Source organism: Osmerus eperlanus, chromosome 12 (assembly GCF_963692335.1).
Source record: "Osmerus eperlanus chromosome 12, fOsmEpe2.1, whole genome shotgun sequence".
In the NCBI taxonomy this organism is placed as follows: Eukaryota; Metazoa; Chordata; class Actinopteri; order Osmeriformes; family Osmeridae; genus Osmerus; species Osmerus eperlanus.
This window is the reverse complement of record NC_085029.1, coordinates 17984424-18053972: the sequence shown is the minus strand read 5'-3', so window position 1 is coordinate 18053972 and position 69549 is coordinate 17984424. Positions and strand designations below refer to the sequence as shown.

The 69549-nt window shown below is 49.8% G+C and overlaps 6 protein-coding genes across 8 annotated transcripts; 2 read left to right on the top strand and 4 right to left on the bottom strand.

The window, feature by feature from the left end:
• Positions 1–600: 600 nt before the first annotated feature.
• Positions 601–2098, bottom strand: LOC134031424 (lymphocyte antigen 6D-like). The gene is made up of 4 exons (XM_062475044.1): positions 2076–2098; positions 1845–1897; positions 1373–1510; positions 601–1009 (listed from the first exon to the last, which is right to left on the bottom strand). Exons 2-4 carry the CDS (start codon positions 1891–1893, stop codon positions 912–914), a joined length of 285 nt encoding a protein of 94 aa, XP_062331028.1. The 5' UTR covers positions 1894–1897; positions 2076–2098; the 3' UTR covers positions 601–911.
• Positions 2099–3050: 952 nt separating this feature from the next.
• Positions 3051–11534, bottom strand: LOC134031817 (RUN domain-containing protein 3A-like). 3 transcript variants are annotated; one of them, XM_062475541.1, is made up of 11 exons: positions 11184–11534; positions 8592–8707; positions 8387–8514; positions 8096–8181; positions 7820–7909; positions 7083–7163; positions 6427–6592; positions 5471–5679; positions 4674–4793; positions 4451–4557; positions 3051–4228 (listed from the first exon to the last, which is right to left on the bottom strand). In XM_062475541.1, exons 1-11 carry the CDS (start codon positions 11288–11290, stop codon positions 4086–4088), a joined length of 1353 nt encoding a protein of 450 aa, XP_062331525.1. In that variant the 5' UTR covers positions 11291–11534; the 3' UTR covers positions 3051–4085. The 3 variants fall into 3 exon arrangements, with proteins under 3 accessions (XP_062331525.1, XP_062331526.1, XP_062331527.1); XM_062475542.1 differs by having other exon boundaries at positions 3053–4228; positions 5471–5628; XM_062475543.1 differs by having other exon boundaries at positions 3053–4228; positions 4451–4554; positions 5471–5628.
• Positions 11535–21462: 9928 nt separating this feature from the next.
• pth3r (parathyroid hormone 3 receptor) lies at positions 21463–30908 on the bottom strand. Its single transcript, XM_062475422.1, has 13 exons — positions 30843–30908; positions 26933–27038; positions 26191–26301; positions 25988–26112; positions 25022–25116; positions 24446–24593; positions 23222–23375; positions 22934–22994; positions 22737–22803; positions 22480–22574; positions 22175–22316; positions 22035–22076; positions 21463–21927 (listed from the first exon to the last, which is right to left on the bottom strand). The coding sequence occupies exons 1-13, from the start codon at positions 30906–30908 to the stop codon at positions 21463–21465; spliced, it is 1677 nt and encodes a 558-aa protein (XP_062331406.1).
• A 1203-nt stretch (positions 30909–32111) lies between these two features.
• On the top strand, positions 32112–35157 carry LOC134031099 (translational activator of cytochrome c oxidase 1-like). Its single transcript, XM_062474598.1, has 6 exons — positions 32112–32232; positions 32559–32851; positions 32955–33061; positions 33386–33519; positions 33606–33768; positions 34719–35157. Exons 2-6 carry the CDS (start codon positions 32563–32565, stop codon positions 34926–34928), a joined length of 903 nt encoding a protein of 300 aa, XP_062330582.1. The 5' UTR covers positions 32112–32232; positions 32559–32562; the 3' UTR covers positions 34929–35157.
• An 863-nt stretch (positions 35158–36020) lies between these two features.
• kcnh6b (potassium voltage-gated channel, subfamily H (eag-related), member 6b) lies at positions 36021–43510 on the top strand. The gene is made up of 12 exons (XM_062475421.1): positions 36021–36111; positions 36296–36483; positions 37708–38133; positions 38549–38942; positions 39715–39914; positions 40372–40624; positions 40861–41048; positions 41269–41371; positions 41756–41992; positions 42460–42673; positions 42768–43044; positions 43238–43510. Exons 1-12 carry the CDS (start codon positions 36063–36065, stop codon positions 43508–43510), a joined length of 2802 nt encoding a protein of 933 aa, XP_062331405.1. The 5' UTR covers positions 36021–36062.
• A 2394-nt stretch (positions 43511–45904) lies between these two features.
• On the bottom strand, positions 45905–50593 carry LOC134031887 (DDB1- and CUL4-associated factor 7-like). The gene is made up of 7 exons (XM_062475641.1): positions 49923–50593; positions 49476–49634; positions 49064–49175; positions 48637–48755; positions 48232–48441; positions 47770–47887; positions 45905–46805 (listed from the first exon to the last, which is right to left on the bottom strand). Exons 1-7 carry the CDS (start codon positions 50058–50060, stop codon positions 46633–46635), a joined length of 1029 nt encoding a protein of 342 aa, XP_062331625.1. The 5' UTR covers positions 50061–50593; the 3' UTR covers positions 45905–46632.
• Between the last annotated feature and the right edge of the window lie 18956 nt (positions 50594–69549).

The following is a 69549-nucleotide window of genomic DNA, read 5'->3' as shown; positions in this document are numbered from 1 at the left end:
CATCAGAGTTGCATGCGTCTCGCGGCTGCTGTAGGATGCTTTCCCAGGGCCTGTGACCCCTCAGCGCAGGTAGGACCTTCTGTCCAAGCAGCCTTCTCATATTTATGCAGCAAATTTAGCATTTATGCGGCCCCCCCTGTCCCTCTCCCCCCGGCCCCCCCTGTCCCTCTCCCCCCGGCCCCCCCTGTCCCTCTCCCCCCGGCCCCCCCTGTCCCTCTCCCCCCGGCCCCCCCTGTCCCTCTCCCCCCCCTCCTCCCTCCCAGATGAATTGGTCATGGTGGTCAGGTACAAATGGCTGAGAGGAGGTGGGTGAAATGATCCCGTAATTATATCTGAGCCATTAGATACATTAGAGGAGGAACGGTAATGGTTTCATATGTTTAGAGAGATCAGATTATAGACTAGATGGTATTAAACCAAGTTTGGGTTCACATGGGTTGTGTTTGAGCTGGCAGTGATAGAGAATGTTGCAATACAAAACTATCTGATTCCATCACATCTGGTAACAGCTGTGTCTGAAAAGAACGTTTTGAATACAAGTTTGTTCAGAATGTTCTGTGCTTCCGAGAAAGTTGCAAAGGTCCAACTCCGAACTGAAAATGTTTCTGAACTGCTTTTATTGAAACGGTCTTGACTGACAATAATGTCGATTTTTTTCCCAGAACATTCATAATCGCCAGTCCCAACAATGCAGTAATATGATATATGTTGATTTTAATTCATTTTTAGTAACAAAATGTATGTATTTTTTATTTTAATTAAGTTCAGTAGCAAAGCATTAATCTGATTCTAATTTCAGTTCACTGAGGAATGCCAAGTCAAGTACAAATCCTTTCCAAACAACTACATGTGATCGTGTTCAAAGATAACAGCAGCCCAGGCGGGCAGCAGGCGGTGGAGGCGGCGCCTGGCTAGTTACACAGATCCGTGGTGCAGCAGCTTCGCTCCACCTGGGGCGGGATGGCGCTGTTACACTCGCGCTCCGTTGCACATTTTAAAACCTCACCGTCTGGAAATAAAGAAAATCAACCCATTATCACTCAGGAGCAGGGAGAGGCATGGAGGAGCAGGGAGAGGCATGGAGGAGCAGGGAGAGGCATGGAGGAGCAGGGAGAGGCATGGAGGAGCAGGGAGAGGCATGGAGGAGCAGGGAGAGGCATGGAGGAGCAGGGAAACGAAAGTCATTTATCAAGTCTAGTGTAACAGTTTCAATCCACGTTACGTGTTACAACAAATAAAATACTGGTGAAAATACATAGTTTTAATATAGCAATTTTATGCATTTAGCATATTCTTTGATTCATTTATCGATTAATACCTTGATTGATTCATATATGTTATTAAACGGTTTAGGAAAGAGGCGGTAGCTCACAAGCTGGCGCGTGCATCTTAATTTTGGCGCAGTAAGTGAAAATCCCTCCACATTCCTCCTCCGTCACCTCTGACTTGGCACAGGACGGCTGGTCCGGGTGGATGCTGGTGCAGGTGTGACATCTCAGCGCCTGCGCAGCTGGAGCACAAATCTGTGATAAATCCAGTTCCCTAACGACCATACATGGACCCTGCTTCTTTAAAGATCATCCCTATGGTAACATCACAGACCACAAAACAGAACTACAATATTATTCCATTGAGGTAAGTAATGCATCTGTAATATGTTAATACAAGGAATATATTGGATGAATCTGGACTCCGAACAGACTAAGCCTTGTAGTGTGTACTTTGGTTTAATGAGATATCAACTACGTTTCTTTAGACACAGAGACACAGTCGTGGCTATCTAGCCTGTGTAAAAAAAAAAACCTGTTAAGAATGTGTACATAAATTCAACATGATCATCTTACCAGAGAATGTTGCTATGAGCACAGTCAGGGTTAGTGTGAAAGAATTCATTGCTCTGAAAAAAATCACAGAAACATTCCTACCATTTATTTTCGAAAAGACCAATTGGTGTCACACAAGAACACACAAGACAAGAAACGTACTTAAAATATAAACATTATGTCTGATCTACTCCTAAGAGATTAACTAATGAGAAACACAAATACAAGAACACTAAGATCAGGAGTTCCTACCTTGGTGTCACCTTGTCATCCAACAAGTAACAGGGACAAAAGGAAAACTGACATTTATAGTGAAATCACATCTCCCCCACCCCACCTCTCTCTCAACCTCACCAGTTATCTCACACGTATCACCTGTCCACTGTGCCCCAGGCAGGAGAGACGAGAACATGCCATGTCCCAGGTGAGCTTCTTAAGGTGGGTCAGAGTAAGAGGCCTTCAATAGTGGAATTATTTGTTCATAATTGTTTGACATACACCTCAAAGTTCTCTAGCATCATACTAGCTTATGTTACCTGCCTACTCGACACAGACATCAATTATAGACTCTGTAACAATGGTTTATATCTGCATTGACTTGTACAAGCTTTCTTCCCTCAATTAAATTTGTCCTGAAAAATTGAACCAACCACCGCGCTTGTGGAGCTATATTTAACAATGAGATTTGAATTTAAGATGCATTAAATTAATCAAGTAGGAGATTTCTGATTTCAGTCATGAAACACCCAGCAATATTCCCAGTATTGAAAACTTTTAAGAAACCAGTGCAGGAAGTTAATATATTCTGTAATTTCCCAGAATAACACAGATATAGGAGTACCTTAAACTAGCTGAAAAGTCAGTAATCTGATAGTTTGTGTACTGCAGTTTTGAGGTCTGCTATTGTCCGAGGACAATACAGAGAAACTGAAGCTTCCCTCCAGCTGTTCAGGAAGTGGCAGACCCGCCTGGAGGGAGGTACTGATAATACCGTCCCAGTCAACAGATCCTTAGTGGGGGAATGTTGGATAAATATGCTCATAAACAATCAACATCTACAATACAATGACTGTATTTTCCGATGGTATTGCTCTTGCCAGTAAACTATACCACAGATTTACACATTTAATCAGAAATGTTCCCAATAAAGATTCCTTTAAAAATAAAAGAGGCAAAACTTAAAGCAGAAGTTGAGTACAACAAAAGTTATGTTTAACCAAAGGCAGTTTTTATTGCAGTTTTTAGATGACATGATTCCTCTCAAGCTCCAAATCCCCTTTCAAGACAGAGAATAACACGATCAATATGAATTAAATGTCATCGTGACCATGAAGAAATCATAAAGCAACAGAAAAATAGTACACAGAAGAAAATCAAATCTACACTCAGCAATCATCAAAAAACCTTCCCCCCTCCTTACTGAGACTGTTCTCTCAAACCCTGTGGCCAGGCGGGCAGAGGTCTGAGTAGGAGAGAGTCTCTGGTTGTAACACTAGAACAGTTTTGTTCAACAACCAAGACTGTATTTCTTCACAGTTTCAGCCATAACCTGTAACCCTGGATACAGGCTGTGACTGAACTCTCATGCTGTGCCAGCATAGGAGACACTATTACAATAATTCAGTTACTCTCCTTATCGTCCCTCTCCACCAGAATCATATGAATCCTTTCCCTCTTGGTTGACTCTACCATTAATCATTTAATAACAGTACAGAATGATGTTTGTTCTGAATGATCTCACAGACACAAACACACTAGCTCCAGCGATGCCACAGTTGGCTGAGGGCACCCTGGTTCTACCGACAGACTGATCAGACAAAGACAAATGGGCCGACAGGTTAATACAGTTCCCCAACCCTAGCAAGGTTACATGTGTTGGTCAGAGGAATATGGATGCAGGATGTAATGGCTTTGCTCAGCCTGTACCACAGCAAGCAGCTCCTGGGCATGCCAGAGGATCCAGCAACACTAACACAACGAAGGGGCAACTGTGCAGCTCTACTATGGGGAGGTTGACACACATGGAGTCCCAACACACCGGTACACCCAGAGTCCCTCAGTCAGGGATGGCAGCTCTCACAGTCTGGAGAGGAGGTCAGACGGGGGCTTAGTCTGAGCCTTCAGGGCCGGTTCTGGAGCCGAGGTGGAGAGAGGAGAGGATCTCGGAGAATCGAACTGTAGAACGTCCTGTTCTCCCAGCAGCAGTCTTGTTTGTCATGGAGATTGGAGCTAACAGTGTCTGGAGGGGCCCTCTAGCGCCCCCTAGCTGGGCGAGAGGGCAGGGCTGTTCTCAGTGCTGATGTGGACCAGGCACTCGCTTGAGCGCAGGCTGGAGAGAGACTTGCAGCCGGGCAGAGAGACCAGCGAGCCACATAGACCCTCCAGGGAGGGAGGAAAGTCCTCATCTGGGAGAGAGACAGAGAGAGAGACAGAGAGAGAGAGAGACAGAGAGAGAGAGAGAGAGACAGAGAGAGAGAGAGAGAGAGAGAGGGTGCACCTGTCAACACCTGAACTTTATAGAGATGCTTACATCTGACACACTTTAAACTGATCTTATCCTTCCTGTGTGTGTGTGTGAGTGAGAGAGAGAGAGAGAGAGAGAGAGAGAGAGAGAGAACGAGAGCTACCTGCGGTGCCCCATGTCTCTGGGTTGTGTTTGTGTTCTGCCTGCTGGGAGTCGGAGTCCAGGCTGATCTCCACCGACAGCAGCTCCGGGCTGGGAGGGCTCCTCCTGCTGGGAGGCAGAGGCACGGCAACCACGCTCACCACGGTTGGCAGGGCAACCACGCTCACCACGGTTGGAACGGCAACCACACTCAACATGACAGACCAGAAAATGATATGCTGTACCTGTGGAACAACTTCCCCTCTTCATGGTTGTTGAAGGGCTGGAGCACTGGCCATTGGTTGACCAGAGGGATTGACAGGTCTTTGGACAAATGGTTGGAGTCACATGGAATAAGGCTTGTCCTGCAAACACAAGAGCAGCGATTAGAGGTGGCTGCATCCACACGTTTATGTCATGTGAGAATTGTTTGCACTGACAGCATGTGTCTGTATGCATGTGTGTTAACATGGGGAGTCAGGTGGCTGAGCGGTTAGGGAATTGGGCTAGTAATCCAAAGGTTGCTGGTTCGATTCCGGCTTTGCAAAATGACGTTGTGTCCTTGAGCAAGGCACTTCACCCTACTTGCCTTGGGGAGAATGTCCCTGTACTTTCTGTAAGTCGCTCATTTACATTTTAGTCATTTAGCAGACGCTCTTATCCAGAGCGACTTACAGTAAGTACAGGGACATTACCCCGAGGCAAGTAGGGTGAAGTGCCTTGCCCAAGGACACAACGTCATTTGTCACGGCCGGGAATCGAACATGCAACCTTCAGATTACTAGCCCGCTTCCCTAACCGCTCAGCCACCTGACTCTCCCACCTGACTCCCCCGCTCTGGATAAGAGCGTCTGCTAAATGACTAAATGTAAACATAAACATGTGAGTGCTTGTGTCAACATTTGTTTTTCAGTGTGTGTGTGTGTGTGTCAAAATGTGTGTGTGTGGCTCAGCATGTGTATGTGCATCAGCGTGTGTGTTTGTGCATCAGTGTGTGTGTGCATCAGCATGTGTGTGTGTATCAGTGTGTGTGTGTCCTCACAGCTGCTCCTGCAGCTCCAGTATGATGGCCTCCAGCTCTCTCCTCTCCTGCAGGCTGTGCTGCTGCAGCCTGTCCAGACGAGCGCTCAGCCTGCGGGCCTCCGCCTCCGCCCTCTCTAGCTGGCTCTCCCGCAGACGCACCAGCTCCTCCAGGTAGCCCTGCATGCCACACCACCCCCACGTCAGCACTGCTGGGGAGCTGGGGCCAAACTGGGGCGGATACACACTCACGCTGACACTCAGGGGATAGTATGCTAGTATGCTAGTACTAGATCTACTCGGTACAGACTTATTCTGTATAGATCTACTCTGTACAGACTTATTCTGGACATAGAGCTACTCGCCAGACTTGTAGCAAGACCAAGATAGGGAGTCAGGTGGCTGAGCGGTTAGGGAGTCGGGCTAGTAATCTGAAGGTTACCGGTTCGTCACCGGTTACCGGCTGTGCCAAATGACGTTGTGTCCTTGGGCAAGGCACTTCACCCTACTTGCCTCGGGGGAAAGTCCCTGTTATTGTAAGTCGCTCTGGATAAGAGCGTCTGCTAAATGACTAAATGTAAATGTAAGATGGCCGCCCAGCTTTTGTGTATAGACTACTCTGGGGACCAAGATGGCTGCCCAGCTTCTGTGTATACATTTTACATTTACATTTAGTCATTTAGCAGACGCTCTTATCCAGAGCGACTTACAGTAAGTACAGGGACATTCCCCCCGAGGCAAGTAGGGTGAAGTGCCTTTCCCAAGGACACAACGTCATTTGGCACGGCCGGGAATGGAACTGGCAACCTTCTGATTACTAGCCCGCTTCCCTAACCGCTCAGCCACCTGACTCCCTGTATAGACTACTCTGGGGACCAAGATGGCCGCCCAGCTTCTGTGTATAGACTACTCTGGGGACCAAGATGGCCGCCCACCTTCTGTGTATAGACTACTCTGGGGACCAAGATGGCCGCCCACCTTCTGAGCATAGACAATCTTGAACCTCTGCTCCATCTTGCGGCATTTGGTGCTCCAGCTCTCCTCGTCCGTCACCAAGGGAACGTAGGGATGCTCTGGGGCGCTGTCGTCGCTGGTGCTGCTGTCAAGGCTACGCCTGTCATCCTCGTCACTCTGGTAGTCATAGCTACACACACATGTACACATCATAGTTTAGCATAACAGCCCAAACCTCTACTTCCTACTATTTGTCAATTTGGGAGAAAACGTCAGCTAAATTAATAAACGATAACGTTGGAGTGGTTTTCAAAATGTAATGTATTTCTACCCCTGCTACCTGACTGTCTGCATGGTGGACAGTATGTCACATCAGGTACAGCATCCTAGAACATCACTGTAACCCTCCAACACTTGGATCCTGACAGTGATGTACTACAGCGAGATTCACTAGACAAGGTCACAACCCAGCAGCTTACTGACATTTAAATCAAGGATAATGTTTGACAGATATCCCCATTGAACAACTGTCAACATGAGGCTGCATTTTTATAATTCTTTAGTTTGTTTCACACAGAGAATGGATCCTGTGTACTGTGTGTGTGAAATGAGGTATCATTTCCTGTGGTAGCTTTGATGACTGTGTATTGGCTGGTGTGTGGAGGGTTGCGTGGCGCTACCTCTGGGTGAACTTCAGGTAGGGGGTGTAGTCAATCACAGCTGATGATTTCCCATCCAGGGCCTCCCCTTTCAAGCAGAAACTGAGGCCAGAGAACATCATAGAACATTGGAGAACATCAGAGGGCTGCATCATCCAGACCCCTGGGGTGGCCTGAGATCATCGTGAAGATAATGTCAGCGACTCATTCTTCCTGGAAAATATCTCTATACTAGAAGGTACATTAGGACAAGGTCTACCTCCTAATGTACTAGAGGGTACATTAGGAGCAGGTCTACCTGAAGTCTAGCTCTATACTAGAGGGTACATTAGGAGCAGGTCTACCTGAAGTCTAGCTCTATACTAGAGGGTACATTAGGAGCAGGTCTACCTGAAGTCTAGCTCTATACTAGAGGGTACATTAGGAGCAGGTCTACCTGAAGTCTAGCTCTATACTAGAGGGTACATTAGGAGCAGGTCTACTTGAAGTCTAGCTCTATACTAGAGGGTACATTAGGAGCAGCTCTACCTGAAGTCTAGCTCTATACTAGAGGGTACATTAGGAGCAGGTCTACCTGAAGTCTAGCTCTATACTAGAGGGTACATTAGGAGCAGGTCTACCTGAAGTCTAGCTCTATACTAGAGGGTACATTAGGAGCAGGTCTACCTGAAGTCTAGCTCTATACTAGAGGGTACATTAGGAGCAGGTCTACCTAAAGTCTAGCTCTATACTAGAGGGTACATTAGGAGCAGGTCTACCTGAAGTCTAGGGCTCCAAGACCGATCAGCATCCCGGTCAGCACTGTGGCTTCTTCTCTCAGCATGATGGCTCCCTCTGCATAGAACCTCCTGGAACACACACACACACACTTGGAACCTTTCTTTATAGTAGTGTTGCTGTGGTACGGTTGCATGGTGTCAGTGCTTCCTTTTCATGTGTTTGTTCATCTGTTTTGACCAGGAAGAATGTTATGGTTGTGAATGGATGTTCATGGTTGCTTGCGGTCATGTTGTGGTCTGCACAGGGTTAGCCACCGTGTGGTTCTGCTGTCCCTCAGAGCCGTGGCTATGTACTCAGACAGCCTCTTCTCCATTAGGGCCACCCGGACCCAGGCTCTACCCTGGAGCAGCACAGAAACACACAATCAGACACAGAAACACCCAGTCAACACACAGAAACACACAGTCAGACACAGAAACACCCAGTCAACACACAGAAACACACAGTCAGACACAGAAACACACAGTCAACACACAGAAACACACAGTCAGACACAGAAACACCCAGTCAACACACAGAAACACACAGGATGTTGTGGTTCTTGCCTTGGCACGGGAGGAACTGATGTTCTCCATGTTCTCTATGCTGCTGATGCAGCTGTTGGGAACTTTGCTACAGGCCAGACGGATGAAGTCCCAGTAGCTACGCTGTCCGTCAAACCAGCTTCCCGTCCCTGACAGAACACCACAGAGGTCAGGGGTCAAGATAGGGGTCAGGTTTAGTGGTCCGGACCAGGGGTCAGGTTGTTACCTTTGAAGCGATGGCTCAGGATGTGCTCCAAGATGGAAGCAAGGTTGATGAACTCCTCGGACGTGTCATCGATGGGCTCGGCCGTGGACTTCTCCAGCAGAGTCTTCACCGAGAACCTGAGGAGAGAAACTCACCATCAGCACCCTCAAGACGAGAAGACATGCAGGACATGGCCCCTGGGTCCAGCCTCAGCCTGAGTGGTTAAAGCGCTCTGCCCAGTGAGCCACCGGCTTGCCCTCTTTCTAAACGTAGCTCTGTAAGAACGTAATACTCGAATGATGACCGTTTAGCGGCAGCTAGTGAGATGTGTGACGTGACCCCCTCAGGGGGAACACAGTGATGCAGCTCTCAGCAATCCAGGTCCTCTGGACAGACAGCGCCCTGAGGGCGAGGGCAAGACTGACAGACAGCGCCCTGAGGGCGAGGGCAAGACTGACAGACAGCGCCCTGAGGGCGAGGGCAAGACTGACAGACAGCGCCCTGAGGGCGAGGGCAAGACTGACAGACAGCGCCCTGAGGGCGAGGGCAAGACTGACAGACAGCGCCCTGAGGGCGAGGGCAAGACTGACAGACAGCGCCCTGAGGGCGAGGGCAAGACTGACAGACAGCGCCCTGAGGGCGAGGGCAAGACTGACAGACAGCGCCCTGAGGGCGAGGGCAAGACTGACAGACAGCGCCCTGAGGGCGAGGGCAAGACTGACAGACACCGCCCTGGGGTGAGCGTTCTCCACAACACTGCAGATTTATGTGACTGAATAACCTCATAGTTGTAGACTAGGTTTGATATGGGAAGATGTTATTAAGCTAGACTGTAAATTATTGTCCCTGTGAATATGTTCCTTTGTGCTGACCTGTAATGGCACCACAGGACACAAGCTTCCATCCTGCTATTTTATCTGTCCCTGGAGATTTCTTTTTCCAATATTACTTCCTTTGATGATAAATATTTCATGAAGTCTTTTAACCACATGAACCCTTCCAAGTCTACCTTGTCCAGTCAGAGGAGCAATTCTGAGGAGTGAAACTTGACAAAGACAACATTCAAGATGTCTGTCTACACCTTCTAAAAAAGGCAGACTTCCTGCACACACAGTACACATGGTACACACACACATACTGCACACACAGTACACATGGTACACACACATACTGCACACACACAGTACACATGGTACACACACACATACTGCACAGATACTAACAGACCAGTCTCCTGACGAACACTTGATGCTCATGCTAACCATTGTTGGAGAACAGCCCCAGAGAGGCGTGATTTCATTCTCCATTGTTCAGAGGACAACAATGTCTCCTTCAGTCCCCGCGGCCTCGGCCAGCCTCGGGGGGCCTCGGCCAGCCTCGGGGGGCCTGGCCAGCCTCGGGGGGCCTGGCCAGCCTCGGGGGGCCTGGCCAGCCTCGGGGGGCCTGGCCAGCCTCGGGGGGCCTGGCCAGCCTCGGGGGGCCTGGCCAGCCTCGGGGGGCCTGGCCAGGCCCCCCGAGGCTGGCCAGCCTCGGGGGGCCTGGCCAGCCTCGGGGGGCCTGGCCAGCCTCGGGGGGCCTGGCCAGCCTCGGGGGGCCTGGCCAGCCTCGGGGGGCCTGGCCAGCCTCGGGGGGCCTGGCCAGCCTCGGGGGGCCTGGCCAGCCTCGGGGGGCCTCGGCCAGCCTCGGGGGGCCTGGCCAGCTGTCTCAGGACGCCTGGAGCATCACTCCCTCGGTTAACACTGGACCATTAGCAACCAAGGCTACTGCTGGTTAGTTATAATAATAATCGTGTATTTATTAAGGAGACACTTTTTTCCTTGGTGACGTAGAAAGGGGGATCTGAACCTGCAACCACTTGATCTGTAGTCAACAGCTGTACCCCTGTGCGATAGGCCTACCCATGGTTTAGGGTTAAGGTTAGTGAGGCAGCTGACTTCCTGTCTGTGTTCGTTCTGAGGGTGTTGTCTGCTAAGATGCAGATAAGGACAATTTTTTAGGAATAAACATTTCAATTAAAAAAATCTAACTGTGGGTCTTCAATCTCTTATTTTCTGCTAACACAGCAAAGTGTCTGCTTTACTTGTGAACAGCTTAAAGACCTGCCTCTGTGTGTGTGCGTGCCCTGACTCCCCAGGGTACCAGATATGTCCTTGCCCCTAGAAGGTTGTCGTCATAGCAACGGCACCATCCATGAAGCAAAAATAAATTTTATCTTTCGAATTGACGGAAGTTACCACAAAAGTCAAGTGGATGAGACGGACTAAAATGAAACTGTAGAAAGCCGCTAAACGCACCTTTACTTCAACTAGAGGGTCGCTCGAGAAAAACCCTACCCAAGCCGTTGTTACAGTCACTAGTATGATTGGCTTTAAGGATGACGTCAGTTTTCATGGTGACTATTTTCTGTTGTGGAGCAGAAAATAGTGACGGTAAATTATGGGATATTATTCTGTTGCCTTAAAAATGACAAATATTTACAAATATTTCTAATGTCATGACAAACACGATTATGAACATACATCAGCTGCGTCTACAAGAACCTGCTAGCACGAAGGAATACCTGGCTAATGCTGTTGTAATAGTCTCGAGCATATCGGATATTCAACGCCTTACCTGCACACGGTTATGAGGTTCTTGCGTTCTACCGCCACGTTCCGAGACGAGGCTGTCTTCGAAACATCTACCGTAGCCATCGTTGCCTGCACACAGCCCGGCTCCATCCTGAGACGGCTCAGCGACCGGCCCACTGCTTCGCTCCTGAATCACGGGAACCCCTCCCTTGCAAAACACTCTTCTCATACGTTCTCCGGTTCCCAGTGAAAACGCAAGAGGCGCATCCGAAACCTGATCGCTCTTTGCCTTCCAGTCCCGGCGAAGCCCCAGGTACATATACACTATCAGTGACAATGGATAATATGATATCCAGTCCGTGCGACATGAAACCTGTCCTGTCACCCTTATCCCAGGTCTGGTTGACCCCGCCTCTAGTTTTACATCATCATGACCTCACTGAATACATCATCATGACCTCACTGAATATGATGACGAGTAAGCAGCATACTTTGGACCAGGGATGTGCACAGACATTTGGAGGGGCTATTGCTCTAACATGAAATAATCATTCTCCCTCATTTATGACCATGGGTGATCAGGAATCTCTCTATTTTCAGTCATATCAACATCGCCAACTGTCTCATTCATAAAATACTTACAAAAAATCTTTATTCTGCCTTTCGAAACTTTCGAGATGAAAAGAGGGGAGAGAACAGAGAAGCCTAAAACAGAGTTAAGCAGAGCAGAGTACAGTCGAGTATAGTCCTCATCAATGATGCAAACATATTTATTTATTTTCTAAAATGTGTTCAACCCTTAAAAACTTTTTTTCGAAAATATTAATTAAACCTTTTAAAACCCTTTTTCGAAAATATTTTTGGAACATTTCCAAACTTTTTTTCCAAAAAAAAAAAAAAAAAAATGTTCAACCTTTCTAAACTTGTTTTTGAAAATATGTTTTCACACACAGTGAAAGGAGAGGAGATCAGAGAAGCACTGAACAGAGTTGAGTAAAGCAGAGCAGAGTACAATAGAGTACAGTAGTCATAATCAAGTAAGCTACTCATCAATGATGCAAACCGAAAATATTTTTTAACCTTTGAAACTTTTTTTCGAAAATATTCGTTCAACGTTCCTAAACCTTTTTAATATATATATATATTAAACCTTTTAAAACGTTTTTTTCACACAGTGAAAGGAGGAGGGGAGAACAGAGTAGAAATATCACTGATGTACTTCCACGAGTTGACCACTAGATGAGGCGCATGATCCGTGTTACATTGTAATAGCAGTGCGACATCACCTTTTCAGGTAAACGCCAAAATATACTTCCCGCTAAGTACGTGTACACATACGCTAAATGGCTTCCACAAGTGTCCTGCATTCGTTTGGTGTGTACTGTGTGCACGTGTCCCCGGTTTCTTACATGTATGTACATATACGCGAAAGCTACACATACTGCATTGTTCACATAGCCTACTCCACTGCGTTCTTTGTCATGTAAAGTTACTTTGGTGATTACTTGAGGAATAACGTGGTCCAGGTTTTTGGGCCACCGCAGCATAGAAAATACGGATATGACGTACCCAAACGTAGAGCGTGCCTGTACAGTTTCGAAAAAAGTGTTTTGGAGCTTGTAACCACGTGAATGATGACGTTCAATGCTTCAAACGTCAAAACTACACCGACCAAAATGATAAACGCAACACTTTTGTTTTTGCCCCCTTTTTTCATGAGCTGAACTCAAAGATGTAAGACCTTTTGTATGTACACAAAAGGTTTATTTCTTTCAAATATTGTTCACAAATCTGTCTAAATCTGTGTTAGTGAGCACTTCTCCTTTGCCAAGATAATCCATCCACCTCACAGGTGTGGCATATCAAGATGCTGATTAGACAGCATGATTATTGCACAGGTGTGCCTTAGGCTGGCCACAATAAAAGGCCACTCTAAACTGTGCAGGTTAACTGTATTGGGGGGGGGGGTTATGTTACTGCTGAAGGTTTACAAACTGCAGGTTTGCTACCCCGGTGGTTGGGGTCTCCCTGGGACGATTCAGGGCCACTTCTGGATCACTCGGCAGACTTCTGACTCGGTGGTTCCAGACCCCGATTCCTGCGGTTTTGGTGAGTATGAGAGATTCTGAGCTTTTCCAAGGTATAGTTAGCGTCGGTAGAAGCTTGATGGGTCCAGAGGGTTAGCTCAATGGGACATATTCCCAGGAGTCACCCGCCGATACCCTTAGGCCCTTAGCCGCTGGTAGAAGCTTGTAGGGTGTTCCAAGATTTAGAATCTTGCCTCCCTTCCACCAGCACTCTCCTTAGCCACCGCTGGGCAAGCTGTGACGGGGGCAGCTTGTCTCGGTGGATGGGAGACTTTGATCCACTCTGGGAAGGCTGTGATCACAAGCAGTCTGTCTGGGTAAGTGGTTCTTCAGGCCCTCTCCGGGCAGGCTGTGGTAACCTTGCGGTGTTAACAAGCAGTCTGTTTGGGTGGGCGGTAAGTATGTGGCCCTCCTGCGTCCCACTCGGGACAGCACGCAGGATGTGGTGGTCCAGGGCTCAGGACCTTGATCGTAGCCCAGTCTTTTACGGGGGGTAGCCCCACTCATGCACCACTGCACTACACCTTGACTGATCCTGATCATCACCCTTTAGCCCAAGGGGTGTGATCAAACCCATACCCCAGGATACGCTTTTGCCTCCCTGGTTCCTAGCACTTCGCTCCCCCATGAGAAATGTATTCTCTTGGAAAACTTCCTCTTGCACAGCATATTGTGCTCCACACTTTGGGTGTCATTGTACCCACCCACCTCGCCGGCCAGGTTTTCCATTGGCACCCCGCAGACGATTCTACCCCAGTAATTTTCTGTATGCAGAGGGCGGGATCCAAGGTAAGGGTAGTACCATTTCACAAATAGCTTGACACTGATGACCCTACTGATGCCCTTTCCAAGTCTTCACATCCTGTGGCCCTACCCCCATCTACTAGTGGTCTGTGGCAAACAGGATTTTACGTTAATAGTAGTACCATTTTTTACAAACAGTTTGACACTGATGCTCCTTCCAAGTCTTCTCATCTTGTAGTCCTACCCCATCTACTAGATGCGATGTTCACGATTATAGCAGTACCATTTTACAAATGGTTGGATACTGGCATTCCTTGTAGTTCTCTTCGTCATCTCTCCATTTTTACCGTAGGCATGCATTTTGGTGGACTTTTCTTCTGTGGACTATACTGTTTTACAAAATTGACGTGTTGATTCACCAATTGGACTGGAAACGCACACACTGGGGATTTGATCAATCCCAGTGGGCCTGCCTATGGGGAGGAACTTCCTCCGAGGAAGTCTAGTGTTTCAAAGGCGTTCTCTTCGGGGGGCGTGCGTAGTGGGGCGTTCTCTTCGGGGGGCGTGCGTAGTGGGGCGTTCTCTTCGGGGGGCGTGCGTAGTGGGGCGTTCTCTTCGGGGGGCGTGCGTAGTGGGTAGTTTTTTATATAGTTCAGGGAAATGTGCAGGAAATGCAGGCTGGTAATGAAGACGAGAGGTTTTGGAGAAGTCAATGGGGTAATGACATTTGGTTTGCCCACGGTAGCAATAGGTCAGCAGGGGACGCCATACTCAAAGGGAATTTTAAAGGCCAGGTTCTTGGCCATGAGGGAGATTATTCTTGAAGATTGTTGAGTAGAATTTAATCAGTCACATTATATTTTAGTGAACTCATATGCCACCAATAACAAACAACAAAACAATATATTTTTTGCAAACATTGATTCAAAATTGACACATGAGGAAAAAAATTCCCCGCTGCTAAAATGATATGGGGAGGGGACTTTAATTGTGTAAATAATTAATTATTAGATGGCCCCAAAAAGTAATGGTACATGTGAAATACAAAATGTATGTTCTCGCATTGGGTTGCTAGATATCTGCCGTTATAAAAATCCAAACCAAATTATGTATACATGGAGTCATACACATCGATTATTTTTAAATTTCAGACACACTAGAAGAGTATGTTCAGTCTGTGTCTATAGAGCCGTCTGTCTTAACTGATCATAAAGGCATAGCAATCAAAATAAATATATATGGTACCAACTTTAAAGCAAATGGAGGATACTGGAAACTCAATATGTTGTTAGAAAATGAACTTTAAAATGGAAGCTGTAAAGATTATTGAGAGTTATTGGGCCCAGGCTAATGTCATGAATATCTTTTGGAAAATATTGGGAGCTCACAAAATATGAAATTAGGAATTTGGCAATCAATGGGGAAAGAAATAGCTTTTAATAAAAGAGAAACCGAATGTAGAATTACAAAATAAATCATAGCTTTCCAACAAAGGGAATTTAACTTCCCAAGAATTACTTTAACTTTCATCATAACAAACAGTTAGACAATATTTATGAAGAGAAAGCAAGAGGGGCATTTATAAGATCAAGGCATAGATGGCTAGAATGGGAAAAGAATACTAAATATTTTTTTAGTTTAGAAAAAAAAATGGAGAGTTGTTTTCAGTAAACAAACTGCGCATAAACAATACAGTATCACAGGATCCTAAGCAGATATCTCAACATGTTATAAAAATCTCTATACCTCTAATTTAATTAACTATGATTTGGATACGTTTTTGGGAGGTGTTATGGGAGAGCACAAAATATTAACAAGGATTTAAAATGATTTCGTGATGAGGAAATAAAATTGGGAGAAATTAAGGACTGCATTGGATGTTTGAAAGATAATCGGTCTCCAGGCAATGATGGACTTCTCAGTGAAAAAATGTTGACAAATTACTTTTTGATTTTATTTAGAGAAGGAAACCACATTATTTAAGAGGTATTATACAATTTGAAGGAAAGTGGAGGTTTGGAAGTACTAAGTTATGACACATTAAATAATGTATTCAAAATTAATTGGATTACACAATACTTGAAGAAGAGAGACAAAATGTGGAACGCCTTCCCCAACTTTGTTTCAATTAGTAGGTGGCCTTTTAAAAAAAAAATAAGTAACTATTCTATTGACAAAATTCCAGTGAAATTTGAAAGATTTCATCAGCAAGAACTCTTGGCGTGGACATTAGCTTATAAACACTATCTCCTAGAAGATGCTTTATTTGGAATAACAAAGACATTTTATACATATCTCTTTTTAGATCTGGTTCAAAAATAACATTCTCTTATTCAGTCAGGTAATGAATAGAGATGGATGTTATCATACACAATTTCAGTTTAAAATCCAAATTAGGCCTAAGGAATTTGCAATTGTGATGGATGCTATACCAAAAAATTATTTCTTCTTAGGAGGGATTGTAGTGACAACATTTAACCATGATGTATAAGAAGTCAATTATTTATTGGGAATGTTAACATCCTTAAAGAAAGTTTCAAATAATTACATTGGAAATGGTTATGTTTTATATCCCCCAGCTAGATTCTTCTGGTCATCCATATTTGGGGATTTAAATTGGCCATTTCATTCACAAGATGAAATGGTCTTGTGGAAAGCCACATTTCTTTCATTTCATGAATGAATTCTCACCCTGGTGTGAGATGTATAATATTTACATTTACATTTATTCATTTAGCAGACGCTTTTATCCAAAGCGACTTCCAAGAGAGAGCTTTACAAAGTGCATAGGTCACTGATCATAACAACGAGAGCCACAAAACATTGCGAGTAGCTAAAACATGAAGCACACATTGTGAACAACCAAAATAAGCCACAAAACATTGCGAGTAGCCAAAACATGAAGCACACATTGTGAACAACCAAAATAAGTGCCAAAGGGAAGAACCATAAGAGCATGTAGTTAAACAAGTTACAATTAAACAACATGAACTGCTATAAGTGCAAGTGCAACTGTGGGAAAAAGCAAGCAACAATAATAAAAAACAATATATCACAGCGAGTACAAAAATTTAAGTCAGTTACCACTAACCACAAGAGCAACAAGTCTCTAAGCAAGAGTCATTGTGATCCTTGAGGAAACTAACATCGGGTCAAGCGAACCATTCCTAAGTACCGTTGTACTCCCGGAACAAGTGCGTCTTGAGCCTTTTCTTGAAGGTGGAGAGACAGTGAGTGTCTCTGATGGAGGTGGGGAGTTGATTCCACCACTGGGGGGCCAGACAGGAGAAGAGCTTGTGTTGGGACCGGGCGGTCTTGAGCGGTGGGACCACCAGGCGGTTGTCTGAAGAAGACCGTAGGTGACGGGTGGGGGTGTAAGGCTGCAGGAGAGACTTGATGTAGACGGGTGCAGTCCCGTTCACTGCTCGGAAAGTCAATACCAGGGTCTTGAATCTGATACGGGCCATGATAGGTAGCCAGTGGAGAGAGATGAGGAGCGGGGTAACATGGGAGCGTCTGGGTAGATTGTAGACCAGGCGGGCCGCTGCGTTCTGAATCCTCTGAAGGGGGCGGGTTGCACATGCTGGGAGACCAGCGAGCAGCGAGTTGCAATAGTCCAACTTGGAGAGGACAAGTGCTTGGACTAGCAGCTGGGTGGAATGCTCAGACGGGTATCTCCTGATCTTCCGGATGTTGTAGAGGGTGAATCTACACGGCCGGGAGACCGCAGCAATGTGGGCCGTGAGGGAGAGCTCGTCGTCCATGGTAACCCCAAGGTTCCTGGCAGAGGATGAAGGGGTCACCGTCGCAGATCCCAGGGTGATTGAGAGATCGTGGGAGATGGAGGGTTTAGCCGGGATGATGAGAAGTTCTGTTTTGGCGAGGTTCAGCTGGAGGTGGTGCTCGGTCATCCAGGCGGAGATGTCTGTGAGGCAGGCCTCAATCCTAGCTGAGATCCCCGGATCGGTCGGGGGGAACGACAGGTACAGCTGCGTGTCGTCAGCGTAGCAGTGGTAGGAGAAGCCATGGGAGGTGATGATTGGTCCAAGTGAGGTGGTGTACAGAGAGAAGAGGAGGGGTCCAAGGACGGAGCCCTGTGGGACACCAGTGGAGAGCTGGCGAGGGCCTGACAGTTTGCCTCCCCAGGAAACCTGGTAGGATCTTCCCGACAGGTAGGATGAGATCCACTGGAGTGCAGTGCCAGTGATGCCCATCTCAGAAAGTCTGGCGAGCAGGATCTGGTGGTTAACCGTATCAAACGCTGCAGAAAGGTCCAGCAGAATGATGACGGATGACCTGGAAGCCGCTCTGGCAGACTGGAGGGCAGTGGTGACTGAAAGGAGGGCAGTCTCTGTGGAGTGGCCAGTCTTGAAGCCCGATTGGTTGGGGTCAAGCAGGTTGTTCTGAGAGAGAAAGTTAGACAGTTGGTTAGATACAGCACGTTCAATTGTTTTTGAAAGGAAGGGTAACAGTGATACCGGTCTGTAGTTCTGGAGAACGGCAGGGTTAAGGGAGGGTTTTTTGAGTAGAGGGGTAACTCTAGCCTGTTTGAAGGCAGAGGGGAAGGTTGATGTAAATCAACAAACAATGTTTATTTGATGTAAATGCACACGTCAAAAGGCTTCCAGGGCTTGTAACATAATCTGCTAATTAAAAATGAATGCGTAAACGGCATCTTATCCCCTTTTATTCTAATTGTAATATCCTCTGGCTATTTCGATGTTAGTGGGTCTGTGTTTTTCTATTTGTACCATTGAGAAGAGTTGTGCAATGTTGATTGTTACTTTCTCATGTTACATTTGTAATATGTTAATAAGAAGAAAATAATAACAAATACATTTTTAAAAATACGGTGGTGGCCCAAGAACCTGGACCACTTTCACGATTACTTCCTGTTGTCATTTTTACAAACCTCCAGCTTGCCTCACTATCATCCTTCATGGAACATAAGAGCACTTTGTGCTTCAGCTCTGGGACAAATGTCTTCCTTCTTATGGTCTCTTAGTTTGAACATTCTCTTAACAGACGTCAATGCCTCAAGTTTTAATAAGTTTACACAAACAAGGAATTTACTTTGGTGGGCAGGTGCATACAGTAAACATATACAAATCAAAAAAATGTGTGTGCAGTCCTTAAATATACAATATAAAAATGTAAGAATAATCAGTCACCATAATCACATCTGAACAGAGAACTGATATTTAGTCCCCCATCAAATTCAAACAGTTAAACTCAACAGATTTGGAATCTTCAGATTCCCACCACCTCAGCTCAGCTCACCCTCTCGTGGGCTGAGGTGTGTCCTGGCTCTCGGCAGCATCGTCCATGTGTTGAAAAACTTTTATTTTTAGCTGTCTTCTACCACCATTTTGTGTTGTTATTAATCTTAGTCATGTTGTGTGGGCCTGAGGGTCAACAATCCAGCTCTGCAGACTGGCTCGTTGTCTCTAGGTCCTCGGGTCCTCATGTGAAATTCTAGACAGTGTTGTGAGACCGTTTGGGGCCGGAGGGCTCAGGGATGGAAGGTTTGAGGCCTTTCACCTCCAGGTTCCCTACAGTCATGTCAACAGCCGGCTAGGTGTGTGTGCCTAAATAATACTTGGCTGCATGTTTTAAAAACAAATAGGTTATTGTGCTGGCACCAGTAACTCAAAGGACTAGACTTCTTTAATCTTTAAGTTTGCGGAACAAACATTAAAACAAGTCTGTATTGTGCGCTGTAGTTGTAACAGAATTACACCGCAGAGGAAGGGGAGAACAGAGAAGTTGAGCAGAAGACGTATTTTTCCAACCGCAGCCTGGGTCAACATTCAGTATAACGTAGAGGTCAATATTTGACAGCAGAGGAAGAGGGGGCATCTCTCAGGTCCAGGAAGAGAGTCAGCTGCTTGGAATGCTTCTGCCCCTCACGACAAGCAGAGATGGCAAAAGTACACACATCCTTCACTCAAGTAGAAGTACAAAAACTCATGTTTAAAAAGACTGGTAAAAAGTTGAAGTACTGACTACACTCTGACATACTTAAATAAAAAGTAATCATTACTACTACCCGTTTTAGTGTAACGCTGGTAACTGGACCTCACATCATATTAATACATGAATACAAAAATACACTATTCGCCAGGAATCCTTTTTGACGCAGACAATTTCGAACATCTCCCTCATGAATGGCCATGGGTGGTCAGGAATGTGTCTATTCTCAGTCATGTCCACATCACTAACTCCCTCTGTCTCATCCATAACATTAGCCATTCTTCTTGTTGCCTTCTGCCTTGCTCCATGGTAGCTTCGTAGCCTAGCTTACGTTTGTTGTGTGTGTGTGTGTGTGATAGCCAGGATATTTAAAAAGGCTTGCAGTGACAATAAATAATATTGATAATGCCACCAAATACAGATTAAAACTAAATTAACAAGCTTGGTTTGTAAATGTAAGAAGTAGAAAGTACAAATATTTGTGTAAAACATTTAAGGAGTGAAAGTAAAAAGTTTTCAGAAATTAATTGTGAAGTAGCTACTGATACCAGAAAATCTAAAGTACAGTTTTTTGTACTTTGTTACTTCCCATCTCTGACAACTAGAAGAGTGTGTGTACGTATGTGAGAGAGAAAGCGTTAACCACATGTGAGTTTATATTAGAAGACGTTTAAGACTTTCACTGCGCTGCGTTTGAACAGGTCGATTTACTATCCATCCATCCATGAGTCATTTGTCCACTTATCGATCTATCTTTCTATCCATCCACCCCTTCAACCATCTACTGGCTCATCAGCCTCTTCACTCTTTCCATGGGGATGGGTACAGCTCAGCTTCTTACATTATTAAAGTCACTTTAAAATCACAACTTCACAAACAATTTATTTATTTTGTTTTTTTACAAACAAGTAAATTGATCTTTATTTTGCCATGCATTTCATCCCTCCCTCCGACCCCTCTAGAACATTCTACTACAGTAGCAAACATCCACAGCTTAAGCACATCACTCCACATAAGACATGATATTGTTAAACACTTTTAACAAAATAAACACACATTTTACCAAATCTTGACATGGTTGCAAAACTTTTACATTATTGAACTCCTGTTCCTGTTAGGATGACAGCATAGAAGAGCACACAGTTACAACGTAGAAACGGATATACCAGATATTTACACAACAGCAGAGTCAAACATGATGCAGGACAAAGGTGAACCAACATTTCCACATGGAGACACACAGGATTTGACACACGCAGGAGGGGAAGCATGTAAAACACATGTAGCTTGACGACACGACTTGGATCCCAGCAGAGCTACTCTGGCAGGTCAACCTCCCCCCCCCTCAACTCTGCAACGTTGCTATGACGATGCCTCGACGAGGACCTGAATATCAATAACCCCATGGTGGACGTAGGTGACAGACTGCACGGACAAAAGGTCACATGGCCTCCAGTAGGGTGGGATATAGACTGTCTCCAGGTCACATGTCCTCCAGTAGGGTGGGATGTAGACGGATCACAGCATGGTCTCCACCTCCTTGAGAGACTGGGTGCTCCTGCGGCCCTCACTGCCTGACAGCTCTGGGGGTTCCCCCTTCATCAGGACGCCTGCGTTGGCCCTGCCCACTCCATTAGCCCCGCCCCCTCCGCTAGCACCTCCATTAGCCCCACCCCCCACCCCAGGCCTCCTCAGGGTAACTTCCTGTGGGCCGCTGGGGGGCTCTGGGTCCCGGGGGATGCACCCCGGCAGGTTGGTGAAGGGGTGGAGGGAGGCAAGGCGTCTGGCCCCGCCCCCAGCCCCTCCGGCCCCGCCCCCATTGGCAGGAAGTCCTCTGGGATTGGCCACGGTGAGGGTGACGCTGTGGGTGGTGGTGTGTGACATCATGCCCCCGTAGTAGCAGCTGCTCGTCATGCGGGTCTTGGGCTTGAGGTCCAGAGCCAGGCTCCGCCTTAGCCACGCCTTCCTCACCTCTGCCTGCACCTGGGCCAATCAGAGGAGAGGAAGGCCTGTATTCACCAGACACAGTGTAAAGTAACCACCTCTCAGCTACCAGACACAGTGCAAAGCAACATCTCAGATTGACTCACCTCTCCATTGCAGAAACAGTAGATGAATGCCACAAAGAACCCCTGAAAGACCAGAAAGGTACATTTTCTCCAAGAAATTATTTTATTTCTGTGAAGTATGTGTGTGTATAGTGTGTGTGTGTATAGTATGTGTGTGTGACCTGAGAGGAGTTGAAGAACATCTCGTAGTGCATCTGCACCTGCCAGAGCAGGCTGGAGACGTGTGTGTAGGGCAGGGCCATGAACACCATGTAGTGAACCCCGAACAGAGGCATCAGCACCAGGGTGGACTTGAGCAGCTTCCTGCAGGCGGGAGGCACTTTCAGCAACAACTACGTCTTTACATTACAACAGGTCCTCCATGTTGGACCACTGTCTCGTGAGAGACTGCAGCCATGGAATTGTTTGACGTTGCACTTTTTGCTCGACTCACAGATGTGTGTGTGTGTGTGTGTGAGGACCTCACCTGTACTGCTGTCTAGGGTCCAGGGTTCCAGTGTTTGTCTCCCACAGCTTGGAGGCCAGAACCCGGATGATGTTCAGAAAAAGGAAGAAGTTCACCTACAGGAAACAGTTGTAGTTTCAAATCATCTACAGGAAACAGCTGTAGTTTGAAATCAACTAGAGGAAAAACGGCTGCCTTGGTTTAGTAAACAGTTTAATGTTTCCTTTAGTTTATCTGAAACTACAGATGTGTTAGCTGTGTTTGAAACAGTCTCTCACCACAATGGCTGCAAGGATGGGAACCTGGTAGATCCACTTCAGGTTTCCTGCACCGATGTCCCAACACCTTCGCACAGGACAGACACCGTGAGAGGGTGTGTGTGTGAATATTGTGAAAGTACGTTTTGTCACTTGTGTAAGAGCAGCTAACCCTAGAGTGACTCACTGTAAGAGCAGCTAACCTTAGAGGGACTCACTGTGTGTCTGCAAGCGACGCCCGGGCGCTGACCCAGATGGACACAAACACCGCTGGCACACCTGTCAGGGAGGGGCGGGGGACGAGGAGGGGCGGGGAGAGGCGGGGGGCGGAAGACAGGTTAGGAGAACATCAATCATCCCCCTCCTCCAGACACCAGGGACCACTCGCATAAACCAGTGAAGCCTCTCTCTTCTAATCACTTTCAGTAAACCAATCAGCCAAGCGAACAATCAGTCAGCCCCATCAGTCAATAAACCGCTGAATCAGTAGTCACTCTCTGGCTCACCCCAGCCGATAATGGTGAGAGCCCACAGGTAGTTCTTGTCTGAGAGGAAGGCCATGAAGATGAGGCTGTGCAGGTACAGCCCCTCCACCAGGATCCAGTAGTGATTGGTCGCCAGGAAATACAGGAACAGAGTCACCGCCCCCTTGCAGCCCACCTGATGACATCAAACATGACATCACAGAATACCCCGAGACCAGGGAGAGCGAGACCAGGGAGAGCGAGACCAGGGAGAGCGAGACCAGGGAGAGCGAGACCAGGGAGAGCGAGAGACCAGGGAGAGAGGGAGACCAGGGAGAGCGAGACCAGGGAGAGCGAGACCAGGGAGAGCGAGACCAGGGAGAGCGAGACCAGGGAGAGCGAGACCAGGGAGAGCGAGAGACCAGGGAGAGCGAGAGACCAGGGAGAGCGAGAGACCAGGGAGAGAGGGAGACCAGGGAGAGCGAGACCAGGGAGAGCGAGACCAGGGAGAGCGAGACCAGGGAGAGCGAGACCAGGGAGAGCGAGACCAGGGAGAGCGAGAGACCAGGGAGAGCGAGACCAGGGAGAGCGACACCAGGGAGAGCGAGAGACCAGGGAGAGCGAGAGACCAGGGAGAGCGAGACCAGGGAGAGCGACACCAGGGAGAGCGAGACCAGGGAGAGCGAGACCAGGGAGAGCGAGACCAGGGAGAGCGAGAGACCAGGGAGAGCGAGAGACCAGGGAGAGCGAGAGACCAGGGAGAGCGAGACCAGGGAGAGCGAGAGACCAGGGAGAGCGAGAGACCAGGGAGAGCGAGAGACCAGGGAGAGCGAGAGACCAGGGAGAGCGAGACCAGGGAGAGCGAGACCAGGGAGAGCGAGAGACCAGGGAGAGCGAGAGACCAGGGAGAGCGAGACCAGGGAGAGCGAGACCAGGGAGAGCGAGAGACCAGGGAGAGCGAGAGACCAGGGAGAGCGAGACCAGGGAGAGCGAGACCAGGGAGAGCGAGACCAGGGAGAGCGAGAGCAGGGAGAGCGAGAGACCAGGGAGAGCGAGAGACCAGGGAGAGCGAGACCAGGGAGAGCGAGACCAGGGAGAGCGAGACCAGGGAGAGCGAGAGACCAGGGAGAGCGAGAGACCAGGGAGAGCGAGACCAGGGAGAGCGAGAGACCAGGGAGAGCGAGAGACCAGGGAGAGCGAGAGACCAGGGAGAGCGAGAGACCAGGGAGAGCGAGACCAGGGAGAGCGAGACCAGGGAGTATCTACCAGGTAGGGCCTGGGCTGCAGGTCCTGGTTGTCAGCCTCGTCAGTCACAGCGTAGAGCACAGCGTCCTTCACGAAGATGCTGACTGCACGACACATGAAGGAGGTGAAGAGGTGGATGTGGATGTAGTTCCTGGTGCAGTGGAGACGCCTGGAGGAGGAGGGACACAGAGACACGGAGACAAACAGAAAACAAAAGAGAGAAGGAGAGAGATTTACACGCCTCAAAATATTCTCCAACCAGCCCTCCCTGCCTCGGACATGGCCCTCTGCCTGAGACAACTCGTGAACAAGAAGCTTCAACAGTCCAGGATTAAGAACAGATTCCAGAGCAGATTAGAACCCAGAGCCTGCGGCTGCATAGAGCTACTCTCACACGCACTCACACACAAACAACTTCACACACACAACCTCACAAATGCACACACAAATACACACACAACCACACACACTCTCACAAAACCACACACACTCTCACACACACACACACAACTCTCACACTGAACTGATTGTACGTGAATGATCAGACTTGTGATGAGTTAACAGAGGTATGTTTAAACAGAGGAGAGGTGTTCTTACTTGAAGTAGCAGAGGATGGCAACAGCTGCCAGCAGAGACACCAGGGAGAAGGAGTACCCTATGGTATACATCAGATGAAGCCGCTCAAACACCTCCTGTAGACACACAATACACGTGTGCGTGTAAGGTTGTTTGTGCGAAGGGGTGTGTGGGAATACGTTATTGTGTGTGTGTGGGGGGGGTGGTTGTGTATGTGTGTGTGGGATTATGTTTGAGTGGAATTATTTGTAAAAAAATTCCTGTGAACTTTTGCCCTTTTTCCTATCATGATGCAGATTGTGTAGATGCAGGGTTTGGCTCCTAACAGGCCTTGAGCAGACTTCTGCCAGATGAATTCCACAGAGTTTAAATGTCAAGTGGTGTCAAGAAGACAATTCCTGACAGTGTCGCTTGGGGGGAAACACATTCTTGGAAGTGACAAACAGTGCAAATAGTCTCACATTCTCTCTCCCTGTCTGTCTCACACACACAGACACGCACACAGTGTGCGAATTACGTGGGGGTTTGGGGGGGTCTGACCCCCCCGATTAAGGCTCGGACATCGGCTCGGGGTCGATACATTTATATATCGTTCTTACCTGTAATCGTAAATATTACAATATATTTACCATCTTAATTCAGTAACAGGTTGGCGATACACATAAATGTTGACTTTATGGCAGGGAATATCACACACAGTATTACACTGACTGCCATCTAGTCAAAATTCACTCAATAAACACAGCGCGAGAGACAAGTGCCCAATACAACTCAAGAAACAGCGCGTGTGACCAGACAGTGTGCTGGTTCAATCACCTCAGTGTAGCTACGTAGCGGTACGTTCCGCGTTGTGAGAAAGTTCAAGAAAGGCAAGTTAGCTATCTAATACCCCCCAAAAAGGCAGGGGGGCACTGAGTTGACCCCCCCGATTGTCATTGTATAATTCGCACACTGCACGCACACACACACACACGCTCGCTGCCCCACCTCCTCCTGGCTCCTGTGGTTGGATGCCAGGTAAGCAGTACACTCAGTGTAGTTGGCCCAGGTACGGTTGATGGAGGGCACCTGTTCCCAGTCCCCCGACACAGCACACTGTCTGTAGGCCTGACCTAGGGAGCACACACACACAGTCTATCACACACACACACACACAGTCTCACACCTGTGGTAGAGGTTCTTAGACTCACCTCTGTGGTTGAAGTCGTAGATGTACTGGGGACATGACACAGAGACCAGCTGCCCCGCCTGCCCTCCAGGCCAGCAGATGATCCCGTCCCACTCTGACACACAGCTCCCTTCTGTCACACACACAGATATACATGATACTGCTTTAGGCCAGCGATTAATATTTTTGACAAGTGGTAAATAGTTGCACATGTTCTAGCAGCTTGAATAAGCTATCTTTGTGGGCACTCTTTCTTTGACTGGAAAATCTTTGTATTTAGGTGAATTGTCTCTTTCATAATCATGAAGATAGGTCAATTGATCTATATTAGTGTTTATTTAGTAGGATATTCAGGTGAAAACACTAAGTATAACAGATTAAGTCATGTGCTTGTATCGATACACAGACCTGGACAGAAATCATCTGCTCTGGGACATTAGATATTAGATTTTTAGAACAGCCAAATTAAAACATTTAGTGTTTTTTCATCTGAGGTCTGAACCTGGGGTTTCTATAGTTACGTCCGTCAGACATTCCTTATCAGCACAAGCTCTCATGCTCACAGGACATGGCTTTTCTGTTGTTCCCTTGACATCTAAAGATCTGCTATCATGATGCACGTCTTCAGGATATTGAACCCATTCTGTTGTGTCTAGTCTGAGGTTTACACACACACACACACTCACTCACTCACACACACACACACACACACACACACACACACACACACACACACACACACACACACACACACACACACACACCTTTCATCTGGTCCAGCTGCGCCCGTATTCTCCTCTCACACCTGGCTCGCGCTCCAATCAGGAGGTAGATCTGCTCATCACGGGTGATGACATCATCTGAGTCGATCTGGGAGGGCGAGAGACCATTCTGCTGAGACAGACTCCACACAGTCACACACACACAGTCACACATACATGGTAACACACACACGGTCACACTCCCTGTTCTAGAACCAGACCCACGTCCTGTTCTAGAACCAGACCCACGCCCTGTTCTAGAACCAGACCCACGCCCTAGAACCAGACCCACGTCCTGATCTAGAACCATACCCACGCCCTGTTCTAGAACCAGACCCACGCCCTAGAACCAGACCCACGTCCTGATCTAGAACCAGACCCACGCCCTGTTCTAGAACCAGACCCACGCCCTGTTCTAGAACCAGACCCACGTCCTGATCTAGAGCCTCGGTTGAATGCTCAGAGGTCAGGAGTCTTTGTCATTAGTCTGCCTGCCGGACGATCTGATGCTTCCAGGTGTTGTGAACTGCTCGCTCAGGGGTGTGGAATGTGGCGAGCTGGCGCTAGCCCCTGTTCCAGCGCCAGACCGCTGCGGCCGCACGGGCGCCCTGGCCTCACAGCGACGGAGGCTGCCGGGCGCCCTGGCCTCACAGCGACGGAGGCTGCCGGGGGCCCTGGCCTCACAGCGACGGAGGCTGCCGGGGGCTCAGAGCCCCACAAGCAGCTATGTGTCCCTCGAACATTTCACAACCACACTGCAGAACTAGCAAAGATGCAGCTAGCCCTCACACCTGGATGGCTAGGTGGAGGTAGGGAGACGTAGGGGGAGGGGGAGGGACAGAAAAAGAGAGAGAGAGACAGTGACAGAGAGGGACAGAGGTTGGGTTAGAGAAAGTCAGAGAAAAAGAGAGCGAGAAGGTGGAAGTGAGGGATAGGAGAGTGAGGGAGCCCATCATTGTTAACAGAGTAAGAGAGAGTGAGAGAGTGGGAGAGTGAGGGAGAGAGGGAGAGAGGGCACCGTTCGATTCACCAGTGATGCATAGTTTCAGCAGCTACGTCATCTTCACAGTGGGGAACTCAGTTTCCCAGTCCTCCCTGTGTGCTTAGTGTTCTTTGTGTCTGTCAAGATGTGTCGCTGTGTTTCCCAGTCCTCTCAGGACTACCATGCTGGCAAGGTCAACAGTGCTGACAAACGGTGTGTGTGGGGGGGCACGTGTACAGTATGAGTGTGGTATGTGTGTGTCTAAGATACATAGTACTGTACAAGAGTAAACATGACAGAATACTTCCACCTCTCTGATGCAGCTGCTCAGCTCTGGAGGAGCTGTGTGTGTCGATGCTGGAGGAACCCACATCACCGCTGAACGCTGGAGACCTCAGCTCTATTCAGACCTCTACAGCTCTATCCAGACCTCTACAGCTCCATCCAGACCTCTATAGCTCCATCCAGACCTCTATAGCTCCATCCAGACCTCTACAGCTCTATCCAGACCTCTACAGCTCCATCCAGACCTCTACAGCTCCATCCAGACCTCTACAGCTCCATCCAGACCTCTACAGCTCCATCCAGACCTCTACAGCTCCATCCAGACCTCTACAGCTCCATCCAGACCTCTACAGCTCTATCCAGACCTCTACAGCTCCATCCAGACCTCTACAGCTCCATCCAGACCTCTACAGCTCCATCCAGACCTCTACAGCTCCATCCAGACCTCTACAGCTCCATCCAGACCTCTACAGCTCTATCCAGACCTCTACAGTTCCATCCAGACCTCTATAGCTCCATCCAGACCTCTACAGCTCCATCCAGACCTCTACAGCTCTATCCAGACCTCTATAGCTCCATCCAGACCTCTACAGCTCCATCCAGACCTCTACAGCTCTATCCAGACCTCTACAGCTCCATCCAGACCTCTACAGTTCCATCCAGACCTCTACAGCTCTATCCAGACCTCTACAGCTCCATCCAGACCTCTACAGCTCCATCCAGACCTCTACAGCTCCATCCAGACCTCTACAGCTCCATCCAGACCTCTACAGCTCTATCCAGACCTCTACAGCTCTATCCAGACCTTTACAGCTCTATCCAGACCTCTACAGCTCTATCCAGACCTCTACAGCTCTATCCAGACCTCTACAGCTCTATCCAGACCTCTACAGCTCCATCCAGACCTCTACAGCTCCATCCAGGCCTTCACTCCCCCGTGCCCCACACAGCGCTCATCTGTTAGATGATAACACGCTATAAATCCTCTGACACCTCTCTCTCTTAACACCCACTGGCATTCAATAATGAAGTCCTCTCCGATCAATACAAAGCAGTAATTCGTCTTTGCTCTCCTTGTCTGCTGGGATTTTCGCTGACAGGGAAACAATTGCAGAGGGACATGCCCCTGCCGTCGTGTTGATTGAGCTTTCACAGCATGGATGGCTGGCCCAGGACCTCCACTCTCTCCTCGATGGAGATGGAGACCGCCGACAGAATAACAAGGGCTGTTGCTGTGAGTTGAGGGTCAGAGTTAAGGGCTGGGGCTGGGAGGTCAAGGGTCAAGGTTAGGGGCTGGGGCTGGGAGGCAGGTCTGTATGGGGAGCTTTCACAGGAACCTGATGCAGAGCAGGTAGTACAGTCGTGGCCATGTTTTGGTAATGACAAATGTTGTGTTTTGCAAATTTTGCTGGTTCAGTATTTGAGGAAAATGTTTTCACATGTTTCTATAGAATACTGGAATACAATAAGGCACATTTCATTTTATTTTTTTAGCTTTTTTTATGCAAATTGTCCCCTCTTTTACAGCAATCTGCTCTTAAAATCCCTTCAGAATGATAGAGTGATTTCACCTGGTTAGAACTCGTGCACACTTTCCCCTGTGCCGATGATATGACTTACTGAAATGATGTTAGCAGTCATTTTATGCCAAGGCCCAGCAAGCTTCGGAAACACAATGTATGTCACTCCCAATACTTTTGGCCACGGCTGTATAGGGGATGGGTAGAACTCAGTTGTACAACATCTGACTGGTTCAAAACGTTTTTCTTCCACTTGCTTAAGTGTTATAGGTTGGGTTAAGTTTTTGGTATTTTGATAGAATAATAAGGAATGACCTTCAGGTGTTTATAGATGAATGAACTCTGAAAACACGACCAGTCATTGCAGCTAGTCTGGGCTCAGACTGTATACGTCTTTCCCTGTAGAAACAGGTCAGGCAGACCTCTAGTAACCACGGTGTCTGGTGTGAGGCTGTACAGGGCCATCTTCTCCCCAACACAGAGATATTGATCACACAGTAACGCAGAGCAGAGCAACCCTGTCACTGCTCACTGATCTACTGCTGGTGAGAGTGATGGAGGACCTGTGATGGAGAACAGACCAGGAGAACAATGCCAGTACACAAACTATTGTAAACAGTAACTACGTAAATACAAAATTGTGTATATATAGGGAGGGTATGTCACAGTTCAGGAGGGTTAGGGTCAGTAAGGATCGCTCTCTTTAAGCAACGTGGAACAGTTGGCTGCATGAACTACATACAGTAGCATGTCAGACACCAGAGGCGTAAATCCTGGGGGGGACAGGGGGGACACGACCCCCCCATCCTGGGAAAAATATGATTTGTCAACCCCAAAAAATCACTGTAAACATAACTATGTAATTTCAATAATATTAATAATATTATTAGCTGATTATGGACACAGTGGTGCTTTTTTAATGTGCTATGTGTTACAGCAGTAATTTTGGTGTCCCCCTCAGGTATTGCTCTTAAGAAAATGTCATATAATTGTCCCTCCCAAAGTTGATAGCAGATTTTCGCCACTGTCAGACACACACCAGCTCATCACACACATGTCAATATCACACCAGCTCATCACACACACGTCAATATATTTATAATATGTTTGTAGAACAGCAACTCACCAGAGCGCTGGCTGAGATCAGCACATAGCCGAGCAGGACAAACACGCATGTCCTCACAGGACACATGACTTCTCCGAGTCGGTTTGACTGGAACTTTAAATCACACAGACGCCTTCAGATGATGGATCCTTTCTTAGGGCGCTGCCAGGGAAGCCACTGCCCGAGACAGTGAGTGTTTCTCCCCAGCAACACGTCTCATCCCTGCCCCTGGAGGTCTGCTGTTCCTGGAGGTCTGCTGTTCCTGGAGGTCTGCTGTTCCTGGAGGTCTGCTGTTCCTGGAGGTCTGCTGTTCCTGGAGGTCTGCTGTTCCTGGAGGTCTGCTGTTCCTGGAGGTCTGCTGTTCCTGGAGGTCTCCAGCTCCTGGCTCACTAAAAGCTGGACAAGACGATGGCTTGCATTCGCTAGGTGTTCTAACCAAGGTAAGAGAACATCCATAACATATTAGGTGTTACACGTCTGAAAACCGTCACAAAATCTTCTTTTTAAAAAGTGAGCGGTGAGTGCTCTCGGGCGAGAGACTCCTGGTGCTGTGCTGCTGAGGGGAGGAGCCTGCCTCCTTCAGCTCACTGGAGGAACAGGCCTTCTGGGGGGAGGGAGAGGGGAAGAGAAGGACAGGGGGAGAGAGGGAGATGGTAAGGGGAGAGAGGGAGGAGGGAGGGAGAGGGGAAGAGAAGGACAGGGGGAGAGAGGGAGGAGGGAGGGGAGAGAGGGAGGAGGGAGGGGAAGAGAAGGACAGGGTGAGAGAGGGAGGAGGGAGGGGAGAGAGGGAGGAGGGAGGGGAGAGAGGGAGGAGGGAGGGGAGAGAGGGAGGAGGGAGGGGAGAGAGGGAGGAAGGAGGGGAGAGAGGGAGGAGGGAGGGGAAAGGTAGAGAGAGAGGAAGGTGGGGGAGAGGGGGAGACAAGGGGAGAGAGAAAGAGAGAAGGGGGGAGAGAGAAGGGGACAGATTGTTGCTCTTTCCATAAAGAAGAGAAAGCATCTTCTCCAATTTATTTTACTGTTCTACCTCTCTTATCTCTTTACTCTGTAACAAAGTTGTCTTCTGGTAAAATTTCTTTCTCTCTCTCTACTTCTCTTTGTCTCTCTCTACATCCCAACTATTCAACAATATACATGTTTGCTGTAAGTGTTTCCATTATTAATACGCCTTTTTCATATAAAATCATTATTAAGTATTTATCTAAATGCTGCCAATGATGCACCATTATCTCACTGACCTACTTGACGTACATTAGTTGTTTGTCTCCCCCTTGTGGCAAAGAAAATAAAGAATTAAGAAGAATCAAAGGCACACAGACCTTTATTTTGAAAGGCAGAATTGTGACATTTGGAACCAGGAAGTGCAAAGTTCATCTTAAAGGACAGCGACTGCTGCATGGTCTCAAGACATACTGTGAGTTCATGGAAACCTTCCATTCGTATCCTGTTCGTTCCCGCTATAATTACAACTCAAAACATGTATTTGCACGTAAGCTTCTTATTTCAGTGCAAACTACCATAAGGATCGTCTCTCCAATTCAATTTAGGAAGCCAGCTACTGTAGACAGCTATTCTATCGAAATCGTACTGCTAATACCGATCCGTTAGTTGGCTAATTACGTTTTTTACTCTACCATATTCACAGTGTTAATATTATTCTCACTCGGGCATCTGTCTGGGTATGACATATATTGATTGTCAGTGTCAATATGTGTTTGATCTTATATTTTCCAACTCAAGGGCAATGGCAGGGGGAGTGTTGCTGCGAGGTTTGCGGCACCTGCGTCCCCGCTGTCATGTCGCGACAGCCCCTCGCACTGGAGCGAGGATTTATCCGGTCCGTCTAGAACGCCCGGTGCCTGGTCCATGTTCCCCGTGGACAACCTATCCTCTTAGAACTCTACACCTGTGCCATAACTTCTGTGCGGGCCACAACAAGTGGTCTAAGGTGAAAAACATTAAAGGGCCGAAAGATGCAGCACGAAGTCGGATGTTCATGAAGTTTAACTTGATGATAAAGATAGCTGTGAAAGGTACGCCTTGACTGAACCTCACACCGTCTACCAGCTCCACTTCGACTGAAATGCTACTGCAGAGGTTATTGAGATTCCCAAACGTGTGTTTTATTTGGCGCAGATGGCGGTACTAACCCGGACTTCAACGTAAATCTGGCCCACATTGTGGAACAGTGTCGGAGCAAAAACATGCCCAAAGCGTCGATAGAAGCGGCCATCAAAGGAGCGGTAAATTCACTGTGTTCAGGCCTCCCAGGGATCAGCTGGGTGACATCTAATCTATTTGGACTTGGATGAAACCATCTGCTTAATGAACACATTATTATTGTCTCGAGGGTCAGCCTAGTAAAGCCCGAGGGTCAGCCTAGTAAAACCTGGTAACAACTGACCGTTCCTTGGATCTGACCACTGAAAAATCGAACTTCTGATCCTTGATTTTCTGCTGTACTTTCTATGTGCACTATTTGTATGTTGTGCAATGATGTCTGCTAAATGAAAACATTCAAATGCTCTGTGTGGCGTGTGTGGTTCTGGTTTGTGTGTGTGGTCCAGGAGAAGGCCAAGGCAGGGACTCAGAGCACGTATGAGGCCAGGGGTCCTGGAGGCTGCCAGCTGCTCATCCAGGTCCTCACAGACAACAGCACACGCAGCACCCAGGAGCTGAAATACGCTCTCAACAAGCACGGGTCAGGGCCGGGGCGGGGGCGGGGGCTGGGGGCAGGGGCAGACCTATCTGTAATGTGTGTAGCTAAGAGTGTTCCTGTGTCTGCAGAGGGGTTCTGAGTGACGGGGCTCGTCACAATTTCGACAGAAAGGGCGTGGTGACGGCTGCGGGGGAGGGCGTGTCATCGGACCGGGCTCTGGAGCTGGCCATCGAGGCGGGGGCTGAAGACGTCCAGGAGACCGAGGATGAGGAAGAGAGACCGCTGCTACAGGTGGGGTAGAGGGGGAGGAGCCTGCTACAAGTGGGGAAGAGGGGGAGGAGCCTGCTACAGGTGGGGAAGAGGGGGAGGAGCCTGCTACAGGTGGGGTAGAGGGGGAGGAGCCTGCTACAGGTGGGGTAGAGGGGGAGGAGCCTGCTACAGGTGGGGTAGAGGGGGAGGAGCCTGCTACAGGTGGGGTAGAGGGGGAGGAGTCTGCTACAGGTGGGGAAGAGGGGGAGGAGTCTGCTACAGGTGGGGAAGAGGAGGAGGAGCCTGCTACAGGTGGGGTAGAGGGGGAGGAGCCTGCTACAGGTGGGGAAGAGGGGGAGGAGCCTGCTAAAGGTGGTGTAGAGGGGGAGGAGCCTGCTACAGGTGGGGTAGAGGGGGAGGAGCCTGCTACAGGTGGGGTAGAGGGGGAGGAGCCTGCTACAGGTGGGGTATAGGGGGAGGAGCCTGCTACAGGTGGGGTAGAGGGGGAGGAGCCTGCTACAGGTGGGGTAGAGGGGGAGGAGTCTGCTACAGGTGGGGAAGAGGGGGAGGAGCCTGCTACAGGTGGGGTAGTCAGGTGGCTGAGCGGTGAGGGAATCGGGCTAGTAATCCGAAGGTTGCCAGTTCGATTCCCGGTCATGCCAACTGACGTTGTGTCCTTGGGCAAGGCACTTCACCCTACTTGCCTCGGGGGAATGTCCCTGTACTTACTGTAAGTCGCTCTGGATAAGAGCGTCTGCTAAATGACTAAATGTAAATGTAGAGGGGGAGGAGTCTGCTACAGGTGGGGAAGAGGGGGAGGAGCCTGCTACAGGTGGGGTAGAGGGGGAGGAGCCTGCTACAGGTGGGGAAGAGGGGGAGGAGCCTGCTACAGGTGGGGTAGAGGGGGAGGAGCCTGCTACAGACATACTTTTCTCAGCTGTGTCTCAGTCTCAGAGTGTGTATCTGACCTCCTGGTGATCCTCTCCTCCCAGTTTGTGTGTGACGTGTCGGAGATGAAGCATGTCCGGGCGTCTCTGGAGGAGCTGGGAGTCTCCACCCAGTCGTCCGGGATGGAGTTTGTGTCCCACAGCCCTGCAGTTCTTCCCCCCGACCAGCTGAGGGCAGCATCTGCTCTGCTGGAAGCCCTGCACGACCACCCCGACGTGGTCCGGGTCTGGGACAACATCCGGGCCCAGAGCTGAACCCTCCCCTGGGCTGGACTCCCTCTGGATCTCTCTGTGGAAATGTACATTTGTAAAGTCGGTAGATATCGAACAATGATCAGCATTGGATCTGCTTGTCAGAGGACTGTAGGGTGAGAATTTCCTTTTAGGAGATCTGGATCAATGTTGAGCGTTTTGTGAGTTGTGGGAAAAGGGGCATTTTATGATCCCAATGCTGTAATAAAATATACAAATTATTATTCAACTGCCCAAAGTGTGTGTGTGTGTGAGCCATGGCATAACTGGTCTGATAACTGTCTGAATCACCTCTGACTCTGCAACAGGATCTATCTGAGGTAGGGAAGAAAAAAGAAAAAGCTGTGAAAAAGAGGTGGCAGAGGTTGAAGCTGAAGGGCGTTGGCCTGATGTCACAACACAGGTCATTGCCCAATCACAGCTCTGAACCCACACGCTTACATCAACACAGATCATTACCCGATCATATCAACCCTGCGACCACACGCTTGATCAATACACATCCGCATTAGCAACAGACGACTGCAACGTATCGAGTGTTTGGACCAGCAATTTTCCAGGTTGAGGTGGGGACTGAATCAAAAACCAGGGTTAATGAGGACCCTTTGGTAGAGCACGTCAGTGTGTTGCAGTACAAGGGGACCACAGCGGTCATTTGTACAAACAATAACAGGAAAAGTCCAATGTTGTGGCACAGAGCCCACTTCCTGATGTTATCTGTGATCTGGTATGGATCGTGCGGCCTGCCGCTTCTGGCTGTGGCATGACATCGATCAGGTCCCAGAGTGAGTGAATGAGGCGTGGCTGGATGGTCCAGTCCTACACTGGTCAGCCCACAGGGTCATCCCCTCGCCTGCATAGAGGCAGAGCAGCGGTCAGATCCACACTGCAGAACAGGGCCCTGGCCAGCAGCAACACACACCTGTTCTAGTTCTAGTGAGACAGAATCAGTCCTCAGTGGAGTGTTCTGAATCCCCAGAGCGCCGAACGTGCATTTCCTGAAGCTGTTAAAACCAGAGATGAGCTAGAGTGAGGGTCCAGGGGAAGGTTTTTCATGCTGCTCCGGTGGTTTATGTGAGCAGAGCAGAGAGGAAGGCTGTCTTCATAGAGGAGCCTTGTGGATCGTCTCCAAGGGGGATGCGGGCGGACTGGGGAGGAGAGAGAGGAGAATCCCACCTCAACAGCAGTGAGTCCACCTCTATCCACCTCTGTCTCTCCCTAACCTTGCAGTGAGTCCACCTCTATCCACCTCTGTCTCTACCTAACTCTGACACCTGACCCTTACATGTCTGCCTTGTGAATGAGTAAAGGAAAACATTTGTGTCAAAATAAACATAGTTACAAAATCTTTTTTCCCTGATCCCTGACAGATCTCCTGGTTCCAGACCAGCTGAGCTCCACCTCCGACGCGGATGCCATGAAAGGCGGGTCTCCGGGCCACCTGGGGGCCCCTCGCTTCAGCCCAGAGCGCCTGGCCCCTCCTGCCCTCCGGGCGGAGCTGCTGGGCCCCTCCAAGGTGAAGGACCGGACCCAGCACGTCACTGACAAGGTGACACAGGTACGACAGGCGACGCCACCGTTCGGTTCCTCAAACTTTTATTGTGACGTCCCTGTGTGTGATGGAGCTTCCCAGTGGCCACATCCGAGTGATTTACGTCTCAGAACAGAATCAATATTTACTAGCTATGTTACAGTGCGTACGGTCAATATTGACATGTTTGTTCCATATTATATGAATGCAGTGCTCATCAGTCAATACTGACACACTTAACTGCATGCAATCTTTCACATGGGGGGTGTCCACATCCTCTAACACGACTTGAAACACCCACCAACATTGGACCATTTCAACACCTGCGTTCAGATATCTAGTCCAGAAGCCCCCCTGAGCGGGCCTTCAGTCCTGCTTGGTAGCTTTCCCAGCGCTGCCTGGACACCCACAGCTGGTTAAACCCAGTGTAGGAAAAATCACTACTGTAGGATTGTGCTGTTTCCCTCTGGGGGGCTGGGAGGCTGCATAGAGCAGCAGGCTGGACCCATGCTACCACTACCCTCCACTGGTGCCCAGAGAACTGCCTTCTGGATGGGAACCACTGGTACATGTTTACCAGAAATGAGAGACCAGGAGAGGTGATGTTGATGAGAAACCAGGGGAATGTGTTTTTCTGTAGTTGATCTGACACCAGCAGTGGTAACATGTGACCCTGTCATCTTATGCAGACTCTCTCTCGCTCTCTCTCGCTCTCTCTCGCTCTCTCTCGCTCTCTCTCGCTCTCTCTCGCTCTCTCTCTCTGTCATTTCTTCCCTCTCTCTCTGGGTCTTGTTTGATGGGGTCATGTGTTGATTGCATGGCCAGAGGATGATCCACTGAACAATCATTCTGGGAAATCGGTCCCAGAGAGAGAGACCTCCACCAGACAGGATAAACAGGACCCCACATCTCTGCAGCTCATCTAGTTTCATGCTAAATTAAAGGCATCATTATATCTTCCTCAGGCACTGCGGCCTGACCAATGACAGGAGAGGAGGGTTTATAGCTGCAGAGGTCTTGATTAAAAACAGTCCGATACAATAATCTATAGATAATTAACATGTAACAATGTAAGTTTTATCATGCATCCCTAGCATTGGTTCACATTCACTCAACCATAAAATGAACTCTGATGACTAAATTAATTTATGATTGAATTTTTTTTCGATAACATGTCTACATTTCATGAATGCTAAACACACAACAAAGGTTGTACATGTCACCCCTGAGGAGAATCCATGTCCTTCCCAGGTATTATCCCTGGAGTCTGACGTGCTTCCAGAGTACAAGCTCCAGCCTCTGGACACCTCCAGATGGACCCTGCTGCACTACAGCCCCTTCAAGGCCATGTGGGACTGGCTGATCCTGCTGCTGGTCCTCCACACTGCCGTGTTCACCCCCTACTCCGCTGCCTTCCTCCTGGACGAACACCGGGATGTCCGCAGGAGGAGCTGTGGCTACACCTGCAACCCTCTCAACCTGGTGGACCTCCTGGTGGACATCCTGTTCATCGTGGACATCGGCATCAACTTCAGGACCACCTACGTGAACCACAACGATGAGGTGGTGACCCGGCCTGGCAGGATTGCGCTGCACTACATCAAGGGCTGGTTCCCCATCGACCTGATGGCCGCCGTGCCCTTCGACCTGCTCATCTTAGGCTCCGGCTCTGACGAGGTGAGGGGCTTCATCATACAACATTTATATGTGATTTATACATTATGCGTTCTTGAAAACTGCAAATCCGTCCATTCCACTTTTTATTAAGAAAATGATATATATTTAATCCTTAGTTATTAAAAAAAAAAATAGTAGCGTTGGTTAGGATTAGTATGGTTAGTTAGGGTTAGTTTCACCCACATTTGAAAACAATCCCACGCCCCTGGGTGAGGGACAAACCATCACTGTTGTCAGGATTGTGATTGTGATGAAACTAGACTTAAGTGACCTGATAGATATGATGTTGATAACCGTGTTAGCTGCAGACAGCCATCGACTACGTGATGTCTCCAGTCCCCTCGTCCTACTCCAGTCTAGCTCTACTCTCTCCGACTTCTCTCATCCTGTCTCTCTTCCTGGGGACCCTCCAAAGATGGCCACTCTCATTGGCCTATTGAAGACGGCACGTCTTCTCCGATTGGTCCGCGTGGCCAGGAAGCTGGACCGCTACTCGGAGTACGGCGCCGCGGTCCTCTTCCTGCTCATGTGCACGTTCGTGCTCATCGCCCATTGGCTGGCCTGCATCTGGTACGCCATCGGCTTCGTGGAGCGTCCGTACACGGAGACAGGCTGGCTGGACAACCTGGCAGAGCAGCTGGGGAAACACTACAACGACAGCGACGCCACGTCCGGCCCGTCCATCAAGGACAAGTATGTGACGGCGCTGTACTTCACCTTCAGCAGTCTGACCAGCGTGGGCTTCGGGAACGTCTCCCCCAACACCAACTCTGAGAAGCTCTTCTCCATCTGTGTCATGGTCATCGGATGTGAGTCCAGCAGATGCTTTCTAGAACTAAAGCAATTTTACATTATATATATATTCTAAAACAAAATGTATATATATATATACAAGTTTAAATTTGATCCATTTAGTAGATGCTTTCTGACCCAAAGCGACGTACAAACAGTTCATATAGAAAGTACAGAACTAGGAACAAAACCGCAATCCGTTCAGTGTTTCCCACAGCACTTTGCAGTTAAGGCGGCCGCCTAAGCAACACACGCCTGCTGCCTTGACTAGGTTGTCCAAAAAATTAATATGGAGCCATATCCGCCGTGTTACTCTGTCCTGTTTTCTCCCTTTCATTCCAAACCATGACCAACGCCAGTCTCCCTTCTCTGCAGAACTAATATGCCCCCCCCCCACATGGCAAACCTCACCCTACCACCTTAACTAACACAATTTCTGCGTGAAGCCCTGCGGTTGCAATTCACCCTCACATTGCAATAATCTACACATCACATAACTGAGCCTCTGGCTCCTGCGCCCCCCGTCCCTCTGTCACGCAGCCCTCATGTACTGAGTCATCTGTCTGACCTTTAACCTCTGACCTCCGCCAGCCCTCATGTACTGAGTCATCTGTCTGACCTTTAACCTCTGACCTCCTCCAGCCCTCATGTACTGAGTCATCTGTCTGACCTTTAACCTCTGACCTCCAGCCCTCATGTACTGAGTCATCTGTCTGACCTTTAACCTCTGACCTCCTCCAGCCCTCATGTACTGAGTCATCTGTCTGACCTTTAACCTCTGACCTCCAGCCCTCATGTACGCCAGCATCTTTGGGAACGTGTCGGCCATCATCCAGCGCCTGTACTCGGGCACCACGCGCTACCACACCCAGATACTGCGGGTGAAGGAGTTCATCCGCTTCCACCAGATCCCCAACCCCCTCCGCCAGCGCCTGGAGGAGTACTTCCAGCACGCCTGGTCCTACACCAACGGCATCGACATGAACGCAGTAAATTGGCTCAGTGACATCATGCCCTGGGTTGTGTGTTGTGATGGGTTGGATGGGCAGTGGGATGAGCTGTTGATGTAATCCTGCAGCACTGTTACAGTAACTTTGTCTCTTTCTGGAGTTTTTACTCGTCTTCCTCGAGGGCTCAGTATGTCCTGATCACAGATGGCAAAAGTACACACATCCTTCACTCAAGTAGAAGTAAATATGTTTAAAAAGACTAAAAGTTGAAGTACTGACTATTTCATTCAAGTTAAAGTAAAGAAACATATTTTTTCAACCTTTTAGAAAGTTTTTTGGGCAAAATATCTTTTTGACCTTTTAGATGTTTTTTTTTGAGTCCTCAAGTACTCATCAATGATACAAACCCCGTGGTTGAGGGACATGTCCCCTCCATCTCCACCCGGGTGACCGAGTCACATCTGCTCTGCTCTCCGTGTTGACTCCCTCTGTCAAGGTGCTGAAGGGCTTCCCGGAGTGTCTGCAAGCAGACATCTGCCTGCACCTGAACCGCAGCCTGCTGCAGAACTGCAAGGCGTTCCAGGGGGGCAACCAGGCATGCCTCCGCGCCCTCGCCATGCGCTTCAAGACCGTGCACGCCCCGCCAGCCGACACGCTCGTCCACTACGGAGACGTCCTCACCGCCATCTACTTCCTGTCCAGGGGTTCCATCCAGATCACCCGCGACGACGTGGTGGTGGCCATACTGGGTAAACACTGTGACCTCTGACCTCTACACTATGACCCATACACTTGCATGAAGTCCTTTTTTCTTCCAGCTCTCACGTCCCCTCTGCACCAGGGGGCTTATATCACAATAACACCCTCCCAACATCTCTCTGTCTCTCATCTGTCTCTCTCTCTCCTCTCTCTGTCCTCTCTCCTATCTCTTTGTCTACCATCTCTCTCTCTCACCTCTCTCTCACCTCTCTCTGTCTCTCTCTAGAGAAGAACGACATTTTCGGGGAGGCCCTGTACTCGGAGCCGGGAAAGTCCAATGCAGACGTGCGTGCCCTGACCTACTGTGACCTCCAGCGCATCCAGCGGGACGACCTCCTGGAGGTGCTGGACATGTTCCCCAGCTTTGCCCACTCCTTCTGGAGGAACCTGGAGATCACCTTCCACCTGCGAGACGTAAGGGACCAACACACCAGATACACTCACTTTTTTACAGATGTTTTTATATAAAATGTATTGGATTATTAAATGATAATATTACATTTTTGGAAAATAAGGAAATATAAGAAAAAAAAGAACAAAAAAAAGAGGAAATATTCATAATTCATAATTATGACTGGGTGTATAGTAGAAATCCATCTGTCTCCATACGCAGTGTGTGTGTGTGTGTCTCCAGGATGAGCAGCCTCCACCCCTGACCTCGCTGGCAGACTCAGGAGACGAGTGTGTCTGCCGCTCCAGACACAGAGGGCACTCCCTGGACTGCAGGAACAGACCCGGTCAGTCACCCAGCCCTGCATCTGACTCAACCTACAACTGATTCATCCTAGGACTGATTCAAACTGGGACTGATTCATCCTTGGACTGATTCAAACTGGGACTGATTCAACCTGTTATTGACTCAACCAAGGACTGACTTGATCATTACTTTACAAGAGAAACAATTCATTACTGTGACCTATTAGGACCAGGGTTCATTGAATGAAAAACTCTATGTACACACAGTATATTTGATATATAAAATGACAATAGTAGTAATAATATTAGTAATGATAGTGATAATAGTAAAGTGAATAGTAGTAATAATATATAGTAGTAATAATATGTATTATAGTACACCTGTGTATATTGATAATAGTAACGTTGGTGTGCTTCTTGGTTAGACGGGATGGACCAGGACGAGCCGTACCCCTGCCGGCATGGCCCCGCCCCCCCGAGCTCGTGGGAGGAGCTCTGCAGCTGTGGCTCCTCCTCTTCCTCCTCCCACACCAGTGACAAGCCCCGCCCTTCCCGGGGCAGAGGGGAGGAGGGGCTGGACTACACCACCCCTGGGGTGCGGCTGTTGCCCCCTAGTGGCGTCTCCGGACCACAAGAGTGCTCCATGGACCGGACCCTGCCAGGTACTTGGCAGCTCTTCTCCTGAGTAACTACAGTGTACAGACGCTCTTATCCAGAGCAACTTACAGTAAGTACAGGGACATTCCCCCCGAGGCAAGTAGGGTGAAGTGCCTTGCCCAAGGACACAACGTCATTTAGCGTGGCACGGCCGGGAATCGAACTGGCAACCTTCAGATTACTAGCCCGATTCCCTATCCGCTCAGCCACCTGACTCCCTAGTAACAACATTGTAGGCACTAATTATTACTAGTGAAACTTGGTATGGGGTAGGTAGGGCTTTCCAGGTGAAAGTAGTTGTTAACATCGATCTAATGTAATATAATGCAATTGAATTACATAATTCCTATTCATCGACAATGATACTATAGGCATTCCTATGTTACAAAGTAGTTTATGTATCCTGAAAACAAAAAGTTTTCTTCCCATTGAATGTAACAAATTCTGATGGTGTTGGGGCCTGGGCCTGCAGCCTCTCTGCTGGCCGTGCCCGAGGCCGTGCCCGGGGTGTACAGGTACTGGCCGTCCGGCTCCCCCCAGTACCCCGCCCGCGGCTGGCGCTCTGCCTCCATCAGGGCCGCTACGGCTCCACCCCCGGCCCCGCCCCCGCCCCCGGTCCCGCCCCCGGTCCCGCCCCTCAGCGACCTTGAGACACGGCTGGAGCTGCTGCAGTCACAGCTCCACAGGTAACATGGGATTCAAACCTGTTGAGCTGTTGAGCTGTATGTGTGGGTCTCTGGGCAGCATCGTGTTGAGCTGTATGTGTGGGTCTCTGGGCAGCATCGTGTTGAGCTGTATGTGTGGGTCTCTGGGCAGCATCGTGTTGAGCTGTATGTGTGGGTCTCTGGGCAGCATCGTGTTGAGCTGTATGTGTGGGTCTCTGGGCAGGCTGGAGACGCGCATGACAGCTGACATCACCGTGATCCTGCAGCTGCTGCAGGGGCAGGTGGTCCCCCCTGCCTACAGCAGCCCGGACGGCCTCTACAGCACCGCAGCCCCGGGCCTTCATAGCCTCTACCCCCCACCCCCCCCGGCCCTGGACAGCCCCCCCACACAGGTACACTCACCTGGTCATCCAGCAGCTTGTACTGACAGTGTACAGGAAGCTCAGCAGCTCTGGGTCCTTGTGAAGAGGCAGGGACAGTGGGGACAGAGCTCAGCTCGTAGACACCAGCTTGGCTCGTAGACACCAGCTCTGCAGCATCAGTTTGAGGTCAGCAGGGTTTTGAACCTCCTCTTGTGTGTTTCAGCCGTCCGCAGACGCGAGGTCAGAGGTCAGGTCCCAGGAATCCCTGTCCTCCGGCATCCACGTCACCCTGGCCTCGGACGACACCATGTCCGTTACCCCGGAGACGGAGGGGAGAGCGTTGCTAGGCGCCCAGGCCTCGGTCCGGCCCTCTTTAACGGGGCCTCCAGGGCTGAGCAGGAGCCTGCGATTCCCCTCCATGCCTGGGAGCCTGGATCTCCCCGGCCCAGAGGACGTCCACACACAAATGTCAGACCCAGCGCTGCCTCTTACATGAAGCCCTCACACCGTCTCCCCCTCCAGCCCCAAGCACAGCCCTCACACCGTCTCCCCCTCCTGCCCCAAGCACAGCCCTCACACCGTCTCCCCCTCCTGCCCCAAGCACAGCCCTCACACCGTCTCCCCCTCCTGCCCCAAGCACAGCCCTCACACCGTCTCCCCCTCCTGCCCTAAGCACAGCCCTCACACCCGTCTCCCCCTCCTGCCCCAAGCACAGCCCTCACACCCGTCTCCCCCTCCTGCCCCAAGCACAGCCCTCACACCGTCTCCCCCTCCTGCCCCAAGCACAGCCCTCACACCGTCTCCCCCTCCTGCCCCAAGCACAGCCCTCACACCCGTCTCCCCCTCCTGCCCCAAGCACAGCCCTCACACCCGTCTCCCCCTCCTGCCCCAAGCACAGCCCTCACACCGTCTCCCCCTCCTGCCCCAAGCACAGCCCTCACACCGTCTCCCCCTCCTGCCCCAAGCACAGCCCTCACACCGTCTCCCCCTCCTGCCCCAAGCACAGCCCTCACACCGTCTCCCCCTCCTGCCCCAAGCACAGCCCTCACACCGTCTCCCCCTCCTGCCCCAAGCACAGCCCTCACACCGTCTCCCCCTCCTGCCCCAAGCACAGCCCTCACACCGTCTCCCCCTCCTGCCCCAAGCACAGCCCTCACACCCGTCTCCCCCTCCTGCCCCAAGCACAGCCCTCACACCGTCTCCCCCTCCTGCCCCAAGCACAGCCCTCACACCGTCTCCCCCTCCTGCCCCAAGCACAGCCCTCACACCGTCTCCCCCTCCTGCCCCAAGCACAGCCCTCACACCGTCTCCCCCTCCTGCCCCAAGCACAGCCCTCACACCGTCTCCCCCTCCTGCCCCAAGCACAGCCCTCACACCGTCTCCCCCTCCTGCCCCAAGCACAGCCCTCACACCGTCTCCCCCTCCTGCCCCAAGCACAGCCCTCACACCGTCTCCCCCTCCTGCCCCAAGCACAGCCCTCACACCCGTCTCCCCCTCCTGCCCCAAGCACAGCCCTCACACCGTCTCCCCCTCCTGCCCCAAGCACAGCCCTCACACCGTCTCCCCCTCCTGCCCTAAGCACAGCCCTCACACCGTCTCCCCCTCCTGCCCCAAGCACAGCCTTCACACCGTCTCCCCCTCCTGCCCCAAGCACAGCCCTCACACCGTCTCCCCCTCCTGCCCTAAGCACAGCCCTCACACCCGTCTCCCCCTCCTGCCCCAAGCACAGCCCTCACACCCGTCTCCCCCTCCTGCCCCAAGCACAGCCCTCACACCGTCTCCCCCTCCTGCCCCAAGCACAGCCCTCACACCGTCTCCCCCTCCTGCCCCAAGCACAGCCCTCACACCGTCTCCCCCTCCTGCCCCAAGCACAGCCCTCACACCCGTCTCCCCCTCCTGCCCCAAGCACAGCCCTCACACCCGTCTCCCCCTCCTGCCCCAAGCACAGCCCTCACACCGTCTCCCCCTCCTGCCCCAAGCACAGCCCTCACACCGTCTCCCCCTCCTGCCCCAAGCACAGCCCTCACACCGTCTCCCCCTCCTGCCCCAAGCACAGCCCTCACACCGTCTCCCCCTCCTGCCCCAAGCACAGCCCTCACACCGTCTCCCCCTCCTGCCCCAAGCACAGCCCTCACACCGTCTCCCCCTCCTGCCCCAAGCACAGCCCTCACACCGTCTCCCCCTCCTGCCCCAAGCACAGCCCTCACACCCGTCTCCCCCTCCTGCCCCAAGCACAGCCCTCACACCCGTCTCCCCCTCCTGCCCCAAGCACAGCCCTCACACCCGTCTCCCCCTCCTGCCCCAAGCACAGCCCTCACACCCGTCTCCCCCTCCTGCCCCAAGCACAGCCCTCACACCGTCTCCCCCTCCTGCCCCAAGCACAGCCCTCACACCCGTCTCCCCCTCCTGCCCCAAGCACAGCCCTCACACCGGGGACCTGATACTGGTCTTGCTGCAGTCTTTCACTGTGTTGTTTTGACTTGTGTATTATAGTTTTCACTTTACATCCCCTGCAGGTGAGGCAGCCTAGCAACCAGCCTAGCAACCAGCCTAGCAACCAGCCTGAGTTTGACACAGCTCTCTGGACGTGAACATCTGTTTCTCAGTGGTTACAAAAATCAATTTAATACCTCAGTAGCAGTTGAGTACTAACAGAATATGAAGCATTTTTAAACAGCAGCCTGCATCTTGCTCTGCATCTTAAAGACATACACCTCTACCTGACTTTGGTCAAATTTTTTACTTGACTGTACAATAGTTGTATTGAGTTTATACAGTTTTTTCTGTAGTAATAAAATGTATCTATTTTTTTTCTTCTCAAATGTCTGTCTAATGTATATACCACTAACCGTAAGTTATTTAGTAGACTGTTTAAATAAATACGTTTTTCATATCACAATTGACCAGATGATATTTTATGATAAAAAAAACACAATTCAATGGATTACAACATTTGGTTCAGTTGAAATATTCATATGATATACTGACACTACGCAATCAATTTAAGGGAATTAAGAATAATTCTAATGTTCACACTGCTAAAAAATAAAACAATACATTGCATACACTAAAATAACAATCTACTCCATCAGATAAAACGTAATCGTCAATCAACTTATCAACATGCTGAAAGTTCTGTTTCGGCCTAAGAACACGGTGTGTCCATCAGGGAGTCTGTCCCTGCCCCACGTCCTGTACCAGGAGACGTTCCCAGCGTTCCTGCTTACCGGGGTAGTCCCCAGACAGCCACCATGTGTGTGTACTTCTGCTCTGGTGTACATCCATGTCGTCATCCTGGGACACGTCAAGACTGGACAACTGTACACACAGTTCATGGATGAGGTCTGGCTCCAAGACATGCCAATGAAATCCTCACCCCTAGAGGTAACTGGCACACACACACACAGGACACCCTTGTTACCAGAGGTAACACACACACGCACAAACAGGGCACACTTGTCCCCAAAGGTAACACACATGCATACACAGACATACACAACCAACTGCATGTGTGGTGGGGGCAGACAAGAGTCCTTCAGAGGGCCGCGGTCCCCCCAGCGTTGTGGCTCTGTTGGGAGTCAGGCCCCGGCCCAGGCCCGGCCCCCCTCAGGACTGGCGTCACACGCGCAGGATCTCCAGGCAGTTGTTGTAGCAGATGGCGATCCAATCCGGCTGGGTGGAGGCCCACTGGACGTTGTTGATCTCTCCCTCGGCTGTGTACGCCAGGATGGGGTCCTCGATGGCCCTGGGCATCTGCTGGATGTCCCAGATCAGAGCCTGGTGGTCGTCCGCTGGGGGGGGGGGGGGGGGGGGGGGGGTTAGTGTTTGTGCACTATGAAGGACATGTATTGCAGTCCTGGTGAGGTGTGTTAAGGTGTGGGGTGCTAAGGTGAGGGGAAGTCAGGTGGCTGAGCGGTTAGGGAATCGGGCTAGTAATCTGAAGGTTGCCAGTTCGATTCCCGGCCGTGCCAAATGACGTTGTGTCATTTGGCACTTCACCCTACTTGCCTCGGGGGAATGTCCCTGTACTTACTGTAAGTAAGTCTGCTAAATGACTAAATGTAAGTGGGGTTTTAAGGTGTGTGGGGTGTTAAGGTGTGGGGAGGTGTGGGGTGTTAAGGTGTGGGGGGGGGGTGTGGGGAGGTGTGGGGTGTTAAGGTGTGGGGAGGTGTGGGGTGTTAAGGTGTGGGGTGTTAAGGTGTGGGGAAGTGTGGGGTGTTAAGGTGTGGGGAGGTGTGGGGAGGTGTGGGGTGTTAAGGTGTGGGGAAGTGTGGGGTGTTAAGGTGTGGGGAGGTGTGGGGTGTTAAGGTGTGGGGGGGGGGGTGGGGTGTTAAGGTGTGGGGAGGTGTGGGGTGTTAAGGTGTGGGGAAGTGTGGGGTGTTGAGGTGTGGGGAAGTGTGGGGTGTTGAGGTGTGGGGAAGTGTGGGGTGTTGAGGTGTGGGGAAGTGTGGGGTGTTGAGGTGTGGGGAAGTGTGGGGTGTTGAGGTGTGGGGAAGTGTGGGGTGTTGAGGTGTGGGGAAGTGTGGGGTGTTGAGGTGTGGGGTGTTAAGGTGTGGGGAGGTGTGGGGTGTTAAGGTGTGGGGAGGTGTGGGGTGTTAAGGTGTGGGGAGGTGTGGGGTGTTAAGGTGTGGGGAGGTGTGGGGTGTTAAGGTGTGGGGAGGTGTGGGGTGTTAAAGTGTGGGGAGGTGTGGGGTGTTAAGGTGTGGGGAGGTGTGGGGTGTTAAGGTGTGGGGAGGTGTGGGGTGTTAAAGTTACCTGCGGTGCAGATGTGGCAGGAGGAGTGCGGTGCCCAGGCAATGCCGTTGACGCAGGCGCGGTGGTTGTTGAGGCGGGCCACAGGGGTGCAGGGCACACGCACATCCAGAATCACCACCTGCAACACACCACCAGCAAACAGAAGGAAACTGAGTTCCACACATCCACCCCTAACATACCACATCTGCTGTGAGCTCCTGCAACCCCAGCCCTCTGCAGGACTGCAGCTCTGAGCGCCAGCACTCTGCAGGGCTGCAGCTCTGAACGCCAGCACTCTGCAGGGCTGCAGCTCTGAACGCCAGCACTCTGCAGGGCTGCAGCTCTGAACACCAGCACTCTGCAGGGCTGCAGCTCTGAACACCAGCACTCTGCAGGGCTGCAGCTCTGAACGCCAGCACTCTGCAGGGCTGCAGCTGTGAGTGCCTGCACTCTGCAGGGCTGCAGGCGTGTCTGTGCCGTCACCTCCATGCCGTCCATGGCCATAGTGGCCAGGTAGTTGGGGTCCTGCTTGTTCCAGCAGAGGCGTAGCAGCGGGTGGTGCTGTGGGTCCTCGTAGATGATGGTGCTGTGCTCCAGGTGCCGCAGATCGAACATCCGCACCGAGCCGTCCGCCCCCACCGACGCAAACATGTCCCTCCCTCCACCCGCACGGCTGAAGGCTATGTCATACACCTGCCAGGGAAACACACACACCATACACCTGTTTTGGATTGTGTTTGCTTTAAACAAAACAGCATAAAAGAGAGACTTTTGACCTGCTTGCTTCCAGCTCTGGGCTAATCAGTTCAAATCCTCTCATTGATCCTGAAGGGAATTGGAGCCCCCCTGTGAACACAGCCCTGTCTCCGTGTCGTACAGCTAGCTTACCTCCTTATCATGGGCGATGAGCTGGGTCTTCACGTGCCCTGACACCAGGTTCACTCTGCCCAGAACCTGCCCCGTCTCCAGACCCCAGATGGTGCAGGTGGTGTCAATGCTGGAGGTGCCTGCATACCAGAAACACAAAATCTCTCTCAGTGAACCATGACACAATACACTTCTGTTGATGGTGAAATATTATTATTGTTGTTGCACTGTGTCAGGTAAAAACAGTTACTTGACTCTGACCACTGAAACACTTAGAACTACACACTTCTGATGCTTATCTCCTGCTGTGCTCTCTCTAAGCTGTGTTTTAAGACGTTTTGGAATAACAGTGTCTGCTGAAGGAATAAAATGTACATTTGTGTCTTAGTTCAAAATATTTGGTGTCTCAGTTCAGTGTATTTGTCAGAGGAGCACAAGGTTTAGTCACCCAGCAGGTTGGGGTCCACCTCGTTCCAGTCGAAGGACGTCAGCGGGGCGCAGAAGTCTGAGTTTTTGTTGTTGTTCAGAAGACATTCCAGGCGCGTGTCCGTCTCATTCACCTGGAACACAGGAGACAAGCTGCCCTCACCCTCACACACAGGAGACAAGCTGCCCTCACCCTCACACACAGGAGACAAGCTGCCCTCACCCTCACACACAGGAGACAAGCTGCCCTCACCCTCACACACAGGAGACAAGCTGCCCTCACCCTCACACAACATGAAATCACCCTTTCTGCTGCACATGTAGGACAATTTGATTTAAGACACACAGTCTAATAAGTGCATGCTGTTATCTAGGCGGCGGCTGGGTTGAGTGAGAGGCAGGTGTTGCCATCAGGATGAGCTGGTTTCACACACCCTCCAGATGCGCAGGTAGTCTCCGCTGGTGGCCAGCAGGTCGGGGTACACACCCTTGGTGTCTGGGATCCACATTATCTTGGTGGTGGGGTAGGGGTGATCAAATGTGTTCCGACACAAAAACTCAGAGCTCTCTTCCTCAAGCCCAACCAACTGCACCTACAGGCCAGACAGCACGTTAAAGAAGGGGGTTAGTGTGCAGGCCAAAATGATGAGAGCCTTCACAGGATAACTAATGCATATAGTGTTATGCTTCCAGGTACTGTTTGCTACACATAACCAAGTAGTCTGGGTGGTTTAGGCATATTCATGGTCACCAGATAAATAGATCAAAACTAGCCCATTTGAATACTGCATCAGAAGAAGGCTTTTCAGATACATCACACTCTGTAATAATACAACACACTTGTTGTAATACTGTGGTCTTTATTCAATTCTACTGTTTACCTTGTTGTTGTATTCTTCGACAAAACTACCAAGCGCAAGTCGGAAGCGTTTGTCCGGTCGGACACTCCAATTCATTGCATATACCGTCCATGGTGCCTCGTATTTGTAGATTTCTTTGCGCTTACCGTGAAGCGACATAGCAGAGGCAGTGAATAACAAAACACGTCCAAATTACTACAGAAGAATATAACCCGTCAAATGGATGGAGACGAGGCCCAACCCCCTATGATCCACTAGCTTATTCTAAACGTTAGCCTATACTCGTTATCATTATACGTCAAGTATGTAGTCAGACAATATTACTTTAAGTGTCGAATTTGTACCACTTTCAAACACGAATTGCATATGTGATGTCTATGGAAACAAGACTTCTGACAAGCGTCAAGAATCCTTGTATCGTGTTATTAACAAACACCAACGCACCCCGGTGAAAACAGTCTGAGAAGCAATGGTGGCGGCCTAGGACCACAATTACATTGAGCTATTCAGCGTCGCTCTAGCTGTTCAGTCCTCCTTAATACGGTGTCGAGCTAACAAAATGGAGGGGAGAAAAGCATAAACGCGCAAACAAATATACGAGGTAAGAAAGTCCGTAATTTTTTAGTTGTGCTACCCAGTTGATGTTTTGGTGGGCCAGTGCTTTTTTGTGACGTAGTTCCGCTACGTGAGGGTTTACTACAGCCGGCTGCTTCCGGTCTTTGGCCGCTTCAGCTGACAGACTCCTCCCCCTTCTCACTCTTTTTACATTTAGTCTTTTTTTTTTTTTTTTTTTTTTTTTTTATTAGAAAATGTGTCGAAATACCACCTTACCAGTCCCTGCTACACTTCACAGTCTACTGTAACACAATGTGATGCACATACGCTGTGTATTTGGGTTAGTTTAAACCTGTGGACTAGGGGAAATGTCCATTCATTTTTGTAGAATTTTTATTTATTTGTTGATGGGATGGTTCACGTCTATAATTTCCATATTTGAGTGGTTTACAATATCAGTCTGTGTTGATAAGCTTGGATGTGATTGATGTGATCTGTGTCAGAGGCAGTCCAGTAACACCTGTGTATTCAGAGACGGAGGCTGGTAGAGACACAACTAGAAACTCTTTAATTACACAACCTCCTAAAACAGGTAGATTCTGGATATTATTATCTTGTTGCAGCTGTTGATCATAAAGTTTTAGTCTATGTGATCATGTTGGCTATTACATTGTAGAAGGTTTAGTTAGGTATTCTTTATGCTGATTTGATCTTTCAGATTCAATATTCTTGGATTGTAGAGGGATCATCACCAATCTGTTAAGATGCTGAACATGACCTCTCATTTTCAAACTTCAACCTTGAACACCAGTTTAGGGTATTTCACAATATGTCATGACATGTATGAGGGCGTTGTCTACTGGGCTTGCTCCAGTGCAGTCTTGTTTCTGTTTGGGTTCCCTGCGTGTGTCACCATTCTCGGGGAGCTGTTTCAGAAACACAGGAGAGGAACCCCCACCACCCCCAACGACGTCTTCATGCTGAACCTCACAGTCATGGACTCTGTTTTCTTAGGTTCTGTTATTCCTAGTTGGTTTAATTATTTGGTCTGGCACAACATCCCTTTTTGTAGTTCAAGTTTTTATTTAGGCGTTGGTGTTTGACATTACAACATTATACACTATACATTGTACATTGTGAGACATTTCTTATTCTGCACATTGCATGTAACATTGGTCAACATCCCTTTTTGGACTGTTTACGCATAAACTATTTTGTGTTCATATTTCTGTTTTGGAATAGTATAATTGTGTTACTTGTGCAAATTTGTTTAAATATGAGAATAAGAATAGTAGAATTTTGGTTAATTTATATATGCTGAGTTTGTATTGGTGTTGTAGATACTTTAGTGTGAATATAAGACGGGAGAAGGTTCCGAAGGTTGAGACTGGAGTTTTAGACACGTGCAGATTAGAAGCATACAACTTTTTGAGCTTCATCTTTATGGCCATTTATAGGCCATTATCTTTCTTTTGTTTTCCACAAATGTGTGATTCTGTTCCTGTGAAGTTGTTGAGACTGACTGAATATTAAAGAGACTATAATGGCTGTCCGGAGCCTGGCATGACTCAAGTGGAAAACAGCATAAGTTTACAGTTGATAATCTGTGGGATGCAAGTCAAACCCTTTTACTTTGCCCACGTGAAGAAGTAGGTTAATTAACAACAAAACTCTGAAATGTTGCTACTACAGGAACATAGCTATAATAATGGGGGCGGTTTTTCCATTTAGACTTTTTAAAATAATATTCCCTGTGCAGCTTTAACTAAAAGTGTACACATGATCAAGCAGTGTTTATCAGACTGTAAATTAAGTTCTGTACATCTTCCACACTCCCCCATCATCCATTGATATAAAGTAAAAACTAAAGATAAAGACTAAAGACTCTCAAACGTAAAGAAAATGTAAAGAATATCTCATCATCATTAATGAGTTTAACTGTGGATGTAAAGAAAAAAATACATATTAATAACTGCAAAATAAATAACACCACCATCAATAAAAAACCTTGCAAACTCAGAACAGAATCAAGAATGGACCACTTAGACAGTCTTTCAACACCAGAAATGTAAAAAACCCAGTTTTCCTAAATTATTCAAGTACAGAACAGGCATAAGAGCACTTCCTGCAGTGGTGATGCTGATCAGTGGAAATATTGTGAAGCACACAAACATCTTGGTTGGCATCATGATTTTCAAGGAGAACACCAACACTTGAGGAAGGTAGACGATGGCCGTCATGACCAGGCTGTTGATGATGATCTGAAGAGCCTTCTTCTTCTGGGGGTGGAGGTTTCGTCCTGCAGGGTCAGAACTCTTCAGAGCCCGGAGGATGAAGAAGTCACAGACCCCTATGGTGGGCAGGGTGATGAGATGAGGCCAGACAGTGATAGGTTGGTAGTACAAGTCAATATTGTATATGAATGCAATCCCATAAGCCAGAGTGACAGCCCATACACAGATGGACATCAGAACCCTGGAGGTCAGACCCTTCCTGGCTCTGTATATGATTGGATGAACCACAGCCAGGTAGCAGTCCAGACAGATACAGGTCATGAAGAGAGGTCGTCCACTCATACTCAAAGCATAGAGGCAGTTAAAAAAGGTTTCAAAAGACCAGTTTTGCCAAAAGAGATAGTTGCATACAGAGGTAGGCATGAATCCTAAGAAAACAGAGTCCATGACTGTGAGGTTCAGCATGAAGACGTCGTTGGGGGTGGTGGGGGTTCCTCTCCTGTGTTTCTGAAACAGCTCCCAGAGAGCGGTGACACACGCAGGGAACCCAAACAGAGACAAGACGACACTGGAACAAGCCCAGAACACAACACCCTCATACATGTCACTGCATTGTTTAAAATAATCTGTCTCCATGGAGTCGGTGGAGTTGAAGGTTGAATTCAGAAACTGAGAGGTCATGTTGAGCAGCACAACTGATCAGTGATGATCCCTCTACAATCCACAAATGCTGAATCAGAAAGATCAAAATACCATACAGCACAAATGAACATCTACAATGTGTAAAAAAAACATTCTTAAACAGACTAAGACTGGACATATGTTCGTGTTGTTCTAATTTAGCTTGGATGTACAGCAGAAAGATAAATATATGTAATGTAATTATTTCATAAATGCCACCACATATACATAATAAACATACCTTGCTATCTCGGCAGGGTGTGGATGAGTTTCCAGTTGTGTCTCCATCAAGACTCTGAATATGCAGGTGTTACTGGACAGGTGTTACTGGACAGTCTCTGACACAGATAGCATCATAGTAAAATCACAGTGTATGGAAATCAAGCAAGGGGGAGGAAGTCCATAAGCAAACCATAGATGTTGACAAGGAATAATCCTAGGTATTTCTGCAGCTGTGTTTTTCTGTGGCGCTTGCATGCAAACAAAAATAATTATCCAAAGTTCCATCGTTGTCAAACAGGCTTGTGGTACTCGGTTCATAGTTGTTAAAGGTTTTTAATGTAATCACACTTCTACCACTCCAGAGAGCTCCCTTACTTGGGGCTCCAACCATCAGAGGGAGGATGGGATGGTTCACGTCTATAATTTCCATAGTTGAGTGGTTTACAATATCAGTCTGTGTTGATAAGCTTTGATGTGACTGATGTGATCTGTGTCAGAGGCAGTCCAGTAACACCTGTGTATTCAGAGACGGAGGCTGGTAGAGACACAACTAGAAAAAAGGAGCGTGAGTGGACGACCTCTCTTCATGACCTGTATCTGTCTGGACTGCTACCTGGCTGTGGTTCATCCAATCATGTACAGAGCCAGGAAGGGTCTGACCTCCAGGGTTCTGATGTGTGTTGTAGTGTGGGTTGTCACTCTGCCTTATGGGACTGCAATAATGCATGATGAAAGTTTTATTTACAGTGTTTTCACTCTTGTACTTTATCTCATCACCCTGCCCACCATAGGGGTCTGGGACTTCTTCATCCTCCGGGCTCTGAAGAGTTCTGACCCTGCAGGATGAAACCTCCACCCCCAGAAGAAGAAGGCTCTTCAGATCATCATCAACAGCCTGGTCATGACGGTCATCGCCAACCTTCCTCCAGTATTGGTGGTATTTTCAGTTTCTATGATGCTTCGCAATGTGTCCATATGCAAAGTGTTTTTTCCTGTCATGACCTCTACCACTATAGGAAGTGATGTCATGACCTCTACCACTATAGGAAGTGATGTCATGACTACTACCACTATAGGAAGTGATGTCATGCTGTTACTGTCATTTGTTTTAGTTGGATAGTGGTTACCTTTTTATTACAGTGATTTTCAACCCCCAAAATGTCATGTTTGAGAGTGTAATTATAAATGACATTACAAAATTGAGCACGATTCATCAATTAGTCATGTTAAAACAGTGTTGTTAAAATGTACACATAGTTTAATCATAACAACGTTGGCATTACTGTAATCAATAATACTGATAACAATATGTAGTAATAACTTAAAGTTTACGACTATTCCTGTTTCTACTGTATGTGTTTCTGAAGCACACAGGATGATACTATTCTAGGCCTTTCCTCACAGCTGTGCAGGTGTCAGGACTTGACATGCTTTGCATACTGCAGGGAAATATATATTTGTGTGTGTCTGTTTAGACAACAAATATAATATTATACAAAAGAAGAGTCGGGGGTCTAGGTAATGGATGAGGGAGATGGGTGGAGTTTAGGTAATGGATGAGGGAGATGGGTGGAGTCTAGGTAATGGATGAGGGAGATGGGTGGAGTCTAGTTAATGGATGAGGGAGATGGGTGGAGTCTAGGTAATGGATGAGGGTGGAAGACGTACGTGTAGGAGAAACAGGCAGAACTGCTTCAGGCATGAGACTCAGAGGGAAGCTGTGCCAGAGAGAGAGAGAGACAGAGACAGCGTAAGAGAGAGGGAGAGCGAGAGACAGAGACAGAGTAAGAGAGAGGGAGAGAGACAGAGTAAGAGAGAGAGAGAGAGAGTGTGAGAGAGAGAGAGAGAGAGAGAGAGAGAGAGAGAGAGAGAGAGAGAGAGAGAGAGAGAGAGAGAGAGAGAGAGAGAGAGAGATAGAGAGACAGAAAGACAGAGAGACAGAGTAAGAGAGATGGAGAGAGAGAGACAGTGAGACAGAGTAAGAGAGAGACATAGAGACAGAGTGAGAGAGAGAGAGAGACAGAGAGAGAGAGATAGACAGAGACATAGTAAGAGAGAGACAGAGAGAGAGACAGTGAGACAGAGTAAGAGAGAGGGAGAGACAGAGACAGAGTAAGAAAGAGGGAGAGAGAGACAGAGAGACAGAGTAAGAGAGAGGGAGAGCGAGAGACAGAGAGACAGATTAAGAGAGAGGGAGAGAGAGAGAGACAGAGTAAGAGAGAGGGAGAGAGAGAGACAGAGTGAGAGACAGCGAGACAGCGCAAGTAAGAGAGAGAGAGAGATTAATCTGGATTAATGGCAGACAGGTCTGTTCTGGATGTAGCAGGGATCAGGGTAGGATCAGGCTAAGGGCCAGAAACAATTACATCATTTAATCCCCCCCCCCTCTCTCTCTCTGTCACACACCAGATGCACCCATCTGTTTTACCTGGCTGTCTCTTGACACACCCTTTCTACCCTACACAATCTCCCTCACACACCTAACCTCTGATCAGAACCCAGACACATCTGCCCTCTGATCATAACCCAGACACACCTGTCCTCTGATCAGAACCCAGTCACATGTGCCCTCTGATCAGAACCCAGACACACCTGCCATCTGATCAGAACCCAGTCACATCTGCCCTCTGATCAGAACCCAGACACACCTGCCATCTGATCAGAACCCAGTCACATCTGCCCTCTGATCAGAACCCAGACACACCTGCCCTCTGATCAGAATCCAGACACACCTGCCCTCTGATCAGAACCCAGACACACCTGCCCTCTGATCAGAATCCAGACACACCTGTCCTCCTGCTGTTCAAGTAGACACGTATTTTGTCATTCTAGTAGAACAACGTCAAAGTCTGATACTTTGAACAAGGTTGAAAGAGTGCATCTTTTATCAAAATTATAAACAAAATTGATGTAAAATGAAAGTCTTGTCCATTGTCACTTCCACACCAATCAACAGATTTACAGCCCTTAAACAGCTGGGTCTAGTCTTGTCCAGCAGGCCAGCTGAGCTGTGGGTTAGCAGGTCAGAGAGAGGGTGTGTTGAAGAGAGCCTCTATTCACTTTAGATAATTGGTGCCATAAGTCGAGTGGCTCCAGCTGTCTGAACTGCCTGTCAGCTCTGGAGCCAGCTGCTTGGTCCACTCACCTGGGATCACTGTCTCCACCTCCACCACCCTCTCCACCTCCACCACCCTCTCCACCTCCACACACCCTTCTCCACCTCCACCACCCTCTCCACCTCCACCACCCTCTCCACCTCCACCTCCACCACCCTCTCCACCTCCACACCCCTCTCCACCTCCACAACCCTCTCCACCTCCACACACCCCTCTCCACCTCCACCACCCTCTCCACCTCCACACACCCTCTCCACCTCCACCACCCTCTCCACCTCCACACCACCCTCTCCACCTCCACCACCCTCTCCACCTCCACACACCCCTCTCCACCTCCACCACCCTCTCCACCTCCACACACCCTCTCCACCTCCACCACCCTCTCCACCTCCACACACCCCTCTCCACCTCCACCACCCTCTCCACCTCCACACACCCTCTCCACCTCCACCACCCTCTCCACCTCCACACACCCCTCTCCACCTCCACCACCTTCTCCACCTCCACACACCCCTCTCCACCTCCACCACCCTCTCCACCTCCACCACCCTCTCTACCTCCACCACCCTCTCCACCTCCACACACCCTCTCCACCTCCACACACCCCTCTCCACCTCCACCACCCTCTCCACCTCCACACACCCCTCTCCACCTCCACCACCCTCTCCACCTCCACCACCCTCTCCACCTCCACACACCCCTCTCCACCTCCACCACCCTCTCCACCTCCACACACCCCTCTCCACCTCCACCACCCTCTCCACCTCCACCACCCTCTCCACCTCCACCACCCTCTCCACCTCCACACACCCCTCTCCACCTCCACCACCCTCTCCACCTCCACACCCCTCTCCACCTCCACCACCCTCTCCACCTCCACCACCCTCTCCACCTCCACACACCCCTCTCCACCTCCACCACCCTCTCCACCTCCACACACCCCTCTCCACCTCCACCACCCTCTCTACCTCCACCACCCTCTCCACCTCCACACACCCCTCTCCACCTCCACCACCCTCTCCACCTCCACACACCCCTCTCCACCTCCACCACCCTCTCCACCTCCACCACCCTCTCCACCTCCACACACCCCTCTCCACCTCCACCACCCTCTCTACCTCCACCACCCTCTCCACCTCCACCACCCTCTCCACCTCCACCTCCACCACCCTCTCTACCTCCACCACCCTCTCTACCTCCACACACCCCTCTCCACCTCCACCACCCTCTCCACTTCCACCACCCTCTCCACCTCCACCACCCTCTCTACCTCCACCACCCTCTCTACCTCCACCACCCTCTCCACCACCCTTCCAACTCCACCACCCTCTCCACTTCCACCACCCTCTCCACCTCCACCACCCTCTCCACCTCCACACACCCCTCTCCACCTACACCACCCTCTCCACCTCCACACACCCCTCTCCACCTCCACCACCCTCTCCACCTCCACACACCCCTCTCCACCTCCACCACCCTCTCCACCTCCACCACCCTCTCTACCACCACCACCCTCTCCACCTCCACCACCCTCTCCACCTCCACCTCCACCACCCTCTCCACCTCCACACCCCTCTCCACCTCCACAACCCTCTCCACCTCCACACACCCCTCTCCACCTCCACCACCCTCTCCACCTCCACACACCCTCTCCACCTCCACCACCCTCTCCACCTCCACACACCCCTCTCCACCTCCACCACCCTCTCCACCTCCACCACCCTCTCCACCTCCACACACCCTCTCCACCTCCACACACCCCTCTCCACCTCCACCACCTTCTCCACCTCCACACACCCCTCTCCACCTCCACCACCCTCTCCACCTCCACCACCCTCTCTACCTCCACCACCCTCTCCACCTCCACACACCCTCTCCACCTCCACACACCCCTCTCCACCTCCACACACCCCTCTCCACCTCCACCACCCTCTCCACTTCCACCACCCTCTCCACCTCCACCACCCTCTCTACCTCCACCACCCTCTCTACCTCCACCACCCTCTCCACCACCCTTTCCAACTCCACCACCCTCTCCACTTCCACCACCCTCTCCACCTCCACCACCCTCTCCACCTCCACACACCCCTCTCCACCTCCACCACCCTCTCCACCTCCACACCCCTCTCCACCTCCACCACCCTCTCCACCTCCACACACCCCTCTCCACCTCCACCACCCTCTCCACCTCCACACACCCCTCTCCACCTCCACCACCCTCTCTACCTCCACCACCCTCTCCACCTCCACACACCCCTCTCCACCTCCACCACCCTCTCCACCTCCACACACCCCTCTCCACCTCCACCACCCTCTCCACCTCCACCACCCTCTCCACCTCCACACACCCCTCTCCACCTCCACCACCCTCTCTACCTCCACCACCCTCTCCACCTCCACCACCCTCTCCACCTCCACCTCCACCACCCTCTCTACCTCCACCACCCTCTCTACCTCCACACACCCCTCTCCACCTCCACCACCCTCTCCACTTCCACCACCCTCTCCACCTCCACCACCCTCTCTACCTCCACCACCCTCTCTACCTCCACCACCCTCTCCACCACCCTTTCCAACTCCACCACCCTCTCCACCTCCACCACCCTCTCCACCTCCACACACCCCTCTCCACCTACACCACCCTCTCCACCTCCACCACCCTCTCCACCTCCACACACCCCTCTCCACCTCCACCACCCTCTCCACCTCCACACACCCCTCTCCACCTCCACCACCCTCTCCACCTCCACCACCCTCTCCACCTCCACCACCCTCTCCACCTCCACACACCCCTCTCCACCTCCACCACCCTCTCCACCTCCACACCCCTCTCCACCTCCACCACCCTCTCCACCTCCACCACCCTCTCCACCTCCACACACCCCTCTCCACCTCCACCACCCTCTCCACCTCCACACACCCCTCTCCACCTCCACCACCCTCTCTACCTCCACCACCCTCTCCACCTCCACACACCCCTCTCCACCTCCACCACCCTCTCCACCTCCACACACCCCTCTCCACCTCCACCACCCTCTCCACCTCCACCACCCTCTCCACCTCCACACACCCCTCTCCACCTCCACCACCCTCTCTACCTCCACCACCCTCTCCACCTCCACCACCCTCTCCACCTCCACCTCCACCACCCTCTCTACCTCCACCACCCTCTCTACCTCCACACACCCCTCTCCACCTCCACCACCCTCTCCACTTCCACCACCCTCTCCACCTCCACCACCCTCTCTACCTCCACCACCCTCTCTACCTCCACCACCCTCTCCACCACCCTTTCCAACTCCACCACCCTCTCCACTTCCACCACCCTCTCCACCTCCACCACCCTCTCCACCTCCACACACCCCTCTCCACCTACACCACCCTCTCCACCTCCACACACCCCTCTCCACCTCCACCACCCTCTCCACCTCCACACACCCCTCTCCACCTCCACCACCCTCTCCACCTCCACCACCCTCTCTACCTCCACCACCCTCTCCACCTCCACACACCCTCTCCACCTCCACACACCCCTCTCCACCTCCACCACCCTCTCCACCTCCACCACCCTCTCCACCTCCACACACCCCTCTCCACCTCCACCACCCTCTCCACCTCCACCACCCTCTCCACCTCCACCACCCTCTCCACCTCCACACACCCCTCTCCACCTCCACCACCCTCTCCACCTCCACACACCCCTCTCCACCTCCACCACCCTCTCTACCTCCACCACCCTCTCCACCTCCACCACCCTCTCCACCTCCACACACCCTCTCCACCTCCACCACCCTCTCCACCTCCACACACCCCTCTCCACCTCCACCACCCTCTCCACCTCCACCACCCTCTCCTCTCCTGTCCTCTGATCAGAACCCAGTCACATGTGCCCTCTGATCAGAACCCAGACACACCTGCCATCTGATCAGAACCCAGTCACATCTGCCCTCTGATCAGAACCCAGACACACCTGCCCTCTGATCAGAATCCAGACACACCTGCCCTCTGATCAGAACCCAGACACACCTGCCCTCTGATCAGAATCCAGACACACCTGTCCTCCTGCTGTTCAAGTAGACACGTATTTTGTCATTCTAGTAGAACAACGTCAAAGTCTGATACTTTGAACAAGGTTGAAAGAGTGCATCTTTTATCAAAATTATAAACAAAATTGATGTAAAATGAAAGTCTTGTCCATTGTCACTTCCACACCTCCACCACCCTCTCCACCTCCACCACCCTCTCCACCTCCACACACCCCTCTCCACCTCCACCACCCTCTCCACCTCCACACACCCCTCTCCACCTCCACCACCCTCTCTACCTCCACCACCCTCTCCACCTCCACACACCCCTCTCCACCTCCACCACCCTCTCCACCTCCACACACCCCTCTCCACCTCCACCACCCTCTCCACCTCCACCACCCTCTCCACCTCCACACACCCCTCTCCACCTCCACCACCCTCTCTACCTCCACCACCCTCTCCACCTCCACCACCCTCTCCACCTCCACCTCCACCACCCTCTCCACCTCCACCACCCTCTCCACCTCCACCTCCACCACCCTCTCTACCTCCACCACCCTCTCTACCTCCACACACCCCTCTCCACCTCCACCACCCTCTCCACTTCCACCACCCTCTCCACCTCCACCACCCTCTCTACCTCCACCACCCTCTCTACCTCCACCACCCTCTCCACCACCCTTTCCAACTCCACCACCCTCTCCACTTCCACCACCCTCTCCACCTCCACCACCCTCTCCACCTCCACACACCCCTCTCCACCTACACCACCCTCTCCACCTCCACACACCCCTCTCCACCTCCACCACCCTCTCCACCTCCACACACCCCTCTCCACCTCCACCACCCTCTCCACCTCCACCACCCTCTCTACCTCCACCACCCTCTCCACCTCCACACACCCTCTCCACCTCCACACACCCCTCTCCACCTCCACCACCCTCTCCACCTCCACCACCCTCTCCACCTCCACACACCCCTCTCCACCTCCACCACCCTCTCCACCTCCACACACCCCTCTCCACCTCCACCACCCTCTCCACCTCCACCACCCTCTCTACCTCCACCACCCTCTCCACCTCCACCACCCTCTCCACCTCCACACACCCCTCTCCACCTCCACCACCCTCTCCACCTCCACCACCCTCTCCACCTCCACACCCTCTCCACCTCCACCACCCTCTCCACCTCCACACACCCCTCTCCACCTCCACCACCCTCTCCACCTCCACACCCCTCTCCACCTCCACCACCCTCTCCACCTCCACCACCCTCTCCACCTCCACACACCCCTCTCCACCTCCACCACCCTCTCCACCTCCACACACCCCTCTCCACCTCCACCACCCTCTCCACCTCCACCACCCTCTCCACCTCCACACACCCCTCTCCACCTCCACCACCCTCTCTACCTCCACCACCCTCTCCACCTCCACCACCCTCTCCACCTCCACCACCCTCTCCACCTCCACCTCCACCACCCTCTCTACCTCCACCACCCTCTCTACCTCCACACACCCCTCTCCACCTCCACCACCCTCTCCACTTCCACCACCCTCTCCACCTCCACCACCCTCTCCACCTCCACCACCCTCTCTACCTCCACCACCCTCTCCACCACCCTTTCCAACTCCACCACCCTCTCCACTTCCACCACCCTCTCCACCTCCACCACCCTCTCCACCTCCACACACCCCTCTCCACCTACACCACCCTCTCCACCTCCACACACCCCTCTCCACCTCCACCACCCTCTCCACCTCCACCACCCTCTCCACCTCCACCACCCTCTCCACCACCCTTTCCACCTCCACCACCCTCTCCACTTCCACCACCTTCTCCACCTCCACCTCCACCACCCTCTCTACCTCCACCACCCTCTCCACCTCCACCACCCTCTCTACCTCCACACCCCTCTCCACCTCCACCTCCACCACCCTCTCCACCTCCACCACCCTCTCTACCTCCACCACCCTCTCCACCTCCACCACCCTCTCCACCTCCACACATCCCTCTCCACCTCCACCACCCTCTCCACCTCCACACACCCCTCTCCACCTCCACCACCCTCTCCACCTCCACACACCCCTCTCCACCTCCACCACCCTCTCCACTTCCACCACCCTCTCCACCTCCACCTCGCTCTCCACCTCCACCACCCTCTCCACCTCCACCACCCTCTGTACCTCCACCACCCTCTCCACCTCCACCACCCTCTCCACCTCCACCTCCACACACCCCTCTCCACCTCCACCACCCTCTCCACCTCCACCACCCTCTCTACCTCCACCACCCTCTCCACCTCCACCACCCTCTCCACCTCCACACACCCTTCTCCACCTCCACCACCCTCTCTACCTCCACACACCCCTCTCCACCTCCACCTCCACCACCCTCTCCACCTCCACACACCCCTCTCCACCTCCACCACCCTCTCCACCTCCACCACCCTCTCTACCTCTACCTCCACACACCCCTCTCCACCGCCACCTCCACCACCCTCTCTACCTCTACCTCCACACACCCCTCTCCACCGCCACCTCCACCACCCTCTCTACCTCCACCTCCACCACCCTCTCCACCTCCACCACCCTCTCCACCTCCACACACCCCTCTCCACCCCACCCTGGGCCCACCCTGGGACCACATCCCTCACCATGTATCAAAATAAATGAATGAAAAAAAAATACTTTTACAAGGGAGCATGAAATCACTTTGTAAACCTTCCATTTATCTGCCTATTTGATCTATCCCTTCACCGGTACTGAATCAGTTGATTAAGTAGATAATGTTTTTCTTTCTCTCTCTGTCTAACGAGTCATGCGATAAATCTGACACATGCAACCAGTTAACATATCAAATAGTCACATATCCCTTTGACCAGCCAGATTAAGGTAAATTACCAACAGTTTAATGTTTGCTAATGACTCGTAACTGTATCTGAATATTCATTGGTGTTTAGTAATGAAGGGCCTACTTTGCAACACTGACTCAATGACATCTTCATCCAGTCATCCATAATAAGTAACGGTACCTTTATTCATAGCAACTAGTTTCTAAGTAATTAATCATTTGATTGTTAATCATAAATCAGGTGGCTGAGCGGTGAGGGAAGCGGGCTAGTAATCCGAAGGTTGCCAGTTCGATTCCAGGTCATGCCAACTGACATTGTGTCCTTGGGCAAGGCACTTCACCCTACTTGCCTCGGGGCAAGTAGGGTGTCCCTGTACTTACTGTAAGTCGCTCTGGATAAGAGCGTCTGCTAAATGACTAAATGTAAATGTAAATAAGTATAATGTGCTGCTCTCCTGGCTCCTGGTCTGAGGTACAGGGGAGGACATGTCAAACATCCAAAAACACATCAAACACCTCAACTTCCTCTCAGTGCCAACACAACAACACAATACAACATAGGCCTGCTAAGTACAATCACAAATATTGCAACCCACATTTCATGTGAACTTACTTTAGTGAACTGTAATCCCTAAATAGGTGAGATAAAAAAAGAGAAGACATTTATCAATTTCAAAGCGTATTGAACAACATGTCAGTGCAGGAGACTCAACTCCAGCATGCTTGCAACATCCCAACAGGCTGTCCAGTTTCCCTAGATTGCTCAGGTAGAGAACAGGCATGACTGCACTCCCTGATGCAGAGGTAAGCAGCATTAGTATGAATAGTATACATAAAAACGTTTCAAATCAAACACCAACAGTCCAAGACAATACAGGAACACTTGAGGAAGGTAAGCGATGACCGTCATGACCAGGCTGTTGATGATGATCTGAAGAGCCTTCTTCTTCTGGGGGTGGAGGTTTCGTCCTGCAGGGTCAGAACTCTTCAGAGCCCGGAGGATGAAGAAGTCACAGACCCCTATGGTGGTCAGGGTGATGAGATGAGGCCAGAGAGCGATAGGTTGGTAGTACAAGCCATCTATAAGAATTAATGCAGTCCCATAAGGCAGAGTGACAGCCCACACTACAACACACATCAGAACCCTGGAGGTCAGACCCTTCCTGGCTCTGTACATGATTGGATGAACCACAGCCAGGTAGCAGTCCAGACAGATACAGGTCATGAAGAGAGGTCGTCCACTCAAACTCAAAGCATAGAGGCAGTTAAGAAAGGTTTCAAAAGACCAGTTTTGCCAAAAGAGATAGTTGCATACAGAGGTAGGCATGAATCCTAAGAAAACCAAGTCCATGACTGTGAGGTTCAGCATGAAGACGTCGTTGGGGGTGGTGGGGGTTCCTCTCCTGTGTTTCTGAAACAGCTCCCAGAGAGCGGTGACACACGCAGGGAACCCAAACAGAGACAAGACGACACTGGAACAAGCCCAGAACACAACACCCTCATACATGTCACTGCATTGTTTAAAATAATCTGTCTCCATGGAATTGGTTGAATTCAGAAACTGAGAGGTCATGTTGAGCAGCACAACTGATCAGTGATGATGTCTCTACAATCCACAAATGCTGACTCTGAAAAATCAAGCAACACAAAGAACATGTAAATAGGTTCCACAGTCTGATACAACAGTGTAAAAGATTAACACTATTACAGTTTTTTCTCAATTGCTAAGACACATTTCTTGAATGTGTACTGTGTTTTCTCTAAACTCTAAACACACATCTTCATACTTACAGTTTTGGCCAAACCCTTGACCCAAAATCAAACACTGTAGTCAAAACTATATTATCTGTCGTATAAACCTAACTTTGCATTCAAAATACACACAAAGCCCTCAAATAAAATCAACCTTCTGAATACCCTTTACACACTGCTGGGAGGAATTGAAAACACTATTATAAAAAGGTTTTCATGAACCATTGACTATAACGTGTCCCTGAATTTTAGTTACGGTATGTTCCACCTCGAGTTTGACATGATGCAAATCATAAAAATCACAAACATTGCAATTGTCCTTCTTACAGGATGTTTATTAGCAAGTGCATTTTGAGCTCTTGTTTTAGTACTGTAGTGGTCACAGTATACAATACAGTAAATAGTAGTAGGCTACTGTTAGTCAACACAAATGTATTACTTTACTGTAAATTGGAATTTGCAGAACAAAGGCTAGGAAAACAAGGAAATAAACAAAGCATTTTCACTTGGGTAAGTTAGGGCTTGAGTAGGCTACAGTAGGTTACTGTTCATTCTGGGTCAGCATCCTGTCTCAGAGCAGGGTCAGGCCAGAGATTCTCATCCACGTCACAGGCAATGTTTTCTCTAGCTAAACAGCGAGGAAAGAATGCCCTTGAATGTCTGACCCATCCCTGACAAGACTCCACAGCAATGTCCCCGCAAGCTTCTTCCATGGCTTGGAGAAGGTCGATTTGAACATAGGGATTTCTGTCATAGACCTTCCAACGCCATGCTGAGAAGAACTCCTCTATCGGATTGAGGAAAGGTGAGTATGGTGGGAGGAACACATTTGTGAATCTTGGATCATTCATGAACCAGTTTCGGACAAGAACAGCATGGTGGAAACTTACGTTGTCCCAAACAACAACATAACAAGGCTGCACTTCTCTCTGGACATGTTGAAAAAGAGCGTCCCGTAGGCCATCCAGAAAAGCCAGAAGACGTTGTGTGTTATATGGGCCAAGAGTAGCATGGCGGTGAAGGTGAAGGACTCCATGGTTGCTGATGGCTGCACAGAGTGTAACATTACCCCCATGCTGGCCAGGCCCATCCACCAGAGCATGTTGGCCAATAATGTTTCGCCCTCTTCGTCTGCGCTTTGTGAGGTTGAATCCTGCCTCATTCACAAATATCAACTCATGCAAGGTGTCACTGGCATCAAGCTGGAGTATTGTCTGTAAGAGATTTGATGACATTACAATTCAGCTAATCCGGTATTGTTACAGTAAGCCATGGAAACTATTACAACATGTAGTCTACACAGTCCAATAGTTGATATTTACACACAATTTATGGAATATGTAAACACATACCTGGGAATATTGAAAACGCAGCTCTTTTACTCTCTCGGAGTTCCTTTCAAATGGAACTCTGTACACTTGTTTCATGCGCATATGGTTGCGCTGAAGGATGCGAGCAATTGTTGAAATGCTGACACTATATTTTGGAATGTGTCATTGTCTTCAATTATTCTTGCCTGGATTTCTCTGAGGCGTATGAGGTTGTTTTCCAAAACCATGTTCACGATGGCATTGACTTGGGCATCACTAAACATACTTGGTCTACCACCACCAACTGGTTGTCTTTCAATTCTGCAAACAAACAACAGTGTTTGACATTGTCACACATTGACAATATACTGTAAATACTCAACTTCATGTCAATTTCTTGTATTTTCTACTTCTTTTACTGTAATGCAAATAGGTTCATGGTAGATATCGGTAGTACATAAAAGTACAACTTCATAGTATGGTCCTGTTTTCATCCCTGAAAGTCCGGACAATCGACGCAACAGTGAAACGACTCAGGTTTGGCTGAACCCTCAGCCCTGCTTCTCTCATTGTCATTCCGTGTACTAGAACATGGTCCAATACAGTGGCACGAATCTCATTTGAGATGGATGTTCTTCCTCTTCCTCTTCCTCTCCCTCTCCACCTCCTCTCATTCTTACATTCCTGCCGCATCTTCTGACATTTGCTTCCATGATTTCAAAGTACAGGTGTGCTTGCCTGTTGCCCTTTTTATTCAGTCCAAACCCCTGATTGCTTGTTGAGTACTTTTGCTCGTTAGTGCTTACACCAGGATAATTGGTTGTTAAGGGTGTTTGAATTGTGCTGGTTTGAGTTGACTATTCCAACGACAGTGTTTTCTAAATGACATAATGGTGACAATTGTGTCTTAAAGTGAGAGGTGTGTTTAGAGTTTTTCAAAGAAGTGTGAATGAACCTGAGCAATGTGTCAAAAAGGGTAAATTGTGTTTAAAAACTGGGGTGCATGGTCTTTCTGCTGGGAATTGGCTAAATGGTTTTGTGAGGATGGCTTACACATACAATTTTTGTGTGTTAGCAATCGAGAAAAACTGTATATCCCTGTGTACTTCTTATTTTACTGACATTCACAGAAGAAGAAAGTGACACACACAGAACCTACCTGTCTGTTTAAGGACTTTGTAAATGAAGAGGTTCTAGTTGTTTCTCTATCCAGTTTCTGTCTCTGAATATACAGGTGTTCCTGGACTACCTCCCATCACTTGACAGAGATCACATTAATCACTTAGATGCTTTCAACACAGATTGATTTCACAAACCTCACAGGCATGGAACATTGTCTGCAGAGTTGTGTACTGGTTTGTAACTATTGGAATACTTATTAGGTATAAAAATGCAATCATAAAACAGTTCATGAATGAACATTTAATTTCTGTCCATGATTTAATTGAATTGCCACTTTAACAATTTAAACTGTAATGTTAAAACCGTATATTTTATAGTTATTTTGTGGCTACTGTCAGATATCAGACTGAATTCCTCTGCTACACAGTCACAACAATTGACTGACTTTCAATATAAAAAATTTGTTTTTTATTATGGAAACATTTGCAATCCTGACACCAGCACACCTGTGAACCAAGTGCTTTAACTAAATATATTTACATTGGAAGTATATCACCTTGTATTGTGAGTAACCACATGAGGATCTGTGTGCAGGGTAAGGTGTATCTCAGTGGAAGAACATTTGACTAAAGATCACAGGGTTCAATCAATGTACAAATATGTAACAGTAGAAGTTGTGACCTTATCAACATTCTTTACTCCGCGTAGGCCTGCAGTATCAACATCTGCTCACTAGGGAGCGAGCTAGAGCACAAATCCAAGTCATTTCACCTCTAAATTGAATGAAAAGGATGACACTCCTTTCTGGAGTGTTTTTTGCTTTTAAAATTTCCAAATCCGATGTTTGGGTGAGCGGTGACATTATCGTCTTTGGTCCGTCCAGTTTCAGTCACGCATTTCTCTAACCCCCCTGTTCACGCATGTCTCACACACACACCCACAGACACACACACACATAAAAATATTTTAGCGGTCACTAATGCACTCACCTCACAAACGATATATATAAGTTGCTGCAAAGTGGGACTCAAATGAGCAGGTCGTGATTTGTCCACATTTGCCTTTTTTGGGGGGAGTTTTTCCTTGTCTTCCTTGAGGGTTTAGGTTGGTTGAGGGGCAGTTCTATGGGCATATGTGAAGCCCTCTGTGACATGCTTGCGTGTAAAAAGGGCTATACAAATACATTTGATTTGATTTGATTTGCCTCAACTGTTTGATAATACAATTTTGATATACTCTACAAACTTGATATACTCTCTCTCTCCCCCTTCTCTCTCTCTCTCCCTCTCCCCCCTCTCTCTCTCCCTCTCCCCCCTCTCTCTCTCCCTCGCCCCTCTCTCTCTCTCTCTCCCTCCCTCTCTCTCTCTGTCTCTCTGTCTCTCTCTTACTGAGCTTCCTGTTTCCTCTCTTCATCCCTACTCCGGTCTGTATTGTCTCACGCGCCTCTCTTCGTCTCACATTTCTCGGAGACATCGACAGTGACCACACCATAGACATGTATATATGTCTATGGACCACACACTGGTTCTCCTCCACCCTGCTGGGCCAGCTGTTGCCACACAATTTACGATGAAACAGATTATGCAGATTTAGTTGTTTTCAAAGAAACGCAGATTAGAGGGGATATTGTTTATTTACTGGAACCAATCCTGTCAGAGGCCATTCGTGAATAGACAATGCCATCAGTGTATCCTCTGTGGTCTGGACCTGTCATAATCCAAAAGTTTATCTGAAGGACATCGTTTTTGAGGATGTACATGGGACAAAAATATAAA

Excerpts from the sequence above, each read along its gene's own strand:
- pth3r (XM_062475422.1), bottom strand. The coding sequence starts at position 30,908 with ATGTGTCCTGTGAGGACATGCGTGTTTGTCCTGCTCGGCTATGTGCTG. Across the intron at positions 26,302-26,932 it reads GCAGCTGGACCAGATGAAAG|AAGGGAGCTGTGTGTCAGAG; the intron begins GTGTGTGTGTGT and ends TGTGTGTGACAG. Across the intron at positions 22,077-22,174 it reads TGTTCTTCAACTCCTCTCAG|GGGTTCTTTGTGGCATTCAT; the intron begins GTCACACACACA and ends CTGGTCTTTCAG.
- LOC134031099 (XM_062474598.1), top strand. The coding sequence starts at position 32,563 with ATGGCAGGGGGAGTGTTGCTGCGAGGTTTGCGGCACCTGCGTCCCCGC. Across the intron at positions 32,852-32,954 it reads GATAAAGATAGCTGTGAAAG|ATGGCGGTACTAACCCGGAC; the intron begins GTACGCCTTGAC and ends TATTTGGCGCAG. Across the intron at positions 33,520-33,605 it reads TACGCTCTCAACAAGCACGG|AGGGGTTCTGAGTGACGGGG; the intron begins GTCAGGGCCGGG and ends CTGTGTCTGCAG.
- LOC134031887 (XM_062475641.1), bottom strand. The coding sequence starts at position 50,060 with ATGTCGCTTCACGGTAAGCGCAAAGAAATCTACAAATACGAGGCACCA. Across the intron at positions 49,635-49,922 it reads TCGAAGAATACAACAACAAG|GTGCAGTTGGTTGGGCTTGA; the intron begins GTAAACAGTAGA and ends TCTGGCCTGTAG. Across the intron at positions 46,806-47,769 it reads CTGCCACATCTGCACCGCAG|CGGACGACCACCAGGCTCTG; the intron begins GTAACTTTAACA and ends CCCCCCCCCCAG.
- LOC134031817 (XM_062475541.1), bottom strand. The coding sequence starts at position 11,290 with ATGGAGCCGGGCTGTGTGCAGGCAACGATGGCTACGGTAGATGTTTCG. Across the intron at positions 8,182-8,386 it reads TCAGTTCCTCCCGTGCCAAG|GGTAGAGCCTGGGTCCGGGT; the intron begins GCAAGAACCACA and ends GTGCTGCTCCAG. Across the intron at positions 6,593-7,082 it reads TACCTGAAGTTCACCCAGAG|CTATGACTACCAGAGTGACG; the intron begins GTAGCGCCACGC and ends ATGTGTGTGTAG.
- kcnh6b (XM_062475421.1), top strand. The coding sequence starts at position 36,063 with ATGCGGGCGGACTGGGGAGGAGAGAGAGGAGAATCCCACCTCAACAGC. Across the intron at positions 36,112-36,295 it reads AGAATCCCACCTCAACAGCA|ATCTCCTGGTTCCAGACCAG; the intron begins GTGAGTCCACCT and ends GATCCCTGACAG. Across the intron at positions 38,943-39,714 it reads CTGTGTCATGGTCATCGGAT|CCCTCATGTACGCCAGCATC; the intron begins GTGAGTCCAGCA and ends TCTGACCTCCAG.
- LOC134031424 (XM_062475044.1), bottom strand. The coding sequence starts at position 1,893 with ATGAATTCTTTCACACTAACCCTGACTGTGCTCATAGCAACATTCTCT. Across the intron at positions 1,511-1,844 it reads GCTCATAGCAACATTCTCTG|CTGCGCAGGCGCTGAGATGT; the intron begins GTAAGATGATCA and ends TTTGTGCTCCAG. Across the intron at positions 1,010-1,372 it reads TAAGATGCACGCGCCAGCTT|ACGGTGAGGTTTTAAAATGT; the intron begins GTGAGCTACCGC and ends CTTTATTTCCAG.